Genomic DNA, 72,089 nt, shown 5'->3' with positions numbered 1-72,089 from the left:
ACTTGTCGAGCTCTTCTGTCTGTCGTTTACAAATTTCAGCAAACTCCTTGCAATTTTCCGTCTTCTGGCATCAATCTGGTTCTTATGAAGCTTCGATCAATTCAACTGCAATTGTATGGACAACTTGTGCAACAGTTAATGTCTCTATGTTTATAACGGCTATTCAAATGTTTAAACTTAATTGCAGATGTGACATCCTCCACTTGAGCTTTTAACTCCTTCGCGGGAAGTACTGTTCAACTGAAATGATCGTGAATCGAGTTTTCGATGAAACCCTTGTCTTCGACTGAATACTTTGATCTCTCATCGAAAGCTCACTTTCCACGATATCACCTTATCGGCGAATGGCTCATGTCGAAAACCATTTTCTAGTGTCCTCGAAATCACCTTTTCTTCGATGAAATTTCTTTCGATGAGTCATTCGCGAGTTTCATCGAAATCATATTTCGATGAGTTTTGTTCTTCGGTGAAAGTTCATGCAAGCCCTCCGAAAACCTTTTTTCTTCGACAGTTGTATTTCCTCGATCTCACCTTTTGTTTGCTTTTTGCTTTTTCGATGAAACTAGAATATCGATGAGCGGCTTCCTTCATTTACCGAAAGAGATATTCTGTCGAAGACATATTAACTTAGTGTTTTACACCTTATGCTTTATTTCGATAAAACTATTCTTTCAGTGAAACTTTTTCTGAGATGCTCGACACGATATTTTGCCCGATGATCTTTTAGCTTTCACACCTTTGGGAAGATTTTTGATTTCAAATATATTGTTCAACACAATTAAAGGCTTTGAGCAAAATATTTATTCCATCCGAACCTACATAAGGACTTTTTATTTCTCTTTCTCTTCAAAAAGATCAAAATGGGAAATATATTGAAAACAATTTAAAATAGTTAAATTATTTTTAAAAGAATAATTCAAATATTTCTCATTAGACTTTAATGCCTTGATTTAGGAAAAATGGCCACAACTTTCAATTGATATGGAGTTAGGCTCTAAAATTTGAAACATGCGTTCAAAGTAGGAGGATGAGAAAATACCATCATTTATTCCTCATGACGATACCTAGAGTGAGGGATTTTAATTGTTTTTTAGCAAGGGACATCAAAATTTGAAAGTTTAAAATATGGCAGATTGTGAACTATGAGAGTTGAGAAATACAACACCATAAGAGCCTATAGATCTCTGCAAGTTGAATAACCTGTTACAAGGAGAAACAAGGAAGAAAATAATAGAAAAATCAATACACAGAAAATATGCTCAAAGAGATGAGAGATCAATATTCATAGAAATGTGTAATGTGATAATGATACAAGGAAAATAAAATTAACCTCTAATAGGTCAATAAACCCTAAAAGGGAAAACCTAGGCTTGCACATAATAATTAATAAAAAAATTAATTATTATGCACCTAATGTTAGCTTAATTGTAAAAAGAGATAATAGGGAACTTAAAGTTTAATTAATCAAGTAAAGACTCGATTACTCTAACACCCCCCCTTAAGCTAGACTTAAGGAGGAGCTAAAACCTAGAATAGCTACTGAAAGCAGGAAAGATGGGTCCCGGCAACAAGGTCTGATCAGGTACCCAAATATAATGAAATATCTATGAAATGGAAAAAAAGGAGAAAACCCAATGGGAAAAAACTCCTCTCCAAAAAGAGATAAAAGAACATGCTGAAAGAAGAAGAAGGAAGGAAGGCCTCATAAAGACCCCCCAAGACAACTTCCATCACCCCAAGCATAAAGTGCAACGGAAGATAAAGCGGCGATGCAAAAGGCTTCGTGAAGATGTCTACAACCTACTCAGCAGTGGGAATGTACTCCAGAATGAGAGAACCATCCTGAATCAACTGGCAGATAAAATGCATGTGAAGCTCAATGTGCTTCGTCCATTGATGCTCTACCGGGTTGTGGGAAATATGAATAGCACTCTGATTGTCACACCAAAGAATAGTGGGACTATCAGGAGGAAAACCAAACTTAGTCATCAACTATCGAAGCCATAAGATCTCCTGACTAGCGAGCACAACAGTTCGGTACTCAACTTCTGTAGATGGTAATGCATGAGCAGTCTGCTTCTTGCAAGACCATGTGATAGGACCATAGCCAAGATAGAAAACAAAGCCATAAGTAGACTTTTGATCAGTGACATCACCAGCCCAATCTGAGTCAATGTAGCCAACAATGTGAGGTTCCCCTGATGTGTAGTGAATGCCATGAGAACTAGAGCCCTAAATGTATCACAAAATACGTTTGGCAACTTGCCAATGACTCTCATGAGGATCATGGGAGAATTGAGAGACAAGGCCAACCGCAAAGGAAAGATTAGGCCGAGTGTGAGTCAGGTACAACAAACTGCCAACCAACTGCCTGTAAAGTGTAGAATCTATTGAAGGAGTGGGACAAGTAGTGATCAAAACAACCCCTGACTAAAAAGGAGTGGGAGTAGGCTTGCAATCAAGCATGCCAAAGCATCGAAGCATGTCAAGAGCATACTTATGTTGGTAAATGTAGATCCCATCAGAAGACTGAATCATCTGAAGACTAAGGAAATAGTGCAGAAGACTGAGATCTTTCATCTCAAACTGGTCCATCAAGGCTCGCTGAATATGCTGAATCATAGAGGATGAGATACCTGTGATGAGGAGATCATCAACATATAGCACAAGAATCAGGATCTCACCCTCAAGAAGCTGAATGTACACTGTATGATTAGAAATACTATGGGTGAAAATAGTTGAGAGCAAGAAAGAATCCATCTTCTCATACCAAGCCCGAGGGGCCCGTTTGAGACCATACAATGAACACCAAAGTCTACAAACCAAAGAATTGTCCTACACAAATCTCTGAGGCTGCTCCATATAGATTTCCTCATGTAGGTCCCCATGCAAGAAAGCACTCTTCACATCCTTCTGAAAAATGGGCCATCCCTGAGAAGCTGCAAGAGATAGTACAAAGCGAATAGAGTTCATCTTGGCGACAGGAGCAAATGTATCGGAGTAATAAATACCCTCAACTTTCAAGAAACCCTTCGCAACAAGACGTGCTTTGTACTTATCAATTGAACCATCAACAACATACTTAGTGTGATACAACTAGCAGCACCTATCCATCTTTCTACCCTTGGGAAGAGGACAAAGATCCCAAGTATGATTCCTCATCAAAGAAGAATACTCCTCCATAGCACGATCCCACTCAGGGTGTCCTGTAGCCTCTAAAAAATTTTGAGGATCATCTGAAATGGCATGACTCGAAAGACTAGAAACCACAGTATGAGAATGGGTGCGACAAGTATCTGAAGGATCACCGGTTGCCTCAATAGTAAAGAGAGCCCACTTGGGCATTTGAGGTGGAGTAGGTGGAGGAGGGGATGGTGGATCATCAACACTATCATCAGAATCATCCTCAAAATAATCCTGAAGAGATGCAGTGGGAGGAGTAAGCAGAGGAGAAGACACTAGAGTCAAGGTATCCACTGTGGGAAGGCCCTCATCAAACTGAACATCCCGTCGAAATAGGACCTCTCTGGAGTTAGGATCAAACAACCTGTATGCCTTAACATCCTCATAGTAGCCAACAAAAATAAGGGGTCGGCTCTTCCACTCCATTTCTTTCCTTTGAGAATCAGGAATAAAAGCCCATGCCTCACTGCCAAATACTCGAAAAAAAGAAACATCAGGCTTGTCATGAGACCAAGCCCCCTCAGGAGTCATATGTCGAATCGCCTTGTGAGGCATCTGATTCTAACTATAGTTGGCACAATTGACCTCCTCAGCCCAAAAAAATGAATCCATGGACCTAGACTGAATCATAAAATTCGCTATCTCCCGTAAAGTTTTGTTATTGCACTCAACGACACCATTCTACTGAGGGGTGTAGGGAACAGTAAATTGATGCTGCAAACCATGCTTAGTGCAAAAATCTCTGAAAGCCTGATTCACATACTCCCCCCCCCCTTATCTATACGTATCCACCAAATAGAACAACCATTCTGCTTCTCTACAAATGTCTTGAAGATTCGAAATGAATCAAAGACATCAAACTTGTACTTAAGAAAGTACACCCATGTGCGTCTGGATAAATCATCAATAAAAGTGAGAACATACTTTGCCCCAGAAAAAGGAGTGGGAAATGACATGAGATCACTGTGAATCAACTCCAAGGGTGCCAAAGCACAAGGGGCTCTTCCCTTAGGAAAGGGATCTCTGTGATGCTTGCCAAGCACACAACAATGACAAACACCATCAGTGAAGGAAATCTATGGGAGCCCAAGAACAAGTGCATGTGTACTCATTTGCTGAAGATATATGTAATTGACATGGCCCAAGTGCTCATGCCAAAGATTACTTATTGAATCTGCATGTGCTATAAGAGACGAACCTGCACCTGCACAGGGCTCAACTCCATCAAATCTATATAGACGAGATGCACTATCAACACTCCCAGTAGCCACAACCAAATTAGAGTCATGGAGGTCTCGAATAACCACATCATGTGGTGAGAACTCAACTGTCTTACCAGAGCCAGAATGGCAAATCTGATAAATGGACAGGAGGTTCATCGAGATGTCAGGGAAAACCAAAATATCCTATAGAGTACCCCCATCCAAAGGGATAGAACCTGAACCCAAGACTGAAAGTTGAACTGAGTCACCCACTACAATTTGTGAAGTACCACAAGAGGAAAGCGAAGTAACCAATTGTTGAGTGTGAGTCATATGGTGAGAAGCGCCAAAATATAATAGCCAAGTGGACCCATAGGTTGAAGCTCGAGCAGTGAGAGCATGACCTTTCCCTATGGAAGGAGAAGATGCATGAGGTGAGGAGATGTGATGCTGTTGCATGGCTTCCTCTAAAGCCTCTAAGTGTTTCCAACACCTGGAAACTGGATGTCCTTCTTTGCCACAAAAACTGTGTCTCCTGATTTCTTCTTAGTCTTGGAGGAAGACTCACTAGACTATGAATATTTCTCATGTTTTGGAGGAAATAGTGGTTTAGAATCAGACTTAGGAGGTAGCTTGGAGGAATGCTCACTACCTGCAGAATTCTTCTTAGGCTTCGGTTTCTTCTTTTGCTTCTCCTTAAAGGACTGAGCAACCAATGCTTTGTTCTTGGACCCTGAGAGCATGTCCAACTGAGAAAGATGAGACTGCTTACAAGACAAACGCTCACAAAAGATATCAAAGGTAGGCATGGTGAAACGAGCACCCAAGCCATCCATGGTGGAGTAGAAAGTAAAGGCAAAAAACTGAAAATGACCCTGAAGCTTTGAAAGAATCAAGTGAATGCACTCTGTGTCTGTCTTGATCTTGCCACATCCCTGAAGAACAGATCTTGTAGCCTTGACCTTGTTCAAAAAATCCTCAATGGTGGGAAAGGAATTAGGTGACAAGGAAACCAACTCTACCTCAATCTGTAATGCCTAAATCTCATTAACCCTCCCAAAGAGAGACTCAAACTTCAACCACATAGCACGAGGAGTGAGCAACTCATCAAGGTGAAACAGAAGACATGCAAAGAGAGTAAACCCATGGCATCATCCATCTTGTTTTTGTGCTGAAGAAGCTCATAAGGACGCTGCAATAGAGGTTGAACCTCATCCAAACAAGACCACAACCCTCGTGGTCGGAGAAGCCTCATGATGTGGGGATTCCAAGTGTGATAGTTGTGTGATGTCAACAACTCAACTAAAGGATCTGCCATGAAAAACTCTGCACCTGCACTTGCTTGTTGGTTTTTTTATTATGTGATCTTTCATAATAGATAGAAGATGCAGAAGGGTTTGTTTGTTTTGAGAGTTTTGGTGTTCTTGATTTCTGATATAAATGATAGAAAGTGAGAAAAAAACACCCCCCGCAATAGATAAACCCAAACCCTAGTACATACTGATGAGAAGGAAGTAATGCACAAGCAAAAAAACTTCAAACTTAAATATCTTGTACGTGATGAAAATTCTGAGAAACAAGATCACATAACTGAATAGAGGATGCTGAGAGCTTTCCAACACCTATTCATTTTCGGAAAACGAAGTTTGTTTGCCCATTCTACGGCCCCGGAAGTGCAGAGAAGAGTCCCAATTTTGATAGGAAAAAAGTATAGTCAAACAGCAAAACCGAGCAAAAAATACAACACCACGAGGTCCGATTTGGAACCAGCTTTCTGATGCCTATTCTTTTTCAAAAAAATAACTCTGTATGCTCAAGATATGGCCAAAAAATGAATGCCCCCTTAAAAAGACAAGAGGGTGGAGGTCCGGTGGCAGGGGCCTGGCAGGGGTGGCACTCCAGCGGCGCTCAGGGGAGGAGCAGTGAAGAGGGAGTGGCAACAATGGGAAAAAACAAGGTGACTGGCGACAAGGAGGAGGCCTCTGGTAGGCAGGGAAGGGGCTCTTGCGGCGAGAGTAGAAGCCGATGGCAGAGAGGAGGTCTCCGGCGGTGGGAGCAGAAGCTAGCAGCAAGAGCAGGGAAACAACGAGTGGCAATGGCAGGGAAGTAGGTGGCAGCGATAGGGAAGTGGGCGGCGACGGGGAGGGGAAGCCAGCATGCCATAAAAAGGCAAAAATTGTTTGTTTTGAACAATTTTCTCAAACTGCGTGCTAGGGTCGTACAGCTTGGTACTTAAGAAAAAATACCCCCAGATGCTCAGGAGTCAAAATTGGGCAATTTTTATATGACTATAGAGGTTTTTGGGCCTTCTAAGCACGATGGCGAGGTCTGTTTAGGCCCAAAGTGCTCTGAAAAAGGCCTATCCCTGAGTGCATAAAAAAACTTCGTGAAACCCCAGATTTGCTTCCAATGCAAAAATTCTCAAAACAAGAACAGATAGCTGCAAATCTGAAGCTCTGATACCATATGAGAGTTGATAAATACAACACCACAGGAGCCTAAATATCTCTGCAAGCTGAATAGCCTGTTGCAAGGAGAAACAAGGAAGCAAATAACAGAAAAAGCAATACACAGAAAATATCCTCAAAGAGATGAGAGCTCAATATTCACAAAAATGTGTAATGTGATAATGATATAAGGAAAAGAAAATTAACCTATAATAGGTCAATAAACCCTAAAAGGGAAAACCTAGGCTTGTACATAATAATTAATAAAAGAATTAATTATTATGCACCTAATGTTAGCTTAAGTGTAAAAAGAGATAATAGGGAACTTAAAGAATTAAACAAATGTTGTTTAATTAATCAAGTAAAGACCCGATTACTATAGAACATGAACTAGGTTAAGGCAAAAATTGGTTATATGACACAAAATGATTCTCAGGACATGTTCACAAAGCGATTTTCCTCAATTCTTTATAATTTTCAAAATTCATCCATTTTTCACATTTTGACTAACAACAACCTTGGATCACATGCTCACTCATTACGCATAGACACATATTTGGGCGTTCATTCAACATTGGGACCAATTTGAAGTTCAAATTTTGGGTATGTCAAATGTGGGCAACAACTGGCTCTAACTGGGGACAAAGACTACAAAGGATGCAGGACGAACCCAACATCTCTAGTTTATAGACTAGTGTACTATCCATTGTGCAACAGAGTCAAAGAGGAAACGACATGGGAAAAATCTGGAGAAACCAGACACAAACCAAAAATGAAACAAACACACACACACACACACATATATATATAAAAAGAAACAACCATATATTTATGTATATGTGTGTGAGAGTAAGTAAACAAACATAAAATAAAATAAAGAATTGTGTGTGTGTGTGTGTAAACAAACATAAAAAGAAAATAAAGAATTCTATGTATATGTGTGTGTGTGTGTGTACAATTACATATATATGTGTGTGTGAGTGAGTTTAAACAAACATAAAAGGAATATAAAGAATATTTTATATATATATATATATATATATATATATATATATATATATATATATATATAATGTGTGTGTGTGTGTGTGTGTTTATACATATATGCATATATATGTATATATGTAAATATATATATATATATATATATATACACAATTACATATATGTATGTGTGTGTGAGTGAGTAAACAAACATAAAAAAGAATATAAATAATTATATATATATATGATATAATTATTTATATTCTTATATATATATATATATATATATATATATATATATGATACTAAAACAAACAAGGAAATGACCAAAGCAAGCGCCAAACCGGCGAATAGATAAAAAGGAAAGAAAATAGCATGAATGCATCCATATACACACAAAGTGATTAAACAAACAAACAAGCAAACATAAAAATCCTAACCAAAAGATTGCAAAGGATAAAGGCCAAGGTCCAAGGAAGGGCAGGTGGCGAGAGTGGGGGAGGGGGGGCCAAAGCAGTCAAGAGGGACGGGAAAGAGAATAATTTCTAAGGCTCACAAGCAAAGGGTACCAAGAGAAACTCAAATTCCAACCTTTATCACGATTTAGGTTGGTAGGGTGTTTGTTGATTTCTACCGCCTCTTTGAGTTTCCTACTCCACTAAGGTGAATTTGGAAATTCGCTCATGCCTTATGTTAGCACCATGTTCTTTAATTTTGATGTTAAAGGAGCGACCCGTTTCCCCAATGTACACCATACCACAAGAACATGGGACCTTATAGACCTCAGGGTTAAGAAGGGGGTCAATTTGGTCTTTGAGAGAGGAGAGAAGGTGTCTTAAGGGTAAGATGGGTTTGAAGGAACAAGAGAGACCTTTCTTATGGAGAATATTCGAGATTTTGTTGGAGATACCTTCAATGTAAGGGAGAGAAGCAACATGATTGACACATAGAGGTGGATTTCTTGGTTTAGAGAAGAAACAAGATCGATCTTGATTGAAATCTCTCTTGATTTGCTTGCTCTTGTAACCATTTAATTTGAAAACCTGAGTAAGGTGGGCAATTTCTTGGTCAAGGTTCTTCGGATCACAAATGCGAAAAGCCCTAGTGACCAAGGTTTTAAGGATGCCAGATTTCTGGGTCAGGTGATGCTGGGAAGAACAATCACTTCTGCATTTGACCTCTATGGTGAAAGTAAGCACTCATGAGTAAAAATCAAATCCACTTGTAACTGAAAATGCCTTTTTTTGGCACATTTATCGAATATTTTAAACTTCTAAGCACTAAAATCCCTTTAAAGGTGTAACATTTACCATTTTGACTCATAAAATGCCTCTATTGCATTATGCCATGTTTGACATTTTGTCATACATATTGTTTTCATCATTAAAAAAATCATATGTATCACTATCCACCATGCATATTCTCCTTATCCAAAAACTTAATACTCACTTGAATAATTTTTACCTTTGAATGAAAAGTATTTCCCATATTGCCACACTTTGCCTTACCTGATAAAAATAATACTTAGGGTAAAACATATTTGATAACCATTAATTTTTTTCAATGAAATAGAACTTCATCAAATATAATGCTTCTCTAGATACCAAAAGTCTTTTTGAAATAGTTTATGCTTACCATTTTTGTCCCATAAAATATGAGAACTGGCCTCTACCATTTTGTCAAACATTTGACTAGCAACCACTTATATGTTCATTCTACCTACAACTATTATATCGGTATTGAAATTTTACCCTGGTGTCATTTTCATCTCATTGGTATCGCTCTTCTTCATTCTCCAATTTACTACATTAGTTTTCTTGCAGGCAACTCACTAGACATTGCAATTAGTTTTTGAATTATTCTTTTGACTTGTTGGGATATTTCTGGCTATTTCGATATTCAAAACTCATCTCAAATGCAGCGAAAAATCACCTCCAATACATTTAGAAATGATATATAGGTGACTTCAAAACGATCCTCTTTCCCTCTACAGATTTTGGTACACCACATCCCAAAGTAGTAAAACAAAAGATTAAAAGAAAGCAATAAACAATTAGGGTACTAATAATTTTGGAAGCTGCGCGCAACATCCATGTGAGAGAAGACAAATATCTTTGTTAGAGAAAAATTGCACTTTCGCAAATAAAACATCAATTCTTCCTTGCCTCACGTGATACTATAAAATAAAGCCACATTTTTTACTTGCACTTATATTTCCTTTACGCGAAAGTGCAAAAATCTCATTTGGCATGTATAAACACATATTGAATGTGTCATTCATTACTTAAATCAAGTGATGTAATTTGAAACAATCTCCGCCAATACTGGATCTGTGGGAAAATGAATATAAATTCATTTAACTTCATCTCTCATAAATATATTTAAATCATGAAAATGATTTAAAAAATGTTTTAAATTTAAAATGCTTCTATTTGAATATAGTGGTATTAGAGTTTGTTTTAAACAAGTTTAGAATATAATAAGAGGAACACAGGCAACCAATTTCTCTATTAGAGAACCCAAACATATATGTATAATATTAATAGATTTAATAAAGAAACTCCATATATTTTTAGCATTTTAACCAGTTTTCTCAAATGTCTCAAATGATGAGGTCATTTATGAGGACCATTAAACCCTTTCTTCTAGACTTTATCCTAATTGAGAATTTTTATGACATGCCAACTAGTTTAAAGACTTTTAATTTATGCCACACTTTATCTTTTCATATCATATTTTAGGTAAAACATAATATTTGATTTATCCTTAATATGATTTTTTTTTGTAGCAATCCTTACTAGTTGTTACTAGTGAAACCCAAGTAGTGTCATTTGGCCTACTAGTTTTATCTCCTTTGATTTTTGGGCTTTGAGTCTCTTCTTTGTGAATCGTGTTATTCACTTCTTCTAATCAAAAGTCTTCAATTGTGGCTTTCATGCGTTTTCGAACCTGCTCGTTGGTCCCTTGCATTTTCTAACCATGTAGTGGAGTTCTTAATATTCATAAGTTCCCGATCGTTTTACTTATTCCCTTAAGTCTCTTCACTTGGTCGCTTCAGTAAAAGTTTTTGAAAACTTTGAAGTCTCGATCGTCAGTTGTGTAGTTCTAATTTTTCACAACCATGCGACCTATGAGCCCAGCCTCGATTTCTGAGTGTTGTCACCTTGTAAAGTAGTTTGTATGAACTAACCTTGATTTGCCTTTAACAGGTACATGCAAATTAAAACACCGCTTGTCAAGGAATAAAGATTAAATGCAACATTAAATGCATGTCATGTCTTGATAAGTACATGGATGAGGTGGCGAAAAACTTTTGAACCTACATTTCATTTTTTCAGTTGTTCCTTTCATGCAATATTTTATTCCAATAGTTCACGCCCATGTAGAGTGGAATTCAAAATCATTGTGATGACATAAAGGATACTAATATTGAACACCTTGATACTGAGAAGTTCTTATAGCATCTTGAGCAAGGTGATAGAGCCACATTGTAGGAAAAAAAAATTCAAAGTGGCTTAGCGCATGTAGAAGGTTTTCTGTCTACTATACCAAGTGTTGATTTAGTAATTGCATTCTCAAAAAGGTATAATATGAGGACTCGATAAATCCGAGTTGAAGATGGAACAATGATTATGAAAATCACTCCTGAGAGTATTTCCCTCAAGCTGTGTATTCCACAAAAAGAAGCTCTTAGAGAAATGTCTTTGATTGCGGGAGGGGAATATTTCAAAGCCCACAAGTGGTGGTGCACATTCTATAGCCAAATCTTGGTTGAATTTTGAAAGAGGAGGTAAGTCTCAAATGCCTACCAAACTTAAAAGAATGCATTTCAGGGAAGAAATTTTAGAAATTATTGATTTATTGCACTATGTGGTGGGAAGTGTCCACTCAAATACTTTTGAGTTCTAGATATGTCATTTTATCTTGGTCATCTGTAGTCAAAAGAATTTTGTCAATTGGGCTGCAATAATTAGCCACCATTTAAATGAATAGTTGAAAAACCTCTAGCACACTGTAGCTTTCAATATATGTTCATAATTAATTTATGTTTTAGCTAGCCAAGAAGCCATCTGGGTAGAGTTAGAATCACAAAGTCCTCCAGCATCAAATGTGCCGGTTTATAGTAAGTTCCCCCAGCTCACCATGCGTGTCGGGATGAAAATGTATTCTTGTGTCAATGATGCTTTTCTTATGGAAATTGTTAAAAGACTTGAAGGAAACCCTGTATTGCAGGTTTCACGTGAAGATGTTAATCTAATAATGAAATTTGGGAGTTTTTATAATCAGTTTGATAGGTTCACCTACCTCAGAATTGGGGGTTTTGAAAAAGCTCCATTGGTTTCCTAGTGTTTTTTCTTGTTTTCCTTGAAGTGTGTTAGTAAATGGCCATGGTTAATGTTAAATATTTGAATATGGGAAATAAGGGGTATGAATTTCCATTATCTACGTCTTTCTTTTCCCGCAAAACCAATAGTGCTGCCAAGGGGGTTGAGAAAATCCTAGATGAATTTCATTTTCAATATTTACTGACAAGGCTTAACTTTGACAAAAAAGGATATGTGAAGCAATATCTGTATGAAGCCAAGAATTATATGCATCATCCAGATATTGAAGGTTTTTTTGAAGATTCCTTAGAAGATAGTGAGGTATATAAAAGTTTCATGAGCCTAACTTTGGAACAAACACGAGCCTTTGGTATCTCTTTCAATGTTCCCAGTGATGCAGAGGAAGATGAAGTTATTATTGACTTGGAGTATCACACTCTTGTTACCAACCCCCCGTCCAAAATTGATTGCTCAGAAAATGAAATTTTAGATTTGATGGTTCGTATTGCCCCTATTTTTAGAAGAACTTCAGATTGGTTAAATGGAAAGTGGAGACAAAATGTCAGTCCTACTTAAGAACAAAAACCCTCATCAAGGAGAGAGAAAGGGGTCACGTCTGCCACTATTGTGAAGGTGTCTGTGGATAAGTCTGCAACAAAATCGTATAGCCAAAGCTCACAGTCAGAGGTGATGGTGATAAGCCTAAAGAGATTGGAGTTACGCTTAAAGCAGTTTGTGAGCAAGACGATGAACCTATACAGACTAAAGGAAAAATAGTACTTGTTGACTCTAAAGCCATCTACCAACAAATAATTCATGATAATTCTTTTCCTCCACCCTTGGAAATTCCCACTTCTCCTATTCAGAATGCCCTTGTGAATTCTCAATCAATAGAAGTTGTGAGGAGTGTAGATGCTACCAATAAAGACACAAAACTTGGGACCTCTTCTCTAGCCTAGTTGAAATGGAAGTAGAAAAGAAGAGAAAATGTCCCTCTCCAATGACAAAGGCGATTGACATCATTGCTCTACTATTACAAGGTTCTTGAAAACCCAAAAAGGTGAAAAGAATGTCTTGGATCATCTCTGATTTTGTGTCTAGACATCAACTGCTGGAGATTGGTGATCTCGTGAGGGATATGAATGAAAATTAAATAATAGAAACTGATTATAAAATCAGCCATGTTGACATGGGACCATCTACCCTAGAGAGAGAGATGCGTATCATGTTGATTTCTGAAATAATGCATTGATTAAAAGAGCCAAGGAACAAGAAAGGAAAATCTAGAGCTACAATCCTAGGTTCAATCTTTAAAAGATTTTATTTCATCAATTAAAAACCTTGTCACCGAAGGAGCTTCAAGCTCATATGTTCAAGGGATTGACCTTGATACCATCCAAAATGTTAAAAAGAACCTAGGACAGACCAAAGATCCCAGTGAATGGATATAAGAATTGTACCAGGGTGTTCTTCTCTATCTCACCAAATTCAGATGGTTGTACATTAATGTAACTAATAAGATAAAAGAATTGATGGCTGAGCTTCAACAAGTCAAAAAGAAACATGGCAGCACATATGTACTTTCCAAATAAATCATGGAGCTCCTCTTGTTGAGTCACGTTGTGCTAATGATAGAAAAGATGGTAGAAAACCCTAAGGAAATTAATTCCACTTGGCTCGAAGCTTTAGAATGGAAGGTAACAATTTATGATGATTACATAAAGGACATCAATAAGATATTGGAATAGTACTTTGACATCATGGTGAAAATAAAGGATAATTTCAATGCCTTGGAAGTAGACCTCATGGATGGGTTTGAGGAGAATGTATGAGATCTCAAAGAAATTATAGAGCAATACCATGAAATGTATCATAAAGAAATCGAAGATCCTTGAATTGCCACCTCAAATGCATTCAGGAAGCTAAGTAATCTGCAAGCGTATGCAGTAGCATTTGAAGTTGAGATTGATAGTATACATAGGACTCTTGCCAAAGCAGATAATACTCTTCCAAAATGGAAAATGAGGCTATAGATCACCATTACACTAGGGAGCAAAAACATCACCTCAATTGTCACCATATGCCAAGAGTACCAACAAAGAACCAAGGTACAAGAGGCAGCACAAGAACAACAAGAAGTGGAAGTGATCGAGGTCAAGGACGTTGGAGATGGGGTGGCCATTTAATTTTCAAAGTTTTAATTGCTTTCTTGATATTGATCGTTATGGCATTTCAAAGACTTGGTTTTAAATGGTTGTCTTCAAGAAACCATCACTTTAATGTTCTTTAAATAGTAGGACATGGACTAAGTTTAGGATCTTTTTGCCAAAGTTTGAATTTCTCATTAGAGAAAAAACACTTTTATTATAATTCAAATATTTTCTATTTTTTAGTTAATTTCAATATAGAAAAGACAATGGTGGATTCCAGATATGCATGATCTTTGAATTATGGTATATGGATTCATTTTGCTTTTGCTGAATGTTTTATCAGTGAATTATCTGGTATTGGAATTGTGAATGCTTAATTTGTATTTATCGTTGTGGAGGATCTATCCGTGAATAATGCTTCAATGGTGATAAGCTTTACTTCTTTGAAAATTGAGAAGTTTAAATCAGATTTTTGATATTCATATTCCTTTCAAAGCTTTCTGGTTAAAAGCATTTCCTTAGCTTGTTTTTTGGTTAAAAGCAATATCATGTAGAATATCATTCATTGATTATTTGATGAAGGTAGCTACCACCTTTTAAAATAAGTAGAGAATCAGTCAGAGACATATGATTGAGACTGGTTCAATTCTGGTTACATTTGTCACATTTGTAGGCATAAGAATATAGCGCTAGGTGATAAATTTGTTAACCAACACTTGTGTATCTTCCATTCCTTTTAAGATTCTAGCCTAATAATCTTTTTTAGTACCTCAAATAAAATTATAATTTTGAAGTAAATTTTAGAACATAGAAGATTTATTCCTTTCACCTCAAATATTCTTTATAAGGATTTTTAGAATCTAGATTTTTTATAAAACTTAAATTTTCTTCTCAATTATTCATAATTTTGATTCCCTTACAAGGATTTAGCTTGAAAAAATGACCCCTAGAAGATCCATGCACAAATAGACTAAAATATATCTTTTGTGAAAATTAATAATTTTTAAATAGCATTTATCAAATAAGAATAGACTATAGTTTAAAATATTGACATTCTTAACTATTTTATTTCATTTTATATTTTCTTACAATGTAAAATATACAAATAATATTCATAAAAAATAAATGTTAGCTAATTTTACAAATTTAAATAATAAAATTCTAAAATTTATGTTTTAAGTAAACATACATAAATAAATGTAATATAATATAAGAGCAAAAGTATTCATAAAACATATAAATTAAATTAATAAATGTGATTCATGTATAATAGAATAATACAAGATCCGCGTGTCCAATAATATATAACATCCAAGATAAATTGAATGTTTCTTTAAAAGTACAAATATTGTAATCTCTTTTTTGTTCTACAATGGAAGTGTGCAAAGGGAACCCCTTTACTAACCTTATTCTTGGTGAGATCTTTGTACTTCTCCTTTTACAAGTAATTCCCAACATTTTATACACAAATCCCAATCACATTGGTTACATCTATAACGTCTTTGTTGGTTCCATGCAATTGTTTGAGCAAAATAGCATGAGTTGCAATAATAATTTCTAAATTCTCTATCATCTATTCTCAAATGATGTTGTGAATGTTTTGGATGGTTTATGATATCCTTGAAGAATGTCCTCACAATTTGATTGCATTTTCTCAATTGTAGACTTTCCAACAATTCATTCTTCATTATGACATCCACCTCATCTCTTTTCTCATAATCTGGTTTACATATTATCTTCACCATTTCATAACCACTCTTTGTTACCACTCCATCACTATCCAATACAACTAGCCAACGTTTTTCAATATATAGAAACCTAGCAAGAGATTTGAGTTCTATTGTCATCATATCTAATTTATCCTCATTTTCTTCAAACAAATACTTGCAACGATACCAAAAGGTAACCATGTCCTCAAATGAGAGTTTATGCCAATGCATTTCTTGTATCACATCTTCATATATATCTTTGAATGTTGCAAGATCAAACTCCTCCACAAAAAAATGTCCCACATATATAATTTGAACATTGTTATGGACTTGTTCTAATTGCTCTAAACTGAATTTCATTTTTAACTTTGAACTTGGAGGTTCAGCATATAGAAAAGTCAACTTATTTTCTATGACTCCTTTGTCCACCTGTAAACATGAAAAGAAACAAATGTTACAAATTAACATTGATGATGAATATAATAGAATAATAAATTAGACGATGTTTACAAAAAAAAAATTAATTTTTAAAATTTAAACATTAAGAAAACTTTACTTCAACATAACATCTTACCAGATTTAGTTCATTGAAGAGAAAATTTAAGCATGATTCAGCATGTGTAGTAGAGACAATGCGATTAATCTTACTTTGGGTAAATGGGAAGACCTCCACACCCCATGACATCATTGCAGACAAAGCATCCTGATTTGTAATATTTCCTCCTTGATCAAAAATAATACAATGTGGATTTTTGTTTTCCAATTTAACCATGTTAGGATTAGGAAGAACTGTCCAGCTCATTTTTTGAATAGCCCTTGTATAAGTACCACGCCCATAAAATACATTTTTAAGTAGAGGAATCCAGATCATTTCAAAATTGTGACCTTTAAATTTGAGTTCTTTATATATCTGTTCTAATTTAATATACTCAGAAGTATTTAGATCACTTATGAAGATGCCGACCACATTGGTCTTTAGCTGATCCAACTGTACCTGAAACATGCATGTTACAACATATCACATGAACTGCAAATGTTTGATATTAATTTTTGATGGCAACAAATAGTTTTGTTCTACTCATATGATGCATTGTATATATCAATTTGCTTCAAATATATATTTTTAATATTTCCATGAAACCAGTATTTCTATAGTTTTATCATATCGTGAACGTACCAGGTTCAGTTTACTGTCGATGAGGTGACCTGCACTGTTTTCCTTCAATATTCGAAGAAACTCTGTAAACCTACTTTCATTGGGCGGCCCATCTGTTCCAGAAAACCTCCCTGAACATATAGATTCTATAAAATTTCCAATTCTATTGGAAATTATATCTTCTTTATCCAAGCTTTCTGAGCTCTGGATGGCCTCTCCTGAAATATCATCTTCTCCAAACTTATCTATAAACTTCACAAATTTATGGTCTTTATCATCCACCCCTACATTCAGCAGACGACAGGCAAGTTTGTTGTCAGCTCTGTAACCACTGCTATCAAAGAAAATGTAGGTAATAAGACGATGGCGCCTCCTGTCAGTACAAGGAATGGCGAACGATCCTATTGGCATCGACTTCAAAATTTGTCGGAAACAGTCTTCTTCTTCTTTTCTCTCTTGTTCTGTTGTTTCGCCCTTCTGTTTTACTCTTTTCACATAAACAATCCTCAGGCGTCGTCTTTTAGAAGCCGCCTTTGCTTTCTCCATCGCCACCCCAACAAGTCGTTGTATAAGCTGATGATGATTAAATTCCATGTGCAGAGGGAGGGCGATCAGTGCCACAGTCGTGTCCTCCTCAAACAACATGGATGTTGAGCGCTCTATCAGTTGCTCTCTACTCTCGTCCAATTGTATGCACTTCCCACGCGACAAACTGACTCTTGCTGCGCGCTCCTTCTCCTCCCAGTCCTGAACGGGACAGATACTAACTATTCGTCATATATGTCCAATTGAATTTTCAAAAAGAATCCTAATGAGATAAACATGTAATGATGTAAAGAGGGGATCCTCCACTTACCAGAACATTTGGTTTAGTAAGCACGGCCATTGGAGATTCGACCTCCTCCCGCATTTCTTCCCACCTCTTTATCAATTCAGTACTTTTTGAAATAACTGCACAATAGCAGTGCTGTAATTTTATTATTCTCTCCATTGCTGCGCCATTCAACTTGGGACACCAGTGCAATTTCAGAGAAGTCAAAGATGACAATGTTTCAAAATCATCTGGAAATGTTTCTAATTTGTAACCGAGTTGTATTATTAAAGTCTCTAATCTTTTGAGTTTACCGAATCCATCCGGAAGCCTCGAGATTAACGAGCCATTTATAAACAAGTATTCCAAACATATGAGCTCACCGAACCCTGAAGGAAGACTCACTAAACTGGAACAACCGATCAAGTGGAGCATTTTTAAGGCCGGCAGTGCTTGAAATCCATCAGGCAACTTCTCCAGTTTAGGACAATCTTTCAGATATAATTCACTCAAGACACTTAGCTGGCCAAAGTCTCCCGGAAGCTCCACAATTTTGCTGCAGTAACTTATATGTAAGGTCTCTAAACATTTCAACTGCACAAAGGTACTGGGAAGAGTGGATAATGAGTTGCAGAATTTCAACTTCAGGTGAGAAAGATATGCCATGTTTCCAAAACAATACGGAAGCTCCGCTAAACTCAGTAGTGATTCCAGAGTGAGCGACTCTATCCGAAGCTTCGCAAAGCTTTCTGGCAGTGACTCTATCCTACTGCATCCCGTCAAATCCAGCTTTTGTAGAGAAGATAATCCGCCAAAGTTTTGAGGTAGCTCCCTCAAATTCTGACAATCTCTCATGTTCAGCTCTTCCAGTGCACTCAGCTTTCCCAGGTCATCAGGTAAATTTTTTAGAAGCGTGCATCCTTGTAGCCTCAGACAAGTCATTGAAGATAGTAGCCCAAGTTCTTCCGGCAGGGAAGCCAACATTGTGCAGTGTTGCAGGCTCAAATGCTTCAGTTTCTTGAGTTTTCCCATTCCTCGAGGCAAAAATTCAAAGTCACATTTATCGAGAGTCAAACGCTCAAGAGCAGCAAGATTACTGAATTCTTTAGGTAACTGCCTGCAACAATTCAACTGGAGATCTATTAGAGATGAAGGGAGCCCGAATTTCTCTGGAAGTTTCACCAACATCCTCGATTCCACAATAAAACTTTGTAAAGAAGGCAGGTTCTGCGCCAATGGAAGATTTTCAAAGGAATGGCCATACGAATCTGGTACATGGTGAGAGATGATCTTCAGACTCGGTGGAAGCTGTGTGCAAAAACAAGTCGTCGTATGTCATGGTCGTAATTGAAGATTCTGAAACAATCTTTGTTACTTTAAATCCAGCGTGAAAACTAACTGTAGCCGCAAAATAGAATATACTAACAGCATTTCATATTCATGATAATAAAAAGAAATCAACTTACAGCCATAAAGCAGTATTGAGAATTCAACATATACTGAATTTTTTTTAAACCATACGCTGAGACTGTTCTCAAATTGCAGACTTTCAAGCTCTTTTTATTGTCTTCTTGTCATTTAAACAAACAGAAATGAGGGCATCGTTTACATACATCTTTAGTACAATTCTAGAATTGTTCCAAAATTAGGCTTTATATTGGAATAAAGTCATTTTAGTTCTGTACTTTAAAGTTAAAGATGCATGATTTTTAAGTTTCTAAATTATAAAAAATATTTTTCTCCAATCTAATTGGCTTGGAAAATTTACATCTTAACTATCTCAATGAATTTTTTTAGGCAATTTTGTATGTACATTAAAATAATATTTAGCATGTTTAAATTTTCTTATCAAAATTATCTTGCACATCACTAAACAAATATTTTTAAAATTCTTATACTTTTAAAATTTATATTAAATTTGAACAAAACTTTTTTCAAACTTTTTAAAAATTAATATATAATATATACAACATTAAAAATATAAAAGTTAAATTGGGGTAATCCTTATGTAATTAGTAATATAATTTTGTTAAATATAATGAAAAAAATTTAATTAAATATTATATAATAATAATATAATACTAAAAAGATGCTTAGAATAATATAATATAATATCTTAACTTAACTATTTCTTTTCAATTTAATATTTCTACCAAATAAATTTTCACAAACTTTAATCAATTAATGAATTAATAGTCAAATAATCCTTTTATGTTATTGTTTGATTCAATTACATTTATACATTTTAGTTCTAAAAAAATAATGGCATGCAAGTCGAAATTTTTTTTATTAAAAATGCAAAACTAAAAAAACATATTTTGACCATGGAATAGTTTTTTTCTTTTCCCTATACAGTATTTTTTCAATTTCACATCTAATGCTTACATACTACACTATACAAGTCTAACTTTAATTAAAAATATATATTTATAATATCTTTTATATAAATACATTTACTAAAAAACTATTTTAATAAAATCTTCATTTATTATTAATCAACTATTCACTTAATGATGTGCAATGTCATATAACTAGGTATGTATTAGTAACTCTATTCATCATAAATTACTATGTTCAGTTAAAAGAAGTCAAAGATAATAAATTTTTAACCTTTCTGTTATGTAGTGATTTTACAATATTTCACAAAAGAGTTAAATTTATTAATGTAATGCATATGTCAATATGTACTTTGTCTTTCCAATCAAGAGTTAAATTGTTAGGTTAGGCTTATGATTTTAAGATTAATATTTTGGACAACATTAGGGTTAAGGTTATAGTTAGATTTGGTGTATAATTAAGTTCAATTCATGTTAGGGTTACAATTCAGGATACAATTTTATAAGGGTTCAATTAAAGTTACACTTAAGATTATGGTTATATTAGAAATGAGGTTTTATGAGTAATTTGTTAAAGTTCATTTACTTTTTAATGCCAAAGGTGAAGATGATAGTACTTAAATTTTGATAGACAAACCTACTAGAAATAGGAAAGTAAAAATATTATTTCCTTATATCTAGAAAAAGCAAAATTGTGCTATAAATAGAACGAATGGTTATAAGGAAGAAAATACTAGATTTTGAGAAAATATATTAAATTATAAATAGATGATGTCTTTATGTGAAAATATAATAATCTTTTTTCAATATATTAGAGATGTTTCATGTCTATGAAATATGAGAAAGTTTAGGAATTTGAAGTTTTGTTTTAAATTTGATAATGAGATTTTAGAAAATAGAAAATGATAGTATATAAGTAGGGTATTTAACATTTTAAAAATAGATTAAAAGTTAAGAAATATATAAAATTATAGAAATAACATGTTATATATAATAAATTAAAATATTAAAAATTTAATAAATTAAATTGATATAATTTAATTTAATTTATAATTGTATTAAGCTTTATAGAAAGATAATATCATTTAATTTTTAACAAGTGCAACATAGTGGCTAGTACTTACTGTCTTTATAGTATTGCAATAATGAAAAAATTGTCTAGATAATAGATGAGTTATAAAATATCAATTTGGACATACGTTTCAACAATACTTATATTATCTCTAACTATTGTTGAAGCATATATCCAAATTAATATTTTATAACTCATCTATTAACTAGACATTTTTTTCATTATTTCAATACTATAAAGACGGCAAGTACTAGCCACTATGTGGCACTTGTTATTTAATATTTTTGTTAAAATAGTAATTCATTGCTAGTTTCAAATATTTTCGCAAGTTAGGGGAGTGCAATGTTTTATAATTCTTTACATAATTTATTATAAAATTTCTTGTAAATTTAATAATATTAGAATTAGTTTACGTTTATAATGTAGCTATTATGGATTGAATTTCTACTAATATTTATGTTTATCATTTTTAATATATTAGCAAAGCATAGGAGAGTAAGGAGAAATAGTTGTTGTTAGTTCATTAAGTAACACTTTTCACGAGATAAATCTATTTTTCAGGACCATATACATGATGAAAAATGATTCTATGAAGTATTCTATTTAATTGTGAATTTTGTGGGATAGCAGTGCAAAGAGATCCTCTATGTAGGCTAGACTAAAAACCCAGGTTTCTGTAGCGTCCTAAAATTGTGACACTTGCAATTTCGACTGCATTTCGGTCTTCACGATGGCGACGCAACACGCAACCTGAATGGAGACCCTGAAACTTGCTCACGACACTAAAAACTGCATTTTTCAAGCACCCTGGCCTGAACCTCCTTGCACCCTGCTGTCCCGGGAGGTGGGACCAGAGCGCCCAGCGCCCTGGTCCCCTAGGACCATGGCGCCCAGCGCCCTGGTCCCCTAGGACCATGGCGCCCAGTGCCCTGGTGGGCGCCATGGTCCCTGGGCCTATTTTGGGCCCGGTTTCCTATGAGGACTTCGGGTCTTTTTGTTTGCAATTTGGAAATAAACTTTCCTGGTCGGCCTAAGGTCGGGAAAATCAGTCTTTTAACCCTAATTGACAAGTATATAAACTACATTTTCCTCTTTCATTGGGATATAAGAAGATGATAAGACGGAAAAGGCGTGAAAACTATACTCAAGCATTCAAGCATTCAAGCATTCCTTCTAAGTCTCCATTCAAGGCTAAGTGTTGCATTCAAGACAAGGATTCAACCATTGAAGAGGAGATCACTCACTACATGCTACATACAACATACTACATACAACAACATACAACATCTAAACCTTCGCACATAAGGATACAAACATCCTTAGAACAAGGTATTAGTACTTGTTTTACATTACAGTCATTTACATTTACAGCACTTGCTCATTTCTTGGTTAATTCCAAAACCAGGGTTTGACCTAAAGGCAAACCCCTAATCCCTAACCCCCCAATCGTCTTCGCTTTTCTGTGTGTAGGTTGTAGGTACGCGGCTGAAATTGAAGATCTGGAATCCTTGTGCAGAGACGAACAGATCCCCCTTCGTTTCGCGGATTTTTCGGAGGACCGTGGCCCCGGGCGCCATCGTCCCGACAACTTTTGCTCAAATTTGCAGGACAGCGCCGTATCGACATTTTACTGCTAATTCCAGGTCCGCAGCTTCATACTATATCCCTATCTCAGTTTATAAGCGAATCTTTGTCACTTTCTATGCATTCCTAGCTCAATTTCCTTATCAACATTCTTTACAAAAAAGGGTAGCCTTGCTGTCTTAACCCTTGAAACTCATTTAGCATCCAATCTTGCATTACGTGGGATTGGATCTTGTGAGTTTCAACCCCTCTTTTGAATGTAAAGTCTTCTCCCTTAAGTGAAAACCATCAACCCTAGCGAACCTCCCTTCTCTCTCCTCGGAGTTGGAAGAGGGGAGTGCAACTAGGGTTCGATTGCGATTTTTCGCTTTACATTTTGGTGAACCAGACGTGAACATCCTTTCTGATTTTTCATGCTTAGATCTGAAAATTGATTCCTTGATTACATTTCCATGTTTAATCTTTTGCAAAATTTTAGAGGTGATTGCATAAAAACCCTAAAATTTCTTTTTAGTAATTGAACTTGTGAAATATTTAATTGTTAATGCTTGTTTCAGATCTGCCCTTCTATTACAAATTATCAGTTCATATTTGTGCTTTAATTTTGAAAATTAAGTGGTTAAGTGTCAAAACCCTAATTTTTGAAACCCTCTTGATTCAACCTTTGTCCGACAATTTCACTGATCAAAACACCTCCAAATCAGCTGTAACTTTGGATTCTGCAATAAAATCACAATATCTTTCATCCCTGAAAAATTTGGAAAAAAGTTGCGAGGACCGTGTGCACTCCGAGCGCCATCGTCCCCGACATTTTTTCCGAAATTTCGAGAGCGAGATCTTACTGTATTTTCCTGCTAAAATCCAGAATTTTGGCTGATTTTATCAATTATAACACTTTCAAATTTACAGTCAAAGTTAGTTTTGTGATTGCTTGGTTTAGGGCTCCTAATCATTCAAAAATCATTGAAATTGAAATTTTGTGTCAAAATTGTTTTCTTACTGTCCTAAATCTGAAAAGTGTGTTTGCATTCATTCAAAATTTCAGTGCTTTATTCAAATTCTTGCAATTTGTGACTTTTGAAATTAAGTGCTTAATTACAACAACTTTGATTTCCGCGTTCAAAATTGAATTTTGCGTGAAATTGAGTCAACTTTTGAATTTCAAAACTTGCATTGCTTTTGACATTCCTTCTAAAATCATAAAATTCAAAATTTCAGTTTCCCTCTCTTTTTCAAAATTCAAATTTTGCATTTTTTGACAATCTTGATAGGGTTCAATTTCGAATTTGCAACTTTAATTTGGCCTATCTACAGATCGTAAAATCACTCAATTTTTTCAGATTAGCTTTAAAATCATCATAACTTTCATCCCTGCAAATTTCGAAAAAAGTTGCAAGGACCATGTTGCACTCCGAGCGCCACGGTCCCGGACATTTTTTTCGAAATTTCGGGAGACTGTCATGATTGCATTTAATAGCTTAAATCTAGAAGATTGGCTGATTTTACTGAAAATTGCTACCTCTAAATTCAAAATCTTCTCTCTCTTTCTAGTGCATGAGTTTTACAACAATAAGCCCTACTTCCACTATTCCCGTTAGACGAAGCCGTAGAATTAAGTCTTTCTGAGGTTTAACTACCGAAGAGATGGAACCTAATTTGAATAGCCTTTTTAGCGAGGACATGGGTAATTCCTCTAATCCTCCTAATGATGAAGAAGCTCTCCATGAGGTTTCTGTAGAACAACTTTCGAAATTGGATAACCAATTTGACGATTTTCACCAATGGATGTCTCATGAGTACCCCGATAGTCAAGCTCTTCCTTTAATTGAGGGTCTAAAACATATGCTTCAAAGTGATAAGAATGGAATTGATATTTTGCGTGGTATTTCACACATTGTGAATTCGAATGTGATGCCTATAAAGAGTTGTGCCGAATCTTTAGGTTATACACAACCTCCTACACAAGTCAATCATTCTATTCCTTTGACAACTTCTATTACTAGCATACCTACCTTTACATCAAGCATAATGACCACTTCTATACAAGACATTCCTCCCATGATCACTAGTCATGGGGGCAATCCTCCCTCTTCAATTAACCCTCTTCCTTCATTCAATCCAACTTCTTCATTCATTCCTTCAATGAGTGTTCCTATTTCATCTCCACAAATGAACTTGACGCAAGGGGGCAATTCATTTAACCATTCCATTCCTCCTTGTAGTGTTCCCCCTGTCCAATCATCCCCTATGATTGACTATCATAGAGTCCCACCACCTTACTCTTTACCTTCTTTCAATAACATAACACCTCCATCTCAATCTAACACACCTAATATGAATTCTTCGACTGAAGCGACCATTAATAATCTTGCACAAACTGTCTCTTCTTTACAGCAACAAATTGCCTCTATGAATCAATCTAAGTTTAGTGTGCCCACATTTGATGTTGCGAGCCCACTTTCTCTTGACATTGTTCGAGCTATCCCTCCTAAACATGTTGAAATCCCGCATTTGGAGCTTTATAATGGTAAAGGTGATCCTCTAACACATGTTAAGACTTTTCAAACAATTTGTACTGATTTTGCTTATGACCAAAGGTTGCTTGCAAAACTGTGTACTAGAACATTAAGAGACAAAGCCCTACAATGGTATTGCTCGTTGCCTTCTTATTCTATTACTTCTTTTGAACAACTTGCAAATGCTTTCATTCAACAATTTCAAAACACTATAAGTCCTAAAATTACTTTGATTGATTTAATGCATTGTAAACAAGGTGTTAAAGAAAAAGTGACTGATTTCATTGGTAGATATAAGCATTTGTATGCTCAAATTTCTTTTCCAGTGCCTAACAATGATATTCAAAGAATCTTTATTTCTAATTTACAAAAAGATATTCGAGACAAACTTCTGTTTTCTGAGTTTACTTCTTTCCAACAGTTGTGTGCCACTCTTCACAATTATCAACTGACTGTGAGTCAAATGGAACAATCACATCCTATGGCTCCGAGTGATAAGGGTGATAGCAGTCAACAACCATTTGGAAAGTTTAAACCGAACAGAGATTCCATCAAATTCAATGAAAACATCATCAACAACAATGTGAATGCAGCATCAGGTGTGCCTCCTATTTCTAAATTTTTCAAGAAAGAAAGAAAGTATACTCCTTTGAATGAATCATTGCATAGTATTATGAATAAGTTATTGGAACAAAATGTGCTTACTCTTCCTCCTATAAGACAAATTGATCCTACAAAGATTACTTCACCTTATTTTGATAACAAAGCTTTTTGTCACTTTCATCGTCAGCCTGGGCATGATACTGAAAAATGTTTTTCTTTAAAGGATAAGATTCAAGATTTGATTGATAATAATACTATCTCTGTTTCTGGAGTGAATGATAAAGGCAACACATCTGTAGCTCCTCCTAACCAAAATCTTCAAGTTTTTACTGATCCATTACCTTCTCATACTTCTCATACCTCTAATGTGATTGAGGCTAATGATTCCTCTCTCTCATCTGATGGTCTTGTGTCTATGACTCTGAATGTGATTAACTTTGTAGAGCAGCAAGAAATCCCTAAAGAACCTTCCATCACATTTGATTCTAGTGAAACCATCAGAGCACCTGATGGTCCCTTATACATAGTTGCAAAAGTCAAGAATACACCTTGCCGTGGAGTGCTTATTGATCCTTCGTGCATGGTTAATGTTATTACTGAAGAATTTCTTTTTACTTTGCAATTGAATCAAGTGATCTATGACAAAACAGATGTGGTTGTGAAATTATTTGATGCATTTTCTTCACTTGCGATTGGTTCTATTACATTGCCTATTGAGGTCCATAACAAATCCCTTGATGTGAACTTTGCTATTATTCCTTCATCCGAACAATTTCGTGTGAAGCTTGGCTATCCTTGGCTATCTTCCATGAAAGCTATTGCTTCTCCTATACATAAGTGTTTGAAATTTCCCCATAATGGTGAAGTTGTTACTATCAATCATAGTCTCTTTAAACCAGCTGAAAGAACCTCTAGTGTTCCTATTGATTACTTTTGGCCTAAACAATTCCAATCCCTTCCTCCGCGAAGTGATCATCTTTTCAAATCTTATCAAAAGTGGAAAACAGATATGATCCTATCTCTAAGTGAACCTAGAACACCTAAACTTGACATTCCTATCATTCTTGAGAAGGAAGTTCTTCCTTTGAAAGATAAAACTAATGTCTTTCCTCAAGAAGATTCCCAACCCATCCCTATGGATGTGACTATGTCTATGCCTAATAAACCTTCTAAAAGTAGACCTATACCTCCTCGTCATGATGGACTTGGTCTCCTTCCTAAACCAAAAATTCCTCCTTTATATGGAGCAGTTCCTCCTCCTTCCTTCTATAGAGAGAAGAGACCTTCTTCTTCTCCTATTATCCAGCCTAAGAGACCACAACCTAAACACCCAAGTAATAAGGATGAGAACATTCCTCCTCCTCAATCTTCTCCACTTCCTACTAAGACTAGACGAAATCGTTCTGCACGTGAACGCCGACGAAAGCGTCGTCTTAGGGCTCAAGCAGCTGCTTTTCAAAATTCGCAATCTCCAAAAACACCTTCAACAAGCATTATTCCATTTTCTCCTCAGCCGAAAATTGAGCCTAAATCTCCTAAACATAAGATACATGATGGTCTTGATCCTGTGCGAGTTAAAGATCCTATTTTTATAAATCTTGATAATATAGATGAAAATGTTATTCATGATGAACATGTTACTCCTCTTGCTTCTGATAGTGAATACGAACTTGTTGATGTTGATAACCATTTATCTAATGAATTTTCTAAAGCACTTATCCTAGCTCCCAGACAAGAACAACGTGGCTCGGAACATGAACATAGCCCTTGTTTGGATCTTGTGATAGCTCCGTCTGCTGTGTTGGATGTTCCTCCTCTAGCGTGTTCCCTGCCTTCCCGAAATATTGATCAGCAAGATCGGGGGGTAGATGACGTGCTAGACTAGTTACATTAGCATAACAGATTCTCTCCCCCTCTCTTTTGTTACTTCTTCTATATGTTATTCTCATTCTCCTATTTGTTGTCCTTAGTGTTGTCTACTTGAGGACGATGCAAAGCATTGAGATCTCTTTTGGTCTCTCTCATGTTGACTCAAAAGACACGTGTTCCCTTCTTCTAGGTGACCTTCCTTGATTGGGGAATGAAGAACAATTATGCATACATACATATGATATATACATGACTTATCATACAGCATACTGACCCCGAGGAAAGCGAAGTCACCTCGTGCTTTGTGTTTGTGTCTATTATCCTTGGGTTTACCTCACACTTGGGGGCTAAATCTTTGTGATAACGTGCTCCTTTCCTTTCTCATCTCTTATGTGTATCACTACGTTAAAACAATCACCCCCGTTGAGGCGTGTGCGATCGCTTTAACGTAGGGGGGCATACACCCCGTCTATCTCTTCAAGATACTTGAAAATTTCTTGGCGAATTTAGCTTTGCCTTGAAAATTTTTGGTATTTCTCTTGCATGACTCATAGTGAGGGAACCTTACTACTGACAGTCATGGTTCTCCCTCGTGATCTTCCCTTTTACTTTGTCAATCGAAGTCGTAAGATCCTTAGTCCACTGGGGGCTTGGTGTGTCTTGCCTCCTTGACGTGGTGAAAGTCTTTCAATGATTGTTCCTTGTACTTTACCGGAAGTATGAGCATACATACTCCCGCTAAAGTGGGGGCTAAATGTAGCATCCTAAAATTGTGACACTTGCAATTTCGACTGCATTTCGGTCTTCACGATGGCAACGCAACACGCAACCTGAATGGAGACCCTGAAACTTGCTCACGACACTAAAAACTGCATTTTTCAAGCACCCTGGCCTGAACCTCCTTGCACCCTGCTGTCCCGGGAGGTGGGACCAGAGCGCCCAGCGCCATGGTCCCCCAGGACCATGGCGCCCAGCACCCTGGTCCCTGGGCCTATTTTGGGCCCGGTTTCCTATGAGGACTTTGGGTCTTTTTGTTTGCAATTTGGAAATAAACTTTCCTGGTCGGCCTAAGGTCGGGAAAATCAGTCTTTTAACCCTAATTGACAAGTATATAAACTACATTTTCCTCTTTCGTTGGGATATAAGAAGATGATAAGACAGAAAAGGCGTGAAAACTATACTCAAGCATTCAAGCATTCAAGCATTCCTTCTAAGTCTCCATTCAAGGCTAAGTGTTGCATTCAAGACAAGGATTCAACCATTGAAGAGGAGATCACTCACTACATGCTACATACAACATACTACATACAACAACATACAACATCTAAACCTTCGCACATAAGGATACAAACATCCTTAGAACAAGGTATTAGTACTTGTTTTACATTACAGTCATTTACATTTACAGCACTTGCTCATTTCTTGGTTAATTCCAAAATCGGGGTTTGACCTAAAGGCAAACCCCTAATCCTTAACCCCCCAATCGTCTTCGCTTTTCTGTGTGTAGGTTGCAGGTACGCGGCTGAAATTGAAGATCTGGAATCCTTGTGCAGAGACGAACAGATCCCCCTTCGTTTCGCGGATTTTTCGGAGGACCGTGGCGCCGGGCGCCATCGTCCCGACAACTTTTGCTCAAATTTGCAGGACAGCGCCGTATCGACATTTTACTGCTAATTCCAGGTCCGCAGCTTCATACTATATCCCTATCTCAGTTTATAAGCGAATCTTTGTCACTTTCTATGCATTCCTAGCTCAATTTCCTTATCAACATTCTTTACAAAAGAGGGTAGCCTTGCTGTCTTAACCCTTGAAACTCATTTAGCATCCAATCTTGCATTACGTGGGATTGGATCTTGTGAGTTTCAACCCCTCTTTTGAATGTAAAGTCTTCTCCCTTAAGTGAAAACCATCAACCCTAGCGAACCTCCCTTCTCTCTCCTCGGAGTTGGAAGAGGGGAGTGCAACTAGGGTTCGATTGCGATTTTCCGCTTTACAGTTTCCTCAACCAAAAAAAGGATGAAAATGGTCTTCGTCATAGTTACAACAAGAACATCAAAACTTGTACATTTGAAGTGTGTGACATAGCCTTTAAAGAAAATCAAAACAATCAACAAGGCCAAGACAAGGATGGAGTCTGTCAGCTTGCTACACCTAAAAGGAAACCTTTAAATGAGCCTATCAATAGAATCCATCTTAACAAATTTTATGTCTAGCCCTTAGAATAACCTAATAGATTTGTACATGGTAGATCCACTTCACCTTCCAATTTTTACCTAATATTAGTTCCACATATGCACCTATAATGGGATGATTATTAACATCTATCTTCCACTTATTCATCGACCACAATAAGCTTCGTTTATCCATCTAATCCCACCATACCTCATACCTAGTTATGGGACATAACTTTGACCTATTTTTTCGATTAGATCTATACCATCATCTTCACAAAAAAATAATATTTTATACACTTGACCCTCAAACTAAATCAAACAATGCACTACGAAATTTTCTAACATTAAGCTTTCATGAAATGATTGATGCTAAACAAAGTCAGCTTCCTTCATAGGTTATTACCTAATATATCTTGTATCTATCACTACCTATGTAGCTATGCCTTAACAGATGTATTTTTCCCATATTAGGCACTATCTATGACTTTACATATGTATCTCTCCTATATTAGGCACTATAAATCTACAATGGACTTAAATTTTTGGCACGAGATATATGGGTTGCTAGGCACTATAAATCTACTGTGAGCTTAACTTTTTGGCCAGAGATATATGGGTTGTTGAGTTGTTTGTCACTTCGTCTTTTTCTTGTTGATTTATCTTTTGATCAACTAGATTTATTGTTGACATAACTATGTAATCATCTATTACATTGAATGCTAGGGTGGTTACTACAATTGTCCAGCCAAATTGCCATATTATATATGCACGGACCTACATTGAATAATTAATTATTTTTACCATTCTACATTTTCATTTGGCATCAGAGCAATGCAGACTTTATAGCCTTGTAGAAGAGTTATGTGCCTGTACGTTGGATGTTGATGGATCTCGTGGTTATTATCATGGAAGGTGAGTGACCATGCAATGGTTCAAGCATTTTACAAATCATCACTTGCAACAATCCTAGCATGAGAAGAGTTCCATTGCTGTTGAAAGTTGGAATATGCAAATGTAATTCCACAGTGTGAAGCTTTCAATTTTGCAGATGGCGTGAAGAATATTGTTGGAAGTGAAGTCCAACGGACTCCTCTTTGCGGCCAAATCCTTTGGCCTTTCAACTTTTGATGTAAAGCTCTTTAAAGAGTCGGTTGAATATTATGTTCTAAGTGTGTTCTGAAGCTGCTTGCAGCTGAGTATGTAAAACCAAAATTGGTCATCAATATAATTGATTCCCCTGCTTTGAGTGTGGATGTAGGCAATCTGCCGAACCACGATAAAATTGTGTGTTTCTTTTTGTCCGTCTGTGAATTCTTTGTTTAATTTTTTCTCTTCTAATTCTCTTTAAATCCTAACAATTGGTATCAAAGCGATGTTAGATTGCTCTTAAAATTTTGGTGGTTGAAATTCTGGAATCATGGAAGATGCAAAGATCGAGAAGTTCTCCCATCAGAACTTCGGGTTATGGAAGGTGCAGATGGAGTCCTTGTTGATAAATCAAGACCCTTCACTTGTGCTTGCAAGGAAAGCAAAGAAGCCAACTACGCTGACTGATGAAGAATGGGAAAAATTAGACAAGAAGGCAAGAGCGACAATTTTTCTCTCGTTGTCCAACAATGTTGTCTTCAATGTCACGGGTGAAGCAACAATGAAAGATGTATGGGATTAAAAAACAGCCATGTATGAAATGGTATCGGCTGCAAATAAAGTGTTTACCATGAAGCGGTTGTACAAGCTTAAGATGAAGGAAGGTTGTGCAATGGCAAATCACATCAATGAATTTAATACATTGATCAGTCAAGCAACTCCAGTGGGGATGACACAAGACGATGAGAGAAAGGCTATCCTTTTGTTATGCTCTTTACCAATCAGCTGGGATGGTGTTGTAACAGCCGTTAGTACATCGATATCCAATAAAAATAAGTTAGTTTTTAATGATGTAGCAGCTACTCTTCTTAACGAGGATTTGAGAAGAAGAAAAGAAGAACCTTCATTCGGTGAAGCCTTAACAGTGGTAAGCACCAAAAATAGAGGTAGGAGCCATAATAGAGGCTTAAATAATTATCATAGGGGATCAAAATCAGCAAGGAGATCGAAGTCTAGAAACAGAAATGGTGATTGTTAGTTTTGTGGCAAATCTGGTCATGTAAAGAAGGATTGTAGAAACTACAAAAAGGCACAAGAGAAGGTGGGGGACAGCGAAGCAAATATTGTCTACGACAAGGATGATAGTGTACTAATCCTTTCAACAACCGACACTACTTCGGATTCATGGGTACTTGATTCCGGTGCCTCCCATCATGCTACCTCATGCCTTGAAGTGTTCATAAACTACAAAGAAGGTCACTTTGGAAAATTTTTCTTAGGAGATAACAAAGCTTGCGAAATTACAGGCAAGGGTGATGTGTTTCTACCATTAGAAGGTGGTAAAACATGGTTGCTCAAAGATGTTCGATATGTCCCATAATTGAAATAGAATTTGATATCCGTTGGACAACTCTTTGATCAAGGTCTTAATGTGAATTTTCTTTCGGATACTTGGAAGGTAACTCATGGTACCATGTTGATTGCAAATAGCAATAAATTGGGTAGTCTCTATATATTTAAGACTCATGGTGAAGTGGGAGCTGCAATGGTGGTTGAGGACAGCAAAGCGGATCTTTGGCATCAAAGACTTGGGCATATTAGTAGGAAAGGGCTCCATGTTATGCACACAAGAAATCAACTTCCGGGTCTAAAACTTATAGATTTAGCCTTTTGTGAACATTGTCTTTATGGAAAACAAAAGCGAGTCAGTTTTTTGAAAGGTGGGCGTGATATGAAGACAACACCGCTAGAGCTTGTATATTCAGATTTTTTGGGCCTACCGAGGTAACCTCCATTGGAGGAGCTAACTATTTTGTCACCTTTCTTGATGATTGTACAAAGAAAGTATGGATTTACATGCTCTCTAAGAAATCTGAAGTTTTTTCAAAATTTAAAATTTTTAAAGCTTTAGTTGAAAATCAGATTGGGCATAAGATTAAGTGTCTACAAATAGAATGCAGTGGAGAATTTTGTTCACATGAATTTGATGGTTTTTGTGCTAATAATGGAATTAGAAAGATTAAGGTTGTTCCTTTCACTCCTCAAAAAAACGATGCAGCTGAGAGGATGAACAGGACAATCCTTCAAAAGGCATGTTGTATGTTATCAAATGCGCGCCTAGGGAAGGAATTTTGGGCAGAGGCGTGCAACACAAGAGTATACCTAACCAGCCATAGTCCCTCATTTAAATTAGATTTTGGTATTCCAAAAGAGGAATGGCAGGGGAGGAGGATTTTCTACTCGCATCTTCACGTGTTTAGATGTGAAGCCTTCTCGCATATACCCAAGGAGAAAAGAACTAAATTCGATCCCAATTCACAAAAGTGTATTTTCGTTGGGTATGGCGAAGAGCAATTTGGTTTTAGGTTGTGGGATCTGGTGAATAAGAAAATTGTTCATAGTAGGGATGTTATCTTCAATGAAATGTTTTTCCCAGCGCTGCAAATTAAGGATAAATCACATACATAGTATGCTCCTCTGTCTATTTTTCAAAATTATTCTTCATCAAATCAGACTACCGGTGTTCTGCCCCAAATCTCTCAAGTGGGAGTCCCTATGTCATCCACCACGGTTGAATTCAATTCTCAGTCCTCTGACCAGACTGAAAATGATGAAGAAGAGAGCTTTTACAATGACTGTTCTCATCTTAATTTTGAAACAGCACATTGTGAAACACAGGGTCGGAATCAAACAATACATCGTGGAACAGGGGTTTCGGAACATAGAGTACGTCTTCCATCAGAGCCACCATGGGTTATCACACAGATTCCTGAAGGCGTTCTCAGACCGGCTATACCGCTGTCTACATGGGTTGAGGGACCTCTACATGGCGTCGAATCCTCAGATAACTCACGTCTGCCCCACAACGCCCCCCTTGCGGGCTCACAAGCTGGGAGATGTTCACATGATGGGTTAACCAGTCCCGTGGCAAACCACTCACGTGGTCCTCATGCAGCAAATCGTGTCTCTTCCATGAACTCAAATGCACGAATAGCAGCTCGGCATACTACTATTGGTAATTTTAATCTAGAAAATGATCGAGAGGACTTCGGTGTTCATTCAACTCGAACTTCAGTTATAGGAGATATGATCCCACATAATGCTCATGATAATGCTAGTGTAGATAAGTTCACTACTCATTCAGAGAATAAATTGAGAAGATTGACCAGGTAGAGGTGACCTCCTGCTAAGTTCTCTGATTATGAATTATTATTCTGTGAAGAAGTAGAGCCCACCCTATTAATCTTTGATCAAACTGAGCCGACAACTTATAAAGAAGCTTGTAAAACTGTAGATTGTGATAAATGGCATGCTGCAATGTACGAAGAAATGGACGCATTATTGCGAAATCAGACATGGGATTTGGTGCTACTTCCGCCTGACAAAGGCATTACGTAATAAGTGGGTGTATAAATTGAAGGATGCAACTGGTAGTCGGAAATGGTTTTGAGCAAGACTAGTTGTCAAGGGGTATGCTTAGAAGGAAGACCTCGATTTTAAAGAAAAAATTTAGTCCGTAGTGAAAATGACTACCATCTAAGCAGTATTGGGATTGGTTGCAGCCTAGGATCTTGAGCTTGAACAATTGGATGCGAAGACGACATTTCTCCATGGCGACCTTAATGAGGAATTGTTTATGCATCAGCCTTAACGATTTATCAAAAAGGGTCAAGAACATCTCTATTGCAGATTGAAATGGAGTTTGTACGGGCTTAAGCAAGCCCCAAGACAGTGGTATCTCAAATTTGATAAGTTTATGATTGATCACAAGTTTACTCACTGTGAGTCTAATCCTTGTATCTATTTTAAAAATCTTCCCAATGGCAAAGTTTGTTATACTTCTCCTTTATGTGGATGATATGCTAGTAGCTGGCACAAGCATGAAAATTGTTTGTGAGCTTAAATCTCACTTAGCTAATGAGTTTGCCATGAAAGATTTAGGGGCAGTGAAGAAAATCCTTGGGATGACCATTTTTCGGGATAGGAAATAAAGAGAACTCAAACTATCTCAACAAGACTACATTAAAAAAGTATTGGACAGATTTGGTATGGCGGATGCTAAGTTTGTATGCATCCCCTTAGCCTCTCATTTTCAGTTGTCTTCTCAATTGTGTCCAAAAACACAAGAAGATAAGGAGTTTGTGGACAATATTCCATACAAATCTGCAGTTGGTGGTGTCTACTCGTCTGGATATTGCTCATGTTGTGGGAGTGGTGAGTAGATTTATGTCTAATCCAGGCAAACCACATTGGGAGGCGGTCAAGTATATTTTATGGTATCTCAAGGGTACTTCAGATTTTAGTTTATGGTTTGGGAAGGGCAAGGCACACTTGCAAGGGTTTATTGATTCTGATTTTGCTGGGGATTTAGACAAACATAAGTCTACTTCAAGTTATGCTTTCACATTTGTTGGGGCAGCGATTAGTTGGGCTTCTAAATTGCAACATAGAGTTGCTCAATCAACTGCAAATGCTAAATACATAGCTCTTTCTGAGGGAGCCAAGGAGATGGTATGGTTGCAACTCTTGTTCAACGAATTGGGTTTGAAGCAATCAGATTTTGCCTTGTTTTGTGATAATCGTAGAGCCATCTTTATGACTAAACATCAAACATCTCGGCCTCGGTCGATGTACGTAGTCATTATGTTTGTTACATGGTGGAAGACGACAAGTTTCATGTAGACAAAATTCACACCGAAGAGAACCCAACTAATGTGCTCACGAAAGTTGTTAAATGGTAGAAGTTCGAGTTCTGTCGAGCTTCTCTCGGCCTTTCCAACATATGATAGTAGGACTGAGTGGGGGAATCTACTTGTGCAGCAGTTCGTTGGCCTTCAAGTGGGAGATTGTTGAAAGTGAAGTCCAATGGACTCCTTCTCTTTGGCGCCAAATCCTTTGGCCTTTCAACTTCTGATGTAAAGCTCTTTAAAGAGTTGGTTGAATATCATTTTCTGAGTGTGTTCTGAAGCTGCTTGCAGCTAAGTATGTAAAACCAGAATTGGTCATCAATATAATTGATTCCGCTGCTTTGAGTGTGGATATAAGCAATCTGTTGAACCACAATAAAATTGCGTTTTTCTTTTTGTCCCTGTGTGTGAATTCTGTGTTTAATTTCTGCTCTTCTAATTCGCTTTAAATCCTAAGAAATACATCTGGTTACTACACAAGGGAGCGATATATTTTTGAAATGGTATTTGCTTGGAGAAGAGCCGTCTGAGGTGAGTTTGCAGTTGAATGTGTGCAAATTAAAGTTTTGAACGCTAGGATATAACGCAGATGAGAGTAGCGCAGAAGAAGCGATGGAAAGGCTAGATGTGGTATAGAGGAGGACCAATGCGTAATTTGTTGTTGTTGGGCATAGCAAATTTTGAAACCCAGAATACAAAGAAGTGCCATCTAGTAAAGTGCATAAATTGGATGCAATGGTGGTAATAGAGATAGGTATTTATATAATATCAATCCGCTGGTTTCTTTTTTGAGAGAATACCTAGGGTTGTGCAGATATAATCCCTGAAGTATTGTGCAGTGTGTTCTTGTCAAGCCCGTACAACAAAGTTGTGTTGATTTTATAAAGATGTGTTCTGATTATGTATTATGATTGCATGAGAATACGTTCCACGTGAGCTTTCAAATTTTGTTTGCATATGAATTTGCAAAGAGATCCTTGGAGATTTGATAAAGACAGCACTGCGTGAATGAAGATATGTAAATGGTGTCACCACCATAAATTCCTTGGAGCAAAGAAAGCATTCAGATTCACTATGAAGGAGGAAGAAGGTAGTTAAAGACATATGCGCATTATATCGTTCTAGTTTAACTTTAGGACCAAAATTAGAATTTTAAGTGATTTGATAAGAAAGATAATTTGGAGATATAATTTCAAAGACGGATAAGGATAATGATTCCTACTAGTATTCCAGAAGTACCCTTTAGAATTCTCAATGGATGCTATCAATGGCTTGATCTTAACAATGTTTGTTTTCAAGGAACACATTATTTTTCAGGGATCACATTATTCATCTATATATGAGGTTTCTATTAATACAATGATTTATCTTGATGGTATCAAAAGGTTATTAAATTTTTGGTTATGGGACAAGGTCATGGTGTTCCATCATTGCAAATATATGATACAATGGAAAGCTTGAGGTCTCTAATTGTAGCTTTCAAAATGAAATATTTGAAATATTTATGCAATTGATCAAGATATCTTCCTCTCACTGAATACAAGGGCGTGCATTATATAACACCCATTAGAGGCGTCATTCATATTGCAGTAATTGATATTATCTTAAATACTTCTCTCAATGACATCTATGTAACACTTGATAGAGGTTTTAGGACTTTCCAAGATTCACATGCAACATCTAATGACTAGAGTTTCAAAGAGGATCCCATTGGAGGCTCGTAGCACCAAAGGATGGAGGATTTTCATCATCTCAAGTTAGCTTCTTTCTTTGAGATGATGTTTTCCACATGAGAAGCAATTTTGGCATTTTTGGTTTATGCTTTCCTTTTTATCTTCTTTGTTGATGCTAACAAAATTCAAGAATACATGTTGTGAAGGTTATATTTTGGAGACAAGTTTGAGATTTAGTGTTGAGCTCAATATGGATTGTTGTCAAGCGAGCTTCAAAGTATATGATCAAGAATTATACCTTTCAAGGTCAATAGACAATTATAGAGATTTGTCCTATCTCTTAGGGATCGTTGTTGAATAATTCAAGACTCTGTGATTCGAGAGTTCAGGACTAAGAGCTTAAGAACACACCTCGAAGATACATAATTCTAAGGCTCAAGAAACAACTTGATGGAGCCCCGCTTGGTTAAGGATTTTCTTCTTCAAGAGAAGATATTCTAAAAAGCTATGTATTCATATAATGTACTCAACAAGTTTTGTTGTGTAAGCCTTAAGGGGGGTCCCTTTTGCAAGTTTTAGGATCAATTTAATAAGGGGGGAATGTTGGCATAACTATGCAATCATATATTAAATTGAATGTTAGGGTGGTTACTGCAATGGTCCAACCACATTGCCATATTATAGATGCACAGGCCTACATTGAATAATTAATTTTTTTTTTTTACCATTCTACGTTTTCATTATCACTTTTTCTTTGTCTTGATTTTTTATCTTTGATCTTAATTATCTTTTTATCTGCTTGAGTTTCTTTTGATCTTTTATTTTGTCTCATTCTAATAAAATGAGAGAACACCTTGATCTTTAAATCTTGGTGTGTTTACAAGAATAAGGAATGGGGCATGGTCATTATTTTTCGTATGTTGCCTGTAGAGTCAATGTCTATGCAAAGGATATCAAAGTCATTCTAGTTCTTCATATCTTGGGGTGCATATATATATTTGCTACAATAAAATGCTCTTTGATGACAAAAAAATATAACAAATACACATTTTCAATCCATTTTATTTTGTTTCATCTATTACCCATTTCTTTACTTAATATCAATCAACAATTAGCACAACCTTACATGTCATCATATTTCGTCTTTCATACTAACTCATCTTGATCCTATCCTTGGACCAATCCTATCCTTCCTATCATGATATTGACCCAAACTTTAGTTTTCAAATGAAACTCTCGAGGGGGCATCCATCCTATCAAAGGTATATGACACTAGTATCATTTTTATTTGAAACAATGCTATATAAAAAAAAAAAATGTTTCAAAGATTGGAAAAATTGTAGACATCTAAAATTGATTAATGCATTTACATCGTGCCATTTGATCATATTTTCATCGATTCTTCTATCCATATAAATTAAATAATTTGAGATTATTTAATTAATTAATCATTTTCCCTCCACTAATAATTAAATCATCCCAATTGTTTTCCATATTAAATGAATATATTAAGGTAATTAATTTATTATTTTCCCTCGAGCTGGGGTCTAGCTTGATTGGCAAGAGCTTCTTATAATAGGCAGAAGATCACAAGGTCCAATCTACCCCCAACCCGACTAGTTCCAGAGAGCATGTCACACCACTATCACTAGTCACATTAAAAAGTTCATGGATGCACTCCAATTTATAAGGGGCTACCTGAATCCTATAGTCTAACAAAAATTATTATTTTCTCTCCACTATATCCCAATTTTTTATATTAATTAAATTTTAATTATTTGATTAATTTGTCATCTTCCCTCCATCATTGATTAAATAATTTTAATTAAAATTATCTAATTAATTCATCTTTTGGTCCACCATAATTATATTATTTTAAAAAAATTATTTAATAGCTAGCACTTATTCCAAAATTAAATAAATTTTAAATAATTTATTTAATTTTACATAAAAAGATGAATATAATCAATCCCCCTCAATTATTCCAACTCATTAATTTGTATGCTAATTTTAGGGGACGCGACTAAACTAGCACCAAAACGGGGTTATAAAACTCAGGTTATTGACATTTTCAAAAAAATTCGAAAAATAAAAGCCACAGCTAATTTTGCTGATCATGATCAATGATTTTGTAATTTTTGACAAATTTTGTGTTATTGACTTTTCGTGCCATTTTCAAGCCAGTTTAGTCACGGGCAATTTTAGGTCCTACACTCTCAATTTTTCTTATCCATTGATCTTTCTAATTAATTTTTACCATTGATCAAATGTTAAGTGAAGCATATAAATAAAACCCGCCACATGTTCATTTTCTCCTAGAGCATATTATCTAAAGCACAATAATTATCAAATATCTTATGATTTAAAAATTATCAAGCATCAAGCTATCATCTTATCATTGTACTATCATGGTTATGCTAAAATTCAATGAGTAACCCAAATATCAATCTTTCAAACAAATATAAAAAAAGCAATAGAGCAATCTAAGGTCTTTGCAATTGTATTATTGTTTATGATTTGATCCTTTGCATAGATCTTAGGCTTTATTGAGTGAGTGTGAATGTGAATGTGAATTTAATTCTTGCATTTCATTATTTCTATTTTATTGATTAACATCTCTATCTTTAACACTATCTCTGGAAAGTAGTGACTAACATGTACCCAATTGGAAAGTAATGACTAACATGTAGAGGAAGAAAAAATTGGAGGATTTTCATTATCTCAAGCTAGTGTCCAACTCAAAGAGGGTGCTTTTGTATGAGAAGCATACATTTTTGCTTTCTTTTTGGATGTTGATAGTATCAAAAGATGTATATACTATGAAGTTTCTTTTGTTAAAGATGGGAAGGGGTATAGAAAATATGGTTTTTGTCCAAATAGTTTAAGAGTATGGATATAAGGAATTATACTCTTTAGAGCGTTGTGAGACAAATGGATGGAGCATGTAGCTCGATATTAATTGTTGTCCAATAATTTGGTTCACCTATGATTTGAGAGTTTAAGGTTGTAATTTTGGGAAGTTGTGGAGCTACACCCTTTTGAGGGTTACAAAAACCTGATGGAGTTCCATTTGATTTATAATTTTTTTCAAAGAAAAGATTATAAAGAATATGTATTTTTTAATTTTTTTAATCAACATATTTTGTTGTATGTAATGTAAACCATAAGGTGGATATGAAATATTAAAGTGTATGTATTGTGGTGAAGTCACTTTAATTACTTTGTTGTTTAAAATTTAATATTATTGTTAAGCAAGTTATTTTTTACATAGTTTAATATATTTTCAAAATATTATGAGAATATAATACTCTATTAAAAATTGCACAATTTATTGTTAAGCCTTATATAAATGTAATAATATATATTATACTATATTTATTTTTATTACTATTATAAATTACATTATATAAAAATTGCACATGTTATTTTGCAACAAGTAAATACATTATTGAAACTAAAAATAAAAAACCACATTTCAAAAATAACTAATAAAAATATAAAATAAATCATTAAAATACACATTGATAAAAAAAATCTCCTAAAATAAATCTTATAAAATAAAAAATTTCCCAAATAAAATTCTAAAATAATATAAATTGTATGGTGATATATGCCAACATCACTTAAAGTAATAGATTAAAAAGAATGATCTAACAGCTTCTAAAATTAGAAAATTAGATAATACCATCATTAACAACTGTGAATAAAATTTTCCGCTTGCTGTTACTCGTATATTAATTATGTTCTTCGAGACGTAAAAAGAATAAAAATTAATATATTATTTACTTCATTATATTTATAATTTAAAAGAATTATTTCTTACCCGATCTAAATTCATGCCGCGCTTTGAGCTGTTGGAAAGAGCCGTGAGTTTGTGCAGTTTTGAAACATCTTCAATTGGAAAATCAATCACATCCCCCACACTCAGACATCTCAAATTCTGAAAACTTCCTTTGCACGGAAGCCCATCCAACCTTACCCAATCTCCTATCATCAGTACTCTCAACGATTGACACGTGGCATTTAAATGTCTGTATTCAAGTGTGATTGAGGACTCGTTCTCTACAAGGGAGATGCCTTTCACATTTTTGAGATTTTCTTCACCATCTTCCAATAATTGTAATAATTCCTTGTAATTCGATATCCTCGTTTGCCTGCTTTCTTTCTCTCCCATTATGCGGAGGATGTCGTGAACATTGACGACATCCAAGTCGCTTTTATTTATCAGCATTTTCCTCTGAAGATTCTCAACTCTACCTTCATCTAGAATCCTACAAACAAGATTCCATTGCCAGCCATTAAAATATTTGCAAATATCAAGGAATGCCTCTTGATCTTCCTCGCTCAACTTACTATAAACAAAGAAAAGCTGTTTACTGAGATCTTCATCTGCAAAACTATCCAGGTTTCCCTGACGAAGCGATTCAAGGGCTTCTTTGTAACTTGCTGCCTTTCTATTATCTCTCAAATGTTTTCCAAAAACAGACAAGAGTATCGGGACGCCTCTACATGCGTCAGCCACTGCATTCATCAAATCAATTTCTTCAAAGTTGTCCCGTAATTTTTGATCACTCTGTAAGATTGTTTCTCTCAGGAGGCACCTTGACGTTTGATTCGAAAATGCATGCACATCATATTCCTTGCAGGTGATATTGAATTCTGGTCTAAGATTTTTCTCTCGGGACGTGATAAATATTCTCAGCTTTGATTTTGGCTTCCCCATATCCTCTGCAAGCATATTTTCAGATTTGTTGAACCATTTTAAATCTTTGGGCAGGAGCTTTTGGACATATTTTTTGTCGACGACATTATCGATGAAAAGAAGGCACCATTTGTTTTCCATGACCTCATGTAGGCGGCGACGACCCTCCTCTGGATTTCGCAAATCCTGTCTCCCTCCTCCAAAATCAGAAATCATATCCCGTTGGAGCTGCTTGATGTGAGATATTTCATCTGCAGTTTTGTCGTTTATAATAACTCTGCAAAATTTGAAGCCTGCACAAGTCCCGGGTTGAGTCTGGTACAAATTCTGAATAACTGAAGCCGCAAGCGTGCTTTTTCCAACACCTCCGAAGCCGCACAATACAACGGCCAGCGCTGGTTCTGTGCCATCAAGAGCCAATAATGATTTCACGTCTTCTACTTTTGTGTCTATCCCAACTGTTTTGTTTGACAAAAGCAAGATGATCATAAAAGAATGTTAGCAACGCTTCTTTATTTCACTTTCAAAGAAATCAATTTATAATCTTCGACCATCTTTGAGCTTTTAAAAAATGAATGGAATAAATGAATGTGGTACCTGGCTCAAAGTCAAGTAGCTTGAGGGGCGATTCCTCGAGACGCACTGTAGCCGTTCGAAGAAGCTCTTTAGTGTTTTGAACAAGCTCTCTAGTGTTTTTATGAACGTCAAGGTTAATTGGGAAGCCAAGAGAGGTCCGTATATCTCTTATACTCTGATTTGTCTTTACAACTTGGGCCTGGGTTGTTGTGGCGGACCAATACCTGTACAAGTCGCCAAAAAAAAAGTGCATCTCATCAATTTAGAAGATTAGAAAAAAAAAGAAATGGGAGGCCATTGACCTCATTTTCTAATTCTTTTTAAAGCATATTTGTTTCTATTAAATCTATATGTTCAAAAAATTACAAATATAAACAAGATTAAAAGTTTAATAGTTTATTAGTTTATCATTTTAAGTAAATGTCATTTTAAGTGTTTTGAGTTGAAAATAATAGAATCGTTTGGTATTTCTATTCTAAAAGTTTATCATAATTATGAAATTTCACCATGTCTATTATAGATGTAATTGCATATGTCTTGTTAAAATCAAGTCTTCAACATATAGACACTTCATTGCAATGGCATGTCTTGTTAAAATCAAGCCTGCAACATATAGACACTTTTGTGTAATTGAATGTCTTGTTAAAACCAAACCTTCAACATATAGATACTTTGCTAACACTTTAATGATTATTGCTTGAAGAATCACCGAGGTTTATAGGATTCTTATGTTGTATGACCATTTTCTTAGATTACACTTAGATATGTAGAAAGAAATTTCTACCATTTAAGACACACTTATTAAATTGTTTTGTTTTATCAATGTCATTAGATTTCCACAATCCATTAGTCTATCTTTATAATGCTTCTGGATTCAATTGTGTGAGGTTTTTTTGTATCAATGTTTAGTTGTTTTGGTTTGCTAAGTGTTGTTGTATTTTAAAGCATTGCTTCATTTCTATCATCATTAAAGAGGAAATGAAAGCTTAACTAATTATTAAATATATGTAGTTCAAAATGAGAATGGATAATCTCGAAAAGGGTGTCATTTCAAGAAATTAGATTGGATGAAATGCAATAAAAGGGTAATGAATCCAAGCTCAATTTTCATGAAAAAGGGTTGTAATTAAAGTGTTTGAATGATTCAATTCAAATATAAATAGATAATTATGAACAAGGGAAAACCATATCTATTGTTCAACTTCACCAAATCGTAACAATTAGGAATTTGAATTTGAAATGCTTGAATTAGAACAATTGTACCTCCAATTAATAATGCAATGCTCTTAGGATAAGTTCACCATGCATTGATGCAATAACATGATTAAAACATTCTGATATCTTAAATAAAACAATGCTTGAAGATGTATTGAATTAGCTTGCTACTCCTTGAATCACATCTACTCCTAAAATCTTGACGATGAGATGCTCATGAGATGTGTCGTTCAAAAAAATATCCTTGAGAGAGAGAGAAAGAGACCTTTATACCTCATTAAGCATTTCAGGGTGCAAAACTTGGAGCAAGCCAACACGAGCAAAGAATTATTGCTTAACCAAGATGACCATTTAGTAGTTCAAATATGAGCCAAAACATTAAGGAGAGGGCATCATGATTGGCCTTCTCTCAAGAGTGGGTTGCTCTAGGTGCCTTATTTAAACCCAATGCAAGCCTAAATTTAAACCCAAGGCCCAAAATTGTCGACGAGAGGCTATGATCAAATGTAAATTAAGTTGTGATATCAAGGTGAAATATGGAAGGCTACATATGTTAACATTGTTAACATATGGCCTAGATAGGAGAAATGAGGAGATAAAAGAATTGAAGGGAACATCTATGATTAAGGGCCCAAATAGGATTTTGGTGAAATTTAATTAAGAAAGGACCCATAATATTGATTCAAATATTAATTTAAATTAATAGATGTCCTATAATGCATAGAGGAATGAGAGATGCTAAAATGAGTGTGCTAGGAGTGTGAAATTGGACAACCTAATTAAAAGTACATACAATTTATGACACTACACATGATTAGTTTCAAGGGGAATTCTTTTAATGGTGATAGTATGTAGCTGTAAATTTGTATGGAGACTATATCTTTTGTATATTTTGTATATTTTTATACAGATTAATATAATTATGGGGTTTGCCTCTTTGCTAAAAACTATCAGATTAGCAAACTTATTAACACCTAAAATGAACCAATTAACTAGGGTTTATTACAAAAAAAATATTATATTTTATGATGAAATATACAATAGAAAATAATAATATTCCTTAACTACAAATATTTTAAATCTATTATATTCATTTTGTAAACCCTCATACGCATCTAGTTTGATATTGTCAAATTTTCTAGTTAGCATGTGTTATGATAATATGATATATTCCTAAATATAATAAGGATAATCACTTGTGGCATGCTTAGCCTTAACATAAATATTAGTTTATATGTTACTTACTCTTGATTAGGATGAAGGGGTATGCTCCTATATAGTTAAGCCTATAAATAAGAATGAGAACTCTCTCTCATATCATCATATAATCTATTATTGAATTCATATGTTAGTATCTAATTATTGGAGGTAATTCATATGTTATTATCTAATTATTAGAGGTCACTCACTCAAAGTGATCTACTATATTTTTGCCTTTTGCATTTATTTTCAAGAAATATTGTCACAATATGAAACTATGATTCTAATATGGAAGACTTTCAATAAAAAAAATCTACAATTTCTAAGTCTTCATATTACACCTTCACCATTGCATGATTTGTTAAGTTTTTCAATATTACAAGGTGTTACTGTAGAATATTCCTCTTTGATAAGTTTTCTAGTTGTAAATATCTTGCTAGGATATGGTTGCCTAGGTGTGCAATCTTGCATGAGATAACATGCCCATATATCTAGATATCACTTGTTATTCTAGTTGGCAGTGCTCTTTGCTATATATATATATATATATATATATATATATATATATATATATATATATATATATATATATATATATATATATATATATATATATATACCTCTTCCTAAGCTAATTTTAATCAATCCATTTAGTTAGCTATTTCGTGAATGTCTTATGTTTTCATCAAATCTCTTAACCTGTCGATGCTAGCCTTCTAATCTGAAATGTGCATTCCTTCATGGTATCCACATGGCTCTAATCTTACTTTGCTAGTTTGGTTTTATTTGTTGAGATTTTTTTTCTAAATAAAATTGCATATAATCTTGGGTTTTTGGTGTCATGCATGATCTATACAAGGTCAATTTGAGAGATCGAGGGGCATAATGCCTTAACAAATCAATATTTATGATCAAGACCTTTGTACCCATGTGGCAAGTTGAAGGGCTCACATGTTAGATACTTTTTGGATGCTTTGTGTTTCTTTCCCCTTGTGTTTCATATACTCTCTCTTGTTTTCCTATTTTAGTGGTACTTTGTAAAAAATGTTTGTGCTAATCAAAAGCGCTACATAATAAAGTTCCAAATTTTAAGGGAATTTGGGGCATTATAATACCCAAACTTTAACAAGGTTTCATCACGGGTTTTCATGTATTAGCATCTTGTTTGATTTCTTGAGGATGCACAATAAGATGGACGAAAGCATAGCTATATGGCATGCACTGTGATTTGATCTCCTCATGACAGTGTGTGCTTGCATTTGGTTATCTAATCTCTATTTGCCTAATTATGCTAGTCAACATGATACATCTAATTCAAATTGGTTCACATCTTGATTGAGAGCCTATGGTTAATGATCTAGAATTTGGCATCTAATTTACATTGGGTCGCATCTCAATCTAAAGATATGACTCCTATGAATAGTTTTAGTCACAATTCGGCATCAAGATACATGATACTGACCTTGATAGATTCTTCTAATTTCCTTCCTCTTTTCTCTTAAAATGGGGGATTTTTTTCCACTAGATTTTCTTCATTTTCCTACGTGTAGGAATTTCCTTTGTAATTGAGAACCTAATTAAACCTTGTTGTCAAGATCCAAATCTATTTCTATCCACCCAACTATATTTAAGTTGTTAGTGTAGAATATTATAGTCTCGAATATTCTCCTATAGTCATGCCCAAGACGAGCTACTCAAAAAAGAAGACGACTTGCCAGGCTACTTTGGCGCCTTGTCTTCCAGTTCTAAGACATCACACTCAGCAATAGAAGTAACAAATTTTCCGTTTTCAACAGCAAAGGCTTCGCACCTTCATCTAGATCAGATCACACCTTAAATGACATTCGAACTCCTTGATTTTAGAGCAACAAGTTACCTCTTTTCTTTAGCACTGAAAAAGAAAAAAGAGGACTACAAAAAAACCAAAAAAAAATCCCAAGCTAGCAAATTTAATGTCATTCATAGGTCACGATAGTTAAAAACAAATTGGCCTGGACAAGGAGATCAGCCTCTCCAAAAGGAATTGGAGGGGCCTACTAAAAGGGTATGTCATAACCGCTGATGCCTCAAAGTGAACTTTTAATGCCAAAAACATTATATCGCAATCAAATGTTGAGTAATTGATCCTTCTAGAAGAGTTGGGAAGGAATTCATTTTGGCATGAATAATAGCTTCTTCTTCAAGCTAAAAAGACAGGAAAATTGTGTGACTTTGGGAAGAGATCTTGTTTTTCTCTTGGAAGAGCGACGTATATTTTTCATTAAGTTTATACGATATTTATGCTCTGCAAAAATCATTTCCCCCTCCTTAGCAAAACAGCAAGAATTATGACTGGAAACTCATTTTGGTTTTGCAAAATTAAAAAGACATAGGCTCTCTTCAAACATGGGAACCAGAGGGTTCACTGTGGAGAGTTGTTATACAGGATATCTTCAGTTGCTTATTTCCTCGTTATCCAAGTCATGATATATTCTCTAAACCCTAACAGCTTGAGCATATATATTTTTCTTTCCAAATTGGGCCAAGAAAATAAGAAAGGGTTATATAGAAGAAACTAGTAGAATGTTGTTCTTTCTATACTTACATTGTGCATATCAAATTTGAAAGCTCTCTCTTATTCTGTTCTTAATTGAGAAAGGAAGGATATCTATGCTATTTGAATGCAGTTGTCATATCGTACTAGTTAGGGTGTCTTTCTTCTTTCAACTGATAAAGTTCTTTTGAAGTGCAGTAAGATTAAGTCGTAGTTCTGGTTTAAGCTCTCATTACTATTTTTTTTAAAAAGCCTTGTAGCCTTAGCTAAGAAGGCAAGATCAAGTATGAAACCACATACCAAGAAAAATGGGTGTGTATATATATATATACACCGCTCAGAAATAGCGATGTTTACATCCAAGAAAACTTGAACTCTTTGTGAAACCTGTATCACAATTAATCTGTTTCATAATTAAATCAAAATGGAGAAGATTCATAGCTGTGATTAGCTACCTTAACGATTAGAAAATATTTCTTCAAGTGGCAGTCAGATTAATTCAAATGTAAAAAAAGGGGGCAAGGGCAATTTTATAGTGCTGATATAATATTGCTTGATATATACAAAAACAATATGAGCAGTTTGGAATATTCATACTCAATTAAATTTCAAAATCGATCGAATCTAGAAAATAATGCAATTGAGAGTAACTTTTTATCAGTAGATAAATTATTACTTGCTAAGTACAATATGGTTGTATATTGCATATGGCTGTGTATTACAGTATGGTTGTGTATTACAGTCTGACTATACATTTTCAGTATCGCAAAATTTAATTCATAAATTAAATGGGAAAAATAGTTGCCTTAAAAGTTAAATTGGTCCTTATAGTCTTGTATTAAGGGAACCCAATTGGGATTTTCATTTAGACACTTGAACCATTAAGATGTATTAATACTTAAGTTTATCCAAGAAGATAATGAATGAGCAATTCAGAATCCATGTTAACTAAGACATTATGAAACATGGGAGATGAGTACTATTTTTAGTTGAGAAGCTGACCTAGAATTTTGAGATTAATCTTGTATGATAAAATGATTAAATTTCTCCTTAGTTGGAAGAAGGGAAGGTGGGCAAGAGTAGTTTTTCAGTACTAAAAAATGCAATTGGCATATCAGTATAACAAAGCACATAAACATTGTAGAAATAGTAGAGTCGTTGCATGAATGATAAACTTATGAATAGTAAGAGTACAAGAGAGTTGGTACCTCTATAACCCATCTTACCTTCTTACAACTAAGGCATTACTGTGAATTAAACTCATGTTGTCATAAATGGAGAAAGGAACAAATTAGGAAACTGCTTAAGAATTAATGTTTGTCTACTTAATTTTTGTTTTGTTCATGAGTGGCAATTGGTCACTAAGTGGTTGTGATAATGATCAATCAAAAACATAAAACCCTAAAGCAAACCTATGCTCGAGAACCTTAAGTTGCAACCAAGAAGGGTGGAGCTTTGATTTCACACTTAAGTGTGATCGCAGCTATTTGGAAACCTTTAGGCCAAGGAGGTGTTCATACTAGGGCATCTATCAAGAAGGTTCATTTATCTTCAATTTGGAAGAAGTGACAAATTTAATTTGGTAGCCTTAATTAGCGGATAGGCTATTTAACGGGCAACGTCTATCCAACCCTATGATGCACCGACATCTTATGCATACAATACATGTTATACATACATTACATGTCCTTTCTACCAATCAATTTTTAAAACTAAAATAAATTTTAATTCTTTCAAAGTTAACATGCAAGTTTTTTAACAAAAATTATTTTACCAATAATTTATTTATAATGTGATTGGTCTAAATTTTTGTCAACAAAAAAATACAAAATTTATCTCTTTTGTCCCGTCATCACAATAAAAAATATCTTTATATAATGTACTATTTATATCAAATCATTTTAATATTTCACACACCCCGCTAAACCTTCAACTGACAGTTTCCAGTGGTTAAATACCATAGCACGAAACGTCTCATGCCACATATCTTGTACTTAGGCGTTGTCGGTATTTCATTTTTCACATTCTCTTATCCCAACTTTGACGGCCACATCATATTCCATGTTCTCACATGGTCATTCATAATTCAATGTAGCAAAAGTGAAATACACAACTTTCTCTCATCTCCACCCATACTTCTGCCAAGTGGACAGCGGTGAAACCATTTTCTTAAACTTGTGGACAAATTTAATTCAGTAGCCTTAATTAGCCGATAGGCTATCTAACAGGCCACGTCTATCCAGCCCCTATGATGCACCAACACCTTATGCATACAATACATGTTATACATACATTACATGTTACACATACATATAACTACATGGCAAAGTCTACCACATCTTATGCATACATTACATGTTATCCATACATTACATATTGCATATATATAACTGCATACCTGCATGTCAGTGCATCGTATGGGCTGGGTAGACATTGCCTATTTAACGTGGGCATAGCCCACCGAAAGTGTCTCACGCTTCTTGCAAAAAAAGTCATGCTCCCGTAAATTTGCCGCTTTGATTTGTCTCACGCTCCCATAAATTCCTATCCACTAAATAAATGAAGATTATTGCATTCATTTAATAAACCGACACGTGATGCTTTGCCACGCCAATACGTTTACAACCTTTTGTAAAGATGGGAACTTGCCATGCCAATATGCCTACTAAGAGCAAAGAGATATGTGGCTACAAAATCCCACATTTAATTTACTTAGCTGAGCTAAAATATTTGTAAATATTTTTATCTTCTGTCTATTACCAAATATCTTCATTCACTAAGGAACCACTTTTCACGTGCAAAATTATATTTAGTTTTTGCTTTCATTTAGCCCATAAATCATACATGATGGTTTAGTTTTTTAATCAATAATTAATGGAGACATTTCGGTTTTTCATAAATTTAAATATTTAATTAAAAATATATTATAATTTTAATATAAAAAATAAATATAATATATAAACTAATTATATATTTAAATTTTTTAAACATTATTTTTGTTTTTAAGATTTTAATAATATTTTTATGACATATAAAAATTACAATATATAAATAATAAATTTTATGTTATAATATTTTAATGGTCAATAATAAAATTTCTTTATAAAATGTAATTTGAAAAGCAATTCATATTATATATTTAATTTATCTGAAATTTATATTATAAATACATTTATTATTATATATTGTATTTGAGTTATTCTTTGCGATTTTTGCAAGTTAAATTCTTGTTAAAACCAATGGAAATGAAATTTTGGTGTCTGTAATTGTCATTTTAGTGAGTTGCATGATTTTGCATATTGTCTAATTTTTTTATATTTATATTACTTACTTTAAATTTTATTTAATTTGTTGGAAAATTTGTGTTTATTTTATTTATTTAAAGATTATATTCAAGACTATTTAAGAATCATTTTGTTATATTTATATTATTTACTTTTAACTTTTTACTTCAAGGTTATTTTGTTTTACTCTAACCTTATATAACACTTGCTAAGGGCTAAGGGATTATAATGCTTTCACTATTTAAGATTATAAAAAATAGTGTTTATATTTAATCAATATAGGATAGAATCCAAGAAGTTTGTCTCTAAGTCTCAATTTCAAGTATAGTGATCTTTCTGAGTTATTCTTAAGTTAAATAGTACTTAAAAATGCAATCCTATACAACAACCATTATTGGAGATATGTAGTTAGAATTGAAATTTTAAAATAAGTGCATAGTCTTCACACAACAAGATCATGGAATTTTCAAAATTGATAGTCCTAAAGTATATAATATTAATATGTTTTTGAAACATTTACATTCAATCATGTACATTAAGGGTGACTTTTTTGAAGTCAATGGCTATACCTTTTTCTAAACTCTCCAACATATTCTATAACTATATTTTAATTTCGGCGTAACCTCTGCACCTTTGTTTTGGTGCAAGCGCTATTGTTTTAAATGTTGATAAGAAAGCTCTTTAATTTATTAAACCCTTCGCCGTCTTACTTCAAAAACACAAACAAATATAAGCCCCCACGAAAGCCTTACAATTGTCCTGTAAAATTAAGAGGGTGCAATGAAAACTTCCAATTTCGGCATATCCCGATGCTCCTATGAGCAGGAATTACTATTTTAAAATAAAAAATAACTAAGTTTATTAATTTATAGTTTTGTATAATAATATTAGGTAAATAAAATATGAAAGGGGTTTTGAATTTTTACTAATTAAAATTAATTGGTATATGTGTTTGATTTTGAATTTTAAATTATAAGTCAAATGTATTAAGTTTCGAATTTTAATTAATTAATATTTATTATATTTAAATTTTATTTTAATTAATTGTTTTTACTACTATTTGATTTAATAATTTTTCCTAATGTTTTTTAATAATGAATTTTTGTTTGTTTATTAATTTTTTTAACAAGAGATAAATAATCAATGTTTTTCCTATTTTTGAATAATAAAATTATTATTTTTTACTTTAGTGTTGAAATTAAAGGGTGTTTATTTTTATAAATATATTAAGATTTTCTAGTTTTATCATTTCTTATAATATTAAATTTTGTGGACAATATTTATGATATTAAAGTTTTATTGAAAAGGATATTGATTTGGTTTACTTAACCTCACATTTTTTATTTTGACATTCAAAAATAAAATTTAACCATCATTCAAACAATTTTCATATTCTAGCATATCAAGGCCTTTACTAGAACAAGGTTGGGAGTTGATTCTTAACTCAATTTTAAGTCATATGTGATTGACTGGTTCACTTTTACAAAATTTTCATTTACTAATAGTTCCAATTTGATTCTCTTCTAACTATAACTCACTAACTCTTACATCAAAACTTTAAAATTGTAAGCCTACATTTAAAAATAGACATCACTCTAGGATGTTTTTAATAAAGCAAAGGATCCTACCCATTCATCTTTTTAAGACAAGTTATCTATCACAAAGAGCACTAAAGAGTTCAAAATTAATATTTTGCATGTCATATTGGTGGTTCTTATATTAACAACCTAGTTCTTCCACTAGGTCAGTTTGACACCTATTGTCTTGCATCATGTTGTATCAAGTCTCAAGTCTTAAGTAGTTAAAATAATCATAATTTCATCATCATATGTATTTTTTTATTTCTCCCCTCTCCCTCTATATCTATCTATCTCTTCCTATATCTCTCCCCCTCTCCCCATATGTGTATCTATCTCTTCAACTCTCTCTACCTCTTTCTTTCTCCCCATATGCATATCTATCTCTTCAACTCTCTCTACCTCTTTCTTTCTATTTGTCTATCTTCTTATATCTATCTCTATATTTTTACTTCTCCATCGATTTCTCTCTATCCCTCTATCTATTTCTTTCCCTCCTCTTCTTCCCCTCTATCTATATACACTTTGGGCAGCAACTTAACGCTATGAGTCTCTTGTATTACTTATGTTATTTAATAGATTAAGAAAATGTAAATTAAAGAAAATATATTTAAATGAGTGAGTCCTAAATGGAAATCTTTCACTCTTAGCATTATATTATTTAATAGATTTATAAAAACAAGAAACAAATTTTTGAGGGTTCTTAAAACAAGGAAACTAAAAAAATAAACAAATTTTGATAAAAGAGAGATTCTCTTCAAAAGAAAACAAACCCTCGTGCTTTGCTTCGTATTTAAATGTATACCAATGGTCGAGGGATAATGTATTACTATATCTATATCTACTTTGATTAACAAGTGGCATCTTGTGAATATCTCTAGTAAGATGGATTTACTCTAATATTGTATAGTAGCCAAGTTCCTCTATCATTTGGTATCATATTTTTGGTAATTATGGTAGAATCCCATTGTCCTTCAAATTTTTTCTTGGCCTATATGTAGTGATATTAACACATATTATCAAAAAGTTTTAAATTCAAATCCAAGGCAGTCTATATGAGCTTCAGTCAAAACATAATCCAAGGTTTGCAATTTTCTATCACCATAATCTCAGTATAGTATCATCATGTATGGACCTTTGCTGAACTAATATAGAAATCTAGAATGGCAACGATAAAAATCTAAACGAATGAAAGTAATGTCTAAACTTGTCATAAAACTAAAACGTGAAACTATTGGAAAGTATAATATGGAACTCTTAGAAAATAGAAACAAAAATCAATAATTTTTTCTTTTACATAGGCCCTTCAAAATGGTTCAAGTGGATTAAATTATTTGATATGGTATGCGTTCTTTCATCCAAATCATTTTATCCATATGGATGTCTAGAATTTTTCTCACATACTTTTTAAATTTCTCTATTACTATCTAGACAATCTTGCATGTTAATTTAGTCTCATTAACTCATTCACTTGTTTTGTTTCATCTTCATGTTCTTCCTCCTACTTAACTTTTCCTCTATCACCATCTTAGATCAACAATAATTCTCCAAATTTTATAATTTTTATATATAACTAATCATTTTGATTATTATCGATATTTCTGATAAAAATGTACATATGAAACTAATATTTTAAATTTTAAATTACTTAAATAATTTTTAGTTCTCTATTACCTCCATTTTTAACCTAGTATACATCACTAGCCCAAACTTTACACCCATAAAAGTTTAGTAATGTGACAAGCAAACTCAACACAATTAGTAATGTGACAAGCAAACAACACAATTCTAGTGTGAGGTCCTCTTGGAGGAGGAAAATTTGAAGGGTTGAAAATAACGCCTTTCCATTTTGAGGTGGATAAAAATAGACGTGTCAGGTGGAAAAATGACTAAGGCAAAGTAAGAATAATTCTAATATAAATAGAGTTGGCACGTGGAATGCCAATGTTGAGATGAATAAGAATAGGTGAATCAACGTTGGCTTACCTTAATTGGGCGGAGTTGTTTAACACGAATAAGTGAAGCCCTGACGAAATGTTTGGCCAGAGATTACTAACTGCCTCCTCTACTCTCAAAAGATTCAAAACTATAATAAATAAATACACCCATATTAGCCAAATCACTTCATTTTTCTATTGTTCAATCCGAGACTACTCACTCTTTATTCTGGTACTAATGGCTTCAAAAATGGTGGTCTACAAAGATTTTCCGGTCGCGGTTTTAATAAATTGTATGTAACACAATCAACAATCATAACTAAAAAAAATGCCAAAAATTAGGCAGGAATTAATTATTCTCCATAAACATAACGGTATCTTCTTCTATAATATCCTAGATAATTTGGGCGATCATTATGGACAAAATGAAATCTGCAAAAGCTGGAACAGCCTAGAGAACCAAATTAATTAATAGAATACGATAAGCGGAGTAACTGCACCTACCTTCTTCTATAACATCCATGAGATCCATACCTAAAACTAGGGCTTTTACCAAAAAAGAAAGTGATTAAAGACTCTTCAAAAATGGAAACGATTGACGAATATTTGACTATCATCCATTACTGCATACAATAATGCTTTACCTTCACACCTTACCGTCTATTATAGAATTCAACTGTTACTTCCGGTACTGAAATAGTCAAAATAAAGCACATAAACGACTTAACATTTTATGAGATTTATTTCAACTGAAATCCAATCTCCAACATATTGCATAGATAAGCTCTACCAGTTGTGCATACATTTTCTCTCTAGATTAAACATTATGGCCAGCCTTTCCAAAAATGCGAAATAGCAATTCTCTAAGCGACTTGATTGTCCAAAACTAACAATCTATGATGGGTTTATCGTATCTTCAGTGATGGTTCAGATATTCTCACTGGCATCAATCCGGATCAAAACTTACAAGTGGAACACCTAGCACCTGCATTCTTATATGCTACCCTTCAACCTTAAAAAGTTTCCCTTTCATTCTTATTTATTTATTTTAAGAGCTAGATAGCTATAATTTTTTAATTCAGCAAGCTTTCAGTTTCTATAGAGAAAATATTAACTTCTCTGTAGAAGCTGGGCCATAATGGGGAGCAAGTCGAAGGAGGCAAAGAAGCTTAAGGCTTCTCCAAGTCATCCTCCTTATCGTCTTATTTTATATGAGTACTTCTGTGAAATGCCATTATAGTTATATATATAGACTTGTGCATTTATTTACTCAGAAAATTTTTTATTAGTTTTACAGATGATTGTAGAGGCAATTTGTCGGCTGAAGGAGAGGAGTGGGTCTAGCCAGAAGGATATTACCAGGTTCATTGAAATGAAACATGGGCCTCATTTACAGACAAAATTTCAAAATTCTGTTAACTGGTCTTAAGAAACTGACTGAAGCAGGAGTGCTGACCAGAATCAATAACTCGTTTAAGTCTAAGTTGCCGGTTCGGGTTGGAAGAGCCGGTATGTCGATACAGCAAAATTTTGAAAAAGGGTTTTGGTTCGTTTGGGTTTGTTAGTACAAAAACATGTAAAATATATACATATATATATAAGCATGAATTAAGATTAGCATGTCACATAGCATCATATAAACAACAAAACCAACATAAACTTGTAATCATAGCATCATGATCATACCATAACAGCATCATATACATCAAGTTTAATATCAAAATGATAAAATATTCAAGTATCATTGTTTCAACTTTCAACAATTTAAAGTTTGATCATAAAATGGATTCTCTAATTCATCATCCTCATTCTCCTCCTACTCATCATTGACATTGGCATTAGATGAACCAATACCAATGCCAATGCCACTTGCACTACAAGTTTGCTCGCTATCTCAGTCATCAAATGCAACAAGCTGAAAAGTGAAAGCATCCAAATTAGTATGCTCTGACTCTATATCCTACATCTTCGTTTCCCTTTGCTTGTATGAAATGAGCCAAGTTAATGTTTTAAAACTCACTTCTAGGGTTATATTTTAACTTTTTATGTGGTGGATTTCAACCAAAAAAGAAAAAAAAATTGCAAACAAAACACCATTTTTCGACCACCAGACCCCTGAGTTCAACCTGGGTCCTCTTGGATTCGACCTGGTCCGAACCAAGCCTGTGAATCACGGACCCTATCTGAACCACAAGCGGACCAAACCAAGACAGAACCAAACCAATACCAGAGATCTAGGGGAGCGAACCCTACAACTTAACTTTTAAGTCCAATTGCAAGCCTTATAACAAATCTCGGTGCATCAATGTCGCTAAAATTAGTGATTCTACGAAAAACAAGTCACCCAAGAAGACTGCTGCTGCTAAAATTAACGCCCACAAGTATTAAATCCTTAGTAGGGTGCTCATTAAATTTTTTGAGTAGGATATTTTGATGCTTGTAAATCTCCACCAAGATTACGTAGCGTCGGTGAATTTTATGGGATAATCTCAGTGAACACAAGCTTTAGTGGCCCTAGCAAATCGTAATAGGGCAATTTTGGTGAGACCCAGTTAAATGTTCTTTCTAGTAGCAGAAACTTTATATTCTGGGAATTGTAAAATTTTACTAAAATACAAAGGACGTATTAAATATTTGCTGTTCAATTTTTTGTGCAAACGTTCATTTCCATAAATTTCTAACAAAATTGCAGTGGAGTTTAGGCTGCAGGATTCTGGAGAGGGATCATTTCTGTCTTGTCTGATTGCTTGGCATAAACCCAAGCGATAACTAGGTCTCCCTAATCACATATCCAGCAGTACAGAACATGAATGCAAGGGATACTCATTCTACATCAAATATGAAAATGTCTGCAGAATCACTCAAGAAATGCGTGAAGGCAGTCCCCAAGAAAATCCCTCTTGTGAATTGGGTGCCCAACGAAAGAAACGTCTGATTCCATCTGAAAATGGAGATATTCCTCCGGCAGGTGCCACTGAAAACGATGATGAGACACCAGAATTTTACCAGAATTAAAGATTTTGCTCTTAAATTGGGCTTCTCATCACCATGGTCATCATCATCTAAGCCTCATCCATAAGCTGCAATTAGTGGAAAGGTTGATCTTCTGAGCATTGGAGCAGCCATGGTGGGCATTGCATACTCTGTAAACGTACAACGTATAACTTTTAACCAGCGGGGAGACAAAACCGGTAAATAATCCGAATAATTTGACCGGTAAATAATCCAAATAATTTAACCGGTGTGAGACATCATGCGATTCAGGTGGGCTAATAATAAAGATTAGATAAAATTTTAATTTTTTAAGATGGAAGAGTATCAGTAGTGGATATAGTTAATTTGTGTTTCTGAATTCTTAAATTGTACAATTTTTTTTGGTTGTCTTGATATGCGATTTAACTGTTTATAACTAAGGTTCAGACTTCTGGATAGTAACCATACATGCACAAGGGTCAAACAATACACCTTTCAAAATGTCGTCCGATACATACTTACAGATGTTCCAATAAACATCAACTCAAAATTGTCAGTAATTGTGAACAAACGTCCCAGTAGTTGTGCACCAAGGTTCTAATAGTGGTGCACAAATGGATTAATTATAGATCAAAAAAGGTTAAAAAAGTCACAAAATCAAAAAAATGATCAGCTACATGTGAAATTTATTAATTAACTTTCCGTTATCATTTATCTGACTAATTTAAAATTAGATATTGAGAGATTGGGTTGACAAAAACCTATCCACTATTGAAACTATATCCACTACTGATAAACTTCCCTAACATGAAAAAGCTAAAACAAATTCCTTTTTCGGTACCCTGTAACAAGCACCAAATCCAATGAGAAACAAATGAAAGATAAAGCTGGATTTGAACGAAAAAAAAACAAAGAAAAGACTTATGGAAAAAACGTCTTAATTACGGACATTATATATGATTCAATCTCACCGTGTATAAATCCTCGGTACACGAACCAGAGCATATTCTAACAAATCCTTAGAATGCTCTTCCTCCCATACTGTGGAAAACCACACCAACCTATGCAATCTAAATAATCATTCGTAGTGCCTCAAATGGCAAGGATGCAATAAGTTTCAACATTCGGCAGACCCAAATTTTCAGCACTCGACAGCCCCAAACTACAACATAGACCTCACAAACTTAACAACTCATACGATTCACTAAGCCCACAGTCACAGGCTTATTTGCAAAGGGCTCTTCTGATATTATAATAGAGAAGCAAACTGAATTGATTTTATTCATGATAATAATATACTTATATAGCATTGTCATATTACTTATATCTCACAATCATGACACAAATTATTCTAGTTCGAACTCCTACCATTAAATATGCAAACAATCATTTCATGTTTTAGGTTATGCAGTTCTATATATATTCTCTTCTTGAACTTTAAATTTTTAATATTGAAACAAAACATAGAAAAGAAAAATAACAGAACTGCAAAAAACTAATACATTACAAAATCTACAAACAAACGCAATCTAATATAAAACTGACCCAAGGCTCCCGTAAAACTAACATCTAAAAAATCTGTTATTAGTCTGAGTGCCATTGCCCCTTCTCAGGCCCAGCTTTATCTAAGTCAAATTAAATTAAATGCTTTATGCTCACACAAATAAATGGGTTGAGTGTGCCAAACCTGGAGACTCCTCCCTTGTTGATGTAGTCGCAACATATGATTGCGCCCTCCACTATCATCTGAACTGCTTGGCTTAGTCTTTCGCTCTCTCCAGGCATCGCTTCCTTGAATTGCTTCAGATCTTTTGCAAGGAAAGCAATTGCTTGCAAAAGGTCGATACAATCTTTATCATTAGATTTCATAGTCACACATCTCTCCAGTGCATGTGCCGCTACAGACAATCCTAACAACAACAAGTGGGCTTCTCCCACCATATTCAGCCCACTCAATGCTAACCTTCCCATTTCCTTAACCATATCCTGACAACACAAAGTTATTGTCAATTATAATATTCAATTCCTACAATTCAACTGACGCTTTGGAGCAAACTACAAACCATACCGTGCTTGCTAGCTTTTCAGCCTCTGTTGTAATAGTATCTACAACTTTAGCAGCCAGAGTTGTAGTGGAGGTTACAGAATCCAACAGAGAAGAGGAGGTAGACGCTTTTTCTGGCGTGTCCTGCAATTGTAAACACACACCTCGTCAGCCAAACATTGATCGATAAATCAACAGACAATATTTTATAAATGGTTGCAGCTGTTTACCTTGATCCTCCGTAGCCGATCTTCAATGAAGTTCAAGAGAGAATCTATTTCATCAGTCGGATTAACTTGCTTGATGCTCTGAATGAGGGAGTCAATGGAAAGAGGCGGCGAAGATGTAGTTAGTATTGGAAGAGGCGAGGAAGGTATTATGAGTGGCTGAGGTGGCGGCGAAGGCAGAGAGGATCCTTCATCATGAGGAGGGCTCAGGACAGAAGGACGAGAAGCGCAACACTGGCAAGCGTTACCCATGTCTGCCGTTGATTGCATACAAAATTATCAGAGTACAATGAAGGGGGGCATGTTAATGTGCATATTTGAAGCCAATCTTTTTCAAAGCAATTTCCATTCCAGATGGCTGCCATGTGAACACTCACCACTTGCAGTAGAATTAGGTAAGGAGAGCGCTATCGACGGACCCAATGAAACACGAACTCTTCGAAATGGATGAAAACATCGCTTTCGCTCGGCAGCTGCACGTTACCTTCCCAAATTTATTATTATTATATGGGGACATCCTTTTCAAAATCAGAATTATTAAGTCGTTTGTTAAAAAAAACGTAGAAAAATGTCCTCTTTATGTAGCTAAAATATTCACCAATTAACGACAAACACTGTAGAATTAGTATAATATCTATATTTTATATGATTGTCATCTTTGACCAACTCATCATCTCATATTGGTCTAATCAACATTGCCCATTGATCATGGCTTATTATTATTCTTTTATTAATACCCTACCCACTATGCAATAATAATAACAATTTATTTATTTATTTTTATTACAATTAATATAATATTTATATTTTATATGATTGTAATCTTTCACCAACTCATCATCTGACTTTGATCTATTAAACATTGCCCATTGATCATTGATTATTATAATTCTTTTATTAATACCCTACCCACTATGTAATAATAATAATCATTTATTTATTTATTTTTATTCATGTATGTAAGCAATTACATCATCTTTCACATAAATATTAAAATTAATTGAACAAAAACTAATTAAATAAATTATTGGTTTGGATTTAAGAGTTGGATAGGAATAATAAGAATATAATAAATATAAGTAATTTAAATATTAAATTATATATTATATTTATATTAAAATTTCAAATATTCAATATGTGTAATTGATGTTAATGATTGATTTTGTAGGGATTTGGGCAACTCCCCAAATCTCATGAAATGCTAAAGGTTTGGACAACTTCCCTCACTAAAAGACTATCCAAGATCTCATCCAAATTCGTAAACATGGTAGTATTTCTCATTAATAGCACAAAGTTTCTATTGAGATAATGTTGGCTATCTCTATTTTACTTTGGAAATGTAGTCAATGTCAATATATGGGTGTGAAATGGTATATAGGTGGATTGTCTTGTTATTGAGACCCTCATCAAATTATACATTTCTCTTTGTTAACACCTAAGAACTAATTGTATTTAGTAAGTATAGGTTTGACTTTGGTGATCAAGTTTTTTTCTCCAATGTTTATACACCAAAATTTTGGGGAAAGGTATTTTGTGGTCACATATTTAACTTTTCATTTTATAGTTACTTACGTAACTTGGATTTTGACTAGAGACTTCATTTCTATTTTCTTATTTATGAAAAATGTGGGGTTTTAAGTAGACTTGATTCATCTTCAAGTCTATTTTGTGAAAATGTTTATTTTTTAATCTTGTGGATATTATACCAAGTGTACGAATTTATACTTGGAATAATAAATGATATTATTCATTTTCTATTTCAATACATTTTGACAAGCTGTTAAAATTATTATATTGAAGGATTAATTTGATAACTACATTTAAAAAATTTAAATGGCATGGCTCTAATCATTGGCCTAGTAAATTTTCTTCATCTCTTTCTTGCTTTCCTAAATAATTAACATTCATATTTATATTAATGTGGCTTCATCATGCATAAATTAAGGAAAATATGGAGAATTGGTTATTTTAAGGAAATCCCTCCTTTTGCACTGCAATGTATTTTATTTTTAAAAGGCTTCAATTTGTTATGTTTGAAAATAAATAATAGAAAAAAATTAGTTTTTGTAAGTTTTTTTGGCAAAAAAGACAAGTGTAAGAAATTTTGAACGCAATCACATTTTAAATAAAAGAACATGGAATGAATAAGAACAATTTTAGGAGTTACCCATTTCTAGGAAGCTTCATGAATGGTGGTTAGATGAAAATATTTTCTGAAAGTACAATTATAGGATCACACGACTCTAGAAGGTTGATCGAAAAACCTACTTTTTTTATAGTTTACTTGAGGATATGAGACAATGTAATGTTATTTCCTATATTGTCTCCTCTCAAGGTATTCATTTTTCTTCATCTTAGGAAATTACTAAACAAGTTGTTTTTCATTTCTCTTCTTCATTTAAGTAGGGTCGTCATGCATAAGGGTAGGAGGAAAGGCTTATTTTAGATTATTTCTCTTCATTGGTTACTATTAGACTGAATTATCAACTACTGGAACTCATTACTCTTTAAATGTTGGAAGATGTCATCCTCAAATGAAGAAAGAGAAGGATCCTAGTCTATCTAGATTCCAAATTGAGACTTTTAATAATTTTGGGTCATTTCAAAGAATGATCTTTTGGATATGGGTTGTGAATCTCAAAACCATTAGTAAATGCTTAAAGAAATCCATTACATTTTATCAGGTTTGGTTCCTAAGAAAGTAAGAGAAAACTCTTTTAATTTCTTTTACCTTATAGCTCTTTGTAATGTTACTTATGAGATAATTATGAAATTGATGGCTAGTCATCTAAAGTAGATTTTACATTCTTTGATATGAACAAAACAAGAGGGATTTATAAAATGATTTTAGACTTTAGATGGGATAGTCATTGCCTAAGAGACTATCTATCCTATGGTTAATTTTAAATAAATTCTATATTTATCAAGGAAGACATGTCCAAGGTTTATGATGAGGCTTGATGGTCATTTCTTAGAATTGTTTGATTTTGATTTTGATTTTTTTTCAACATAGATTGAATGTGTTATGGGCTACATGAATTCAATATCATTTTTATTTTTGATAAATAAAATATCATTTTCTATTTTTTTTTCCTTTGAGAGGATTGAAACAAGGTGATCCCCTTTCACCATATATTTAATTATTAGGTTGAAGGGTTGAGAAGGTGTTTGACATAGATTAGATTTAATGGGAGTATTTAAGATTTGAAAGCAACAATAGATCTTGATTCTCTTCTCACATTTAATTGTAGATGATATTGCATTAATAGGTGTTCCTAATATTTTTGAGGCAACCAATTTAAAGAGCGATTTGGATATTTATTTGATTAATTCAACTCAAAAACTAATGAGAATAAGTAAATTATTTATTTTTCAATATCCCTTTATACATTAAAAAAAAACTCTTTTTATTTTATAGTCTAATATAGGGCCACTTCCTTTGCAATTTTATGGAATTCTATTATTACCTAGACTTCTTAAATGCCTCTAATATAATCAATCCTACTATTAGAAAAAAAACCGGAACATAGACCAATGTTTTGAGCCCCAAGTACTTTCCATGTGTGTATTTATATCTGAAACTCAGTTATACAAAGGGATCAAGGAATAAATCCATATAGAGTACTAAACATTTAATTGAACATAAGTGAATATAATATTTATGGAATTCTAGCATATTATTAATCAAGGACAATAAAGTACATTAATTTCATCCTTATTTCTCTATTAGATCATATACATATATCCCTTCTTTCTTTATATATTATCATTCATATTCCTACATATATGTATATATACATTATGATGGTGAAAAATGGGATCAGGTAGTTTAGGACCTAACCCCACTTTCCTCCACACATTGGAATAGGAAAAAGACTAAGGAAGTCATTCACTTTGACTAACTCTTGTAAAAGAGAGTCAAGTAATACTCCTAGGGTTTCTATTACTTTATTTCTATGAAAGGGAAATGAGCTAAATGTGTAATGATGACAAACTAAGATAGAAAGATGAAGGAAATGACTAGGTAAATTGCAATAACAAAGAGATACTAAACTGAAACTGAGACACAAAGTACAAAGATAAAGGGGAAATATTGGTATGCACTTGATATCACAATCTGGGCCTAATAGAGCTAGACCAAGGCACCTAACACCTAGGTTCCCCTTACTGTACTGAGCTAGACTTCTAAAATTTTCCTGTTGAAGCCCTAAGATGCAGAACTGCAAAAGAATACCCAAAAGTATTGAGGACTAGGGCATTGGGCGCTCTGGTCTTGGACCAAAGCACTGGGTGCTCTAGTCCTAGGGATATAGGGTCTCCTTCTAGATCTGAACCTGTAGCTACGAACCCTAGCTTTTCCAAAAATTGTGCATCCATCAGATTTTTGTACTTGCACCTGCAGCTTGAAAAGTGGTATTTGGGTGGCTATATAGGGATTTTCCTTTGTCAAACCCCTTATTTTGTTAGTTTCCACCTTCATAAATAGCTAAAAATAGATTGAAATATGTGTGTGTTAGAACCTTATGTGTGTATAAGATCCTAAATGAGATAAAATGCAAGAATTAAAGTTCTACCCTATGCTTTGAGTATAAACCCTAAATGGACATAATGAGAATGCTTCAAATCATAAATGCAATAATGGATCTAAAGAATTAATGTAGATCTAAAAATGAATATTGTGAAACACATACAAAGATATGAAAATAACATGAAACCATACCAAACTCTAAGGGAGAGGTACAATCCAATCAACAATCAGTGATCTCCTCTTATACTTCAATATCTACAAAGCTTAAATTGATGATGAAACTAGTTGATGAAGACTTGATGAATGATTTATTTTCTGATTGAAGACTTCACACAACATGTACTTTCATTTCATAAGAGGCTCCTTGAAATGCTAGTAGATGGATCCTTCAAATGAGGAAAGGAAAGGATTTATATATGAACCCCTAAGTTAATTTAGATCAAAGGCCAACCTATAATTGATATGTCTTCACAAAAATCTAGATGTAAACATTATAATACCGCCAAAATATGATCCCAAAATTCAAGAAGAAAAATCTAGGACCGATGTGATTCAAACCTGTCCTATCAACTTTTTTCCAAATATCTAGGGATGTAAGGTATTGTGACTATAAGGTGATCCCCAAGTTGGTACGACAATTCAAGGTGTTTAGATATGTGAAATCAGGCCTTGAAGGTCAAAATAGGGCCTAATTAGGGCTTTTATGAATTGATTAATTAAAAGGATAAAATAAAAAGGGGGCACACTTAAGATTAAGGTCCCAATTTTATAATGTGTGGGATGATAAAAGAGGACTTTAGATTTAATTAAATTAATTAATTAAATGAAAGGGTATTTAAAAATGTAAAATACAACACGCTAAGGTGGGTTCTAGCCTAAGCGTGAAATTGTACCACCCATTAAGGGTGTACAATTTACATGCTACATTTAGCCCCCACTTTAGCAGTCATATGAGACTACATGTATATGCAAGATAAAGTACATAAAAGTAAACATTCATGAAAAAAGATATATCCATAAGGTGTTGAACAAAGCCCCTAGCTGTATCTACAGTACATTGTTAGGAAACGCATCCTACAAAACCACATTTTTAGATAAAATAAAAAAAAATCACCTAAATACTTACCAAGGAATGATTAAATTCGAGGGTAGTTATATGCCCCCTTGTTTTGACTCGCTAATTAGTGAGTTGAAATAGGGTATCATGTTTACCACATTGAATTGTGATGGAAAATTGATGGCAATTCTCACAACAAAGTTTGGTCCAAGATAAAAACTAATGGACAATTATTTGGTAAGAAAGATAACCAAAGTACAATTCCAACAGAACCAAGAGTGTGAGAATTTGATCTCTCTAACATAAGATGAAAGGTTAAGCGAAACATGCAGAATTAGGGTATGGAAAAGAATTATCTTTTGAATTGTAAAAATGGAGGAAGAGATCATTATCCTAAGACATCCGCCTTCAAGAGTATAGGGGATGTTCAATAAAGATAACATATTTAAAAAGAGGAGAAGGAACATAAGAATAGACACCTTCTCCATATTTAGGAAAAGAGGATTCTTAGTGAAGGATTGTACACTTTCACTAAGGACGGATTGTTCATGAAAGTGTAGTGTCGTAAATTGTACACCCTTAATTGGGTGGTACAATTCCATGCTTAGGTTAGCACCCACCTTAGTGTGTTTTCTTCTTGAATTTCAATTCCTCCTTAATCATTCAATTAATTAATTTAACTATATTTAAGGTCTTTTTTATCACTCTACAAATCATAAAATTGGGCCCTTTACCCTAAGAGTGCCCCTTTTTATTTTATTCTGCCAATAAATCATTTCATCAAATACCCTAATTATGTTCTATTTCGACCTTCAAGGCATAATTTTGCATATCTAAGAATTTTAAATTCCCACATACTCTTGGAATTCTCTGTAAAATCACAATATCTTTCTTCCCCAAAATTTTGGTGAAAAGTTGGTCGGATCGTGTCTTTGGACCAGGTAGCATAGTACCTGGTCTCGACTTTTTCTCCCATAATTTTGGGAGCATGATTTGGAAGTATTTTAATATTCAAATCCAAGAGATTGGTGACAAATATTATTTCTAGGTTGGCCTATGACTCAAAACAAAGTTAGGGTCTCCTACATATAGTCTTTCCTTCTTCATTTGAAGGATCCGTGATCTAGAAATTTAAGGATCCTCTTGCGAAGTGAAAGTACATTTTATATGAAGTCTACAACAACAAATAAAGCATTCATCAAGAATACCTCAAGCATTTTCAACGTTTGTTACGAGCTTTGAAGACATTGAAGAATAATAGGAGATCACCCACTATTGATTAGCTTGTACCTCTCCCTTAGGGTTTAGTATGGTTTCAAGTTGTTTTCTTGTCTTAGCATAAGCTTCATTTTTAGATTTACACTCATTCTTTATATCTCTAAGTTCATTTGTGGTTTGAAGCATTTACATTTACATTTTCATTTACAAGCATTTAGGGTTTTCTCTCCAAAGCGTAGGGTAGAATTCTATATTCTTTATTACTCTCATTTAGGATCTTGCACACACACAAGATTCTTGCCCATATATTTTTAGTACATTATCAGAAATTTGTAGAGGTGGAAACCACGAAAACAAGGGGTTTGACTAAGGCAAAACCCTATATAGCCACCTAGACACCCTTTTTCAAGTTGCAGGTGCAAGTACAAGAATCTGGCGCATGCACGATCTTTTGAACCGATGGAAGACATAGATACAGTCTTAGTGCTAGAACTTGATCACAATTTTTAGAGACTAGGGCATGGTTTCCTAGGATAGGACCAGGCCATGGCGCCTTGGTCCCCAGGGTTTTGCAGCTTTTTGTGCTAGATTTGCATCTCAGGCTCTCAGGACCCAAGATCCAAAATTTCATCTTCCTATTAGGATAGGGACCAAGGTGCCCAGTGCCCCGGTCCTACCCAATATGCATCAAATTTTAGCAACAGGTGAATCTCTGAGTATAGTTTCCAACCTTTCTTTCAGTATCTCAGTTTCAGTTTAGACAAAATCTGCTTTTTTAGTTTGTGTATCTCATCTCCTATTTCGTAGCATAGTTGATTGTGGAATTATCTTTTACATATCTACTCTTTATTACAACAAAGGAATAGAAATCCTAAGAGATATTCCTTGACTCTCTCTTCCCTGCAAGAAGTAGTAAAAGTGAGATATCTCCCTAGGCTCTTTCATATTCTAATGTATGTACATTAGACTGGGATTAGGTCTTAGTTACTTGGTTACATTTTTATGCTCCAAAGAAAGGCTTATCATTATAAGTAGAGAATAGGTCCTAAACAATTAAGACACATACTCTTGTGCAAGAAATAACATCAAATGAAAAATACAACTCAACAAAGGAATTATTAATCATTGAGAGAAGTGTATAATTAAATGCCCTAACTACATAAGTGTGTTAGGAATTTGTATTTTTCGAGCTAATTTTTGGGCCTCTTGTTGTCTCCAATAATATGTTACAAACTCAATTTCACTGATTCCATGAGTTTATAAAAGTTGTACCTTGATTTATCTCATTAATCATGGAGTATAATTTCAAGGGCTTCCTCGTCTAATGGGCAAGTTTTGAGTGGTGCTTCCAGGAGTCTCTTTTCTCTTTGCATTTTCTCTCTATTGGTCAGGATTATTTTGGAGGGGTGCCTACTTAGATTATTTCAAAACTATGTGGTGTTGTAGTACTTTGTTCTTCTAGTTTAGTTTTGGTTAGGCTCCATTGCTCTTGCAATTTCTCCATCATTTTGCCAAATCATTTCACATATTTTATTTTAGTGCTAGTTTCCATGAACTCACTATATACTGAGAATAATTTTACCTTTGGGTCCTTGGGGAGGTTGATGAGTGTAGCTCTGTATAATTGTATCTTTATATCAATGACTTTGTAGGAAAATTATGTACTCCATGAAGTCTATAATTCAATGCCCTCCAAGAGTGTGAAGTCATTGTCTATGAAAAATACAATGATCTCTATATATTTTTTGACCATTTCATAGGAGGTTTGTTCAATATATTAGACCTTTTGTTGGAAGGATTTAAAGAACGTCATAGTATGTTGTAGTGTAGGAAGTGACATATTTCAAGTGTTGAAAATGCTCTTGAATTTGAGCTAAACTAACCTAGTCTAGGAACCCATATATTTTATGCAAATGTTGGTAGCTCATTGATGAAATAGGACTTCATAGAGGTTTATGTCATTCCCATTGATCACCATTTGGTATGTTGCATTGATGTAATTTGTGGTGACATAACCTTCTATATTTGTTCAGTACATTGTATGTGCAATATCCATAGTTACATACTTGACTGCTAGGTTTATAATTTGTTAACATCTAAAATTCTACTATCATACATTACTTATGTCAGCTTGGTGATCTACACATTTTTTATGGCCTTATTTGATAGTACCTCTCCTTTTGTGGACATGCTTGTAAGTTCTTGATGTTTTGTGAACCTATCTAGGGCTAATCCCAATAGAGATATTCATCATGGACTCAAATCAACATAATGTAGAACCACTCCTCTTATGAAGTGAAGTTTAATAATTCTCTCCCTACTTTAAGGTTATCTTTATTGATGCAACTATATCAAGATAAGTAGGTATCTGTGTCATGCTAAAGAAGAATAAGCCTAAGGGATTCATACATTTTATGATCCATTTATATAACAGGTGCATAAATATATTCTAGTTTTTTTTGGTGTATATGAAATCTATAGAGACTTTGGAGAAGGCTCTAGCTAGGTTAGTTTTCATAGTATTGTAAGAGAGCTTACAATTAGGCCTAGGTTTCTAGGAGATCTTGACAAGAATAGGAGTACTGACCACTTTTGTTGAAGTTATTAATGTTTCCATCTTAGATTCATCCAAAAAACTTATATTGATTGGATCTTTTTCTATCTTGGTTCATCCTACTCTTTTCCAATTGGTTGCCAGAATTATATTAAGATCCAAACTTATATCTAGCATTTGATTTTTCACTTTAGTATAACTGAGGTGTCACGTAATCAAAAGAGGTTCATTCTCTAAGTTTGGTCCTCTATTCTTCTTGTATTTGAGCCTAAACCATGTAATCAATTACTCATATTGTGAGTGTGATTCTCACTATGGTTTTCCCCTTTTTAGTTTTTCCATCTAAATTTGGTATTCCTGTGCATTGTTGTTTATAGTTTCATGTTTCATATTTGCAAAGCTAATTTGATTGTGATTTGATGTTAAGAGGATTCGAAGTAAGTGGTTTTAAGGTCTTGATTGATTCACCCTCCCCTCTCAGTTATTTGGTGTGTTCAATTGTTTATTATCCTAGTGATATGCCATGGAGATTTGAGATCTTATTTTCTATCTATAGGCTATGATCTCATTTCCTACATATAAAAAATATTATACAATCTAAGGAAAATAAGTAAGATTTGTTAGATATTGTTGCTACTAGGATATGTTGTTGTCATTGATGTCAACATATTTTAGTGTTGCAGATGAATTGGTTCGTGTTTTAGTGATTGCACTAAGCTGCTATGGATAGTTTATTTGTTTGGGATGCTAGAATACTTTATTCCTTATTGTTTTTAGTGATCAGAGAGATTTCTTGATCATATTATTTGTAGTTCAATCTTTATGTGTAGTGGTTGACAAAGTTTGGTATTTGCTCCGGTGAGCTCTGGTACGATCTGTTGGCATTTGTATGAAGATTGCATTAATGATGTGTTATGTTGTCATTGATGTCAATTAACCAATTATGATATTGTTTTTATTGTTGATATTGTTGATATTGTCTTGTAACCGGTAGAATGAGCTAAGTGAAGGAAATTGTAAACCAGTATGTAAGTTTTTGAGTTGAACCGATAACCAGTAAAAGGTTTAACCCTATCTATTTGATGTAACCGGTAGACCCTACTTGTTTTTTTTGTTAAACCCTAACCGATTAAGGTTGTTGAATTGGTTATGTTGGTTTATGATCTGATGATGAGCAGTAATGATGGTGACACGTATGGTCATTGTATGAAGATGATTTCGAAGTATTTTTGGTGTATTGTTGTAACTATTTTTTGTCTAGGGAATGAGCAAAGTGTATTGCATCTAATGTAAAGCACGTGATGAGTTACTAAGATCGAAGAAGGTGATCAAAGAGCAACCAAGGCTTTCTTGATTAATGTGCAGAGATTTCTATGTAATCTAACGGTCATACTTGAACTGACTTGTTTGTTATCTCTATGAGATTTTGACTTATGGTGTGTTGCCGACCTAATTGATTTGTCTATAAGGTCGATGAAGTTGTTTTGTTTAGGGTGTTGGTAAAGATCAATTGAGTGTGTGGTTGCCGAACCGGATGATGTCTCTGCAATTTGAGTAAAGGTGGATAGGAGCATAAAAAGGATCTGATCAAGCAAGTGTAGTGATATTCAGACTGATCAAGCAAGTGTAGTGCTATTCAGATAGATCAAGCAAACTCCTATTGTTTTCTAACAATTACAGTAGAACTGAAATCCCCTAACCTAGTAAGCTCTAACAAGCTTGGTGAATTTTCAAATCCTCTAAAAAGGTGATCCATTAGCTTGGATTTTCAAATTCTCTACCGAGGTTACTCCTAATAGGGTATTGCTTCTAACAAGGCATTTGTAGTCAATCCCTTAACCGGGTGGTTCTTAACAAGATCATTTCTTAACATGAATTTTGTAAATCTTTAACAGGCTTGGCTCCTAATAGGGGGAACTTTAGAAGAGTTCAGATAGTTATCTTGTGAGTCTTATCTCACCGTGGTTTTTCCCATTTGGGTTTCCACATCAAAAATATTTGTTTGAAATGGTGAATGTTTTTGTGGTTATGATCTTATGGTTGATTTTATTAAATAATTAACTATTATGATAAGTCATGATAATCGGAAGCATTGATAAATGAAGTCTGTAGACATATGATAAAGCACTTGGATTTTAATAAGTTTGATGTTGTTTACTGTTAATTTGTTGTAATAGTCAACTGGTTTATCTTATGAGTTTTTATCTTGACAGTGGTATGTCATTGATAAGTTTACTTTGAGAGATTTAAATTGAGATTGGGAAAGTTTGTATCAATTTTTCTATTTACTAATTCACCCCCCTCTCAATAATCTACTGGATACTTATTATTTCATCATACCATCGATTGTTAACAGAGCATCTCAGGTCCTCTAAGATCTAAGCCTAACAAGTTGAGGTAAAGATATTGTAGATCATGATGAAGAAGGAAGGTCCAAAGTTTAACAAAGAGAACTATAGGATATGGAGCGAGAGAATGCAATTTTACATCAAGAGTTTGGGAAGTCAGTATTGGGAATATGTCAATACTAAATATGTTGCACCTACTGGGATTTTGATTTATGATCAGAAGAAAGAGAAACAAGAAAATCATCAAGCGTTAGAGGCTATTATGAGTTCCTGTCTGATGCTGAATATGTAGATGTTCATGGTCTTGAGACTGCACATGAGGTATGGAAAAAACTTGAAGAGATGTATAGCGGTGATGAACATGTTAAGATTGCTAAAGAGGAGAGTCTAAGAGGAAATTTTGATGACATGTGGATGGATGAAGGTGAGAATATCCAACAGTATGGTCAAAGGATAAAAGAGAGTCGGTGAAATTAAGAGTGTGGGAGGGAAAGTCAAAGATGTCATAGTGATCAGTAAGGTATTGAGAACCTTGCTACTGGTCTATG

General features: G+C 34.4%; 1 protein-coding gene across 1 annotated transcript; it reads right to left on the bottom strand.

Annotated features, from left to right (window-relative positions):
* Positions 1–15,528: 15,528 nt before the first annotated feature.
* LOC131053404 (uncharacterized) lies at positions 15,529–60,171 on the bottom strand. The gene is made up of 9 exons (XM_059213026.1): positions 59,840–60,171; positions 59,634–59,753; positions 59,253–59,551; positions 42,868–43,070; positions 41,392–42,728; positions 18,013–19,275; positions 17,178–17,903; positions 16,575–16,994; positions 15,529–16,429 (listed from the first exon to the last, which is right to left on the bottom strand). Exons 1-9 carry the CDS (start codon positions 60,104–60,106, stop codon positions 15,698–15,700), a joined length of 5,367 nt encoding a protein of 1,788 aa, XP_059069009.1. The 5' UTR covers positions 60,107–60,171; the 3' UTR covers positions 15,529–15,697.
* Positions 60,172–72,089: the final 11,918 nt, after the last annotated feature.

This window comes from Cryptomeria japonica, chromosome 10, assembly GCF_030272615.1.
Source record: "Cryptomeria japonica chromosome 10, Sugi_1.0, whole genome shotgun sequence".
NCBI classification, from domain to species: Eukaryota; Viridiplantae; Streptophyta; class Pinopsida; order Cupressales; family Cupressaceae; genus Cryptomeria; species Cryptomeria japonica.
Note: the sequence above shows the minus strand (reverse complement) of the source record. Positions and strands in the feature narration are given on the sequence as shown.

Bases quoted from the DNA above. Each gene is read 5' to 3' on its own strand.
- LOC131053404 (XM_059213026.1), bottom strand. From the start codon at position 60,106: ATGCAATCAACGGCAGACATGGGTAACGCTTGCCAGTGTTGCGCTTCT. The intron at 17,904-18,012 runs GTAAGTGGAGGA...TGTCCCGTTCAG, and splicing joins TTACTAAACCAAATGTTCTG to GACTGGGAGGAGAAGGAGCG. The intron at 16,430-16,574 runs GTAAGATGTTAT...TCATGTTTACAG, and splicing joins TCTTCAATGAACTAAATCTG to GTGGACAAAGGAGTCATAGA.